The sequence below is a fragment of the Marmota marmota genome, unplaced genomic scaffold (genome assembly GCF_001458135.2).
Source record: "Marmota marmota marmota unplaced genomic scaffold, marMar, whole genome shotgun sequence".
NCBI classification, from domain to species: domain Eukaryota; kingdom Metazoa; phylum Chordata; class Mammalia; order Rodentia; family Sciuridae; genus Marmota; species Marmota marmota.
The window spans coordinates 12,237,363-12,309,451 of NW_026000272.1; positions in this window are offsets into that span (position 1 = coordinate 12,237,363).

A 72,089-nucleotide genomic window follows, 5' to 3' on the forward strand; every position below is an offset into this window, starting at 1 on the left:
GCTTTGTTGGCCAGGAGGGACATCTCAGTCTTTGCAACTTCTATTTATCATTTTAAATTAATAGATCAATGTCTAATTGACCAATAAATCTAATGATAATTTGGATAATGTGAGCTCAATCATTCCTTCAAGATATGATCATTACTACTCCAGAAAAACAGGACTCAAGGGTGATAGATCAGACCCTGATGATAATTAACAAAAAGGATAACATTCTCTAAAGTCCACATTAATTTATCAAATTCCATTTCAAAACTAAATAAGTGTAACCTTTGGTTCCAGGGTACTGAAGTTGGATTGAGATGCTGGGCCCAACCATAGATTCTATTTTTCTACTCTTCTCCCTTGATTTCCCACTTCACCTCCCCTTATCCCTGACCGCTGCATTCTCACAGGCCACCTTTATTCAAACCTGGTTCATTGGAAAATATCAAAACAAGGTGAAAATGTTTAAGTATTCTTACACAAGATAACAGGATCCATTGGACCCAGGTATCAATTACATAGCCATAGTGTAAGTAATATATTTTTGGTTCATTACCTTTTATGATTAGGAAGTTTAGTATTACCACTATCTTTATGTATATTCTCCTTGGTGATAGGAGTGAGGGAATATTTTCTATTACACCTCTTGCTTAGTCAAAATAGAGATTTTTCTTATGATTAAACTGTACTAATGTGTCCATAGGAGATGAGAGATAAGATATAATCTGACATTTTTTTCATCAATGTTTTAACTGTCAAGTCACTCCCTATAGTGGGTTGAATGGTGACCCTAAAAAAGATATCTTAACCTCTGGATCTCATTTGCAAAATAAATAAATAAAATGTAATTAAATACCTCTCTGTGAGATATCCTGGATATTCTAGATAGGCAGCTCTAAATCAAGTGACAATGTCCTCATGAGACATACACAGGGAAAAGAGAAGGCAGCCATGTGAAGATGGAGACAGATTGGAGTGATGCAGCCATAAGCAAAGAATTTCCAGAACCACCAGAAGCTTGAAGAGGTAAGAAAGGCTTTACCCCTAGAACCTTCAGAGGTTGTGCAGCCTGCTTACACCTTGATTTCTGACTTCTGATCTCCAGAATGAAGAAAGAATAAATTTCTGTTAATATATCCATAGTAATTTGTTATAGCAACCACTGGAAACTAATGAAGTGGCCCATATCCATCGAAGCCTTTTACATTTCTCTACTTCCATCCCGCCATAATTGTTGGGAGATTTCAGTGACATATGAGCAATTCATCCAACAGCCAACCTCAACCTTTTGCAGGCTCTCCAGCTATATTGCCTTTAAATTTCTTTTCATGATAGGATTACACACTAGACTTTGTAATTACCAAGATCCATTCTATCAGATTTCAAATGTCAATACCAATCTCAGTTATCTTTTATGTAGTTCTCTCATTTCCTTTACAGTTGTTCTTTAGCCTCACTAAAAGATTCTGTTCCTAAGACTTTTCCATTTGCTTCTAGTGTACCAGACCCTCAGAGATTCATTTTATATCCAATGACCAGGGTCAATAACATGGATTTCTGTCTAACCAGCCATCTCATTTCATCTTTATCCATTTTAGTTTTCTTTTGTGTATAAGTAACAATTATTGAAGACTTCCTAGGTGCAGACAATTTATAGTAATTCTTCCATCTAATTTTGACAATCTTATGAGGTAGGTACTATTATTGACCCATTTTAAAGATGAGGAACTTAAGTTTTTGAGATGTAAGTTTCCCCAGTTTACATACTTATACAATAGCAGAGCCAGTTATCAAGATCTGCCTGGGACTAAAATCTTCACTCTTACCCACAATGCAATACTGCCCTCTGGTGCTATACCGCCTTCAAATTCTCAGTACATTATCTGCCTTCCTCAATTTTATAAACAGAAGGCTAAGCACTGACTGGGATTGCAGCTGAGTGGTAAGATGCTTGCTTAGCACATGTGAAGTACTGGCTCCACATAAAAATAAATAAATAAAATAAAGCTACTGTGTCCATCTACAACTAAAAAATATTTAGAAAAAGGCTAAACACAGCTAAAAAAACTCATACAATTTTGCAGATGAATGTCTCTATAAAACTGTTTTTTAAATTTCAATTGAACCCTTATTGTCACATGTAATTCTTTACTGTTAGTTTATGCCTATTTCTCACACTATAATTCTAAATCTTGGTCTCTCTATTCACATTCTCTACTTGTTATAGTTTGTGTATGTGGTATCTCCCAAAAGGTAATGTGTGAGACAATGCAAGAAAGTTTAGAGGTGAAATGATTGGGTTAAAACAGCCTTGACCTAATCAGTGCTTTAATCCACTTGAATGGATTAACTAGGTGGTGATGCTAGGCAGGTAGAGTGTGGCTGGAGGAGTTGGGTCACCGTGCAATGCCTTTGGGTTACATATTTTGTCCACAGTGAGTGAGGATCTGCTTCCTTGTTGCTATGTCTGGAATTGCTTTCCTCCATCAAGCCCTTCTACCATAATATTCTGCCTCATCTTGGGCCCAAAGCAATGAAGGCGGCCTTCTGTGGATTGAGACCTCTGAAACCATGAGCCCCAAATCAAGTTTTCCTCTCTAAAATTGCTCGTCCGATCTTTTGGTCACAGTAATGAAAAAGCTGACTAAAACACTATCCACCCTCAGTCAGACTCCTATATCATAAATATTGATCCCATTGGTGTGAAATATTTTATTATCCCAGTATTCCACCTACATAATTTTTCCCTACCCATCCATTATTCTTCTCCATTGTATATGACTCTCTCTTCCTATTGAAGGACAGTCCCTTTGTTTGTATCATCTTCTTTATTTTTTCCTAAAACTTGCCCCTTCATGTTTACTCTATTTGATTTTCAATTCCTTTCTATTATCTTTTTATACTCAGCATATAAATATGTTTGAATGTCTTCTAATCCTAAATAAAAGTCCCTCCTTTAGCCTTATATAGAGCTCTACTTCTCAAGTTACTGTTTTTCCCTTCTCAGCAAAACTTTCAAGAGTAGTCTCTATGGGATATTTATTTCTATATCTCTCATTCCTTCCTAAAATTAAACCTGCAACACTATACTTAACCTTTTCCCATTTGCTTTCATATGGCATCCATCCATCTTTAATTTACATAGCCAATTATAGGGCCCTTGGTCTCTGATATCCTTTTTAAGACTAATCTTCCTGAGTTGACATGAAACTGAGACTCTCTTGATTGTCTTCTTTTATCTCTGATCATGTCTTCTTAGTGTTTTTTCATTTCCTCCTCTTGGTCTGTCTTCCCTTTAAATATTACTGTTCTGGGGCTGTCGCCTTGGCTCTCTTCCCTTCATTTCTCATCACTTATGAAAGTACATAGAATGAAAGAACATCAACTTCCAGGATCTTAATTTTCATCTATGTGCTGTATTTCAGTTGATGACACTGCCTCCTCCTTCAATAAAAAATAGAAACTACCCAATTCAAAATTATTTATCTTCTTACCACAAAGTCTAAAACTAAAACTTCTCCAAGATAAATAGACAACTAAATATTTCCATTTAAATATGCTACAGGTCCTTGAGCGCAACATGTCCTGAACTTATCTTAGTTCTTCCACCTATGCAAATTTCCTATTCATCATTTCATTCAACAGATTTTTATTTAATCAATGCCCATGCAGTTAAGATAGCAATTTTAAAGATAACAGGCAAACTCTTCTTCATATTGAACTTATATTCTAGTGTGTGCTGGGGTGTGGTGAGAAGAGGCATAAAATTAAAAAACAAATTGGAGAAAAGATAGCCTCTTCAACAAACAGAGCTAGAAAAAAACTGAAAATCCACATGTAGTAGAAGGAAATTTAAGTCCTATCTCTCACCCTGCACATTACTCAACATGGATGGAAGATACAGATATCAGACTAGAAACCCTGCACCTACTAGAAGAAAATGTAAGCCCAACACTCCAACATGTTGGCTTAGAAACTGACTTCCTCAACAAGACTCAAAGCACAAGTAAAATAAAAAATCAAATTGGATGGTATCATACTAAAAAGCTTCTTCACAGCAAAGGAAACAAGAGCATGAAGAGAGAACCTACAGAATGGGAGAAAATCTTGGCCAACCAAACCTCAGATAAGGTGGTAATTTCCAGAATATACAAACTCAAACATCTTAATACCAAAAATATAAATAAATAACCCAATCAATAAATGGGCAAAGGAACTAAATAGACACTTCTCAAAAGAAATACAGTCAACAAATATATGAAAAAAAAATGTTCAACATCTCTAGCAATTAGAGAAATGCAACTTCAAACTACACTGCAATTTCACCTCACTCCAATCAGAAAGGCAATTATCAAGAATACAAACAATAAATTTGGGTGAGGATGTAGGGAAAAGGGTACATTCATACATTTCTGGTGGGACTGCAAATTATTGCAACCACTCTGGATAGTAGTATGGAGATTCCTCAAAAAACTAGGAATGGAACCATCATTTGACCCAGTTATACCACTCCTTGGTATACATCCAAAGGAGTTAAAAATCAGCATGCTACAGTGACACAGCCACATAAATGTTTGTAGCAGCACAATTCACAATAGCTTAGATGGAACAACAGATGAATGGATAAAGAAATTGTGGTAGATATACACAATGGAATGTTACTCAGCCATAAAGAAGAATGACACTCATCAGCAAATGGATGGATGTGAAGACTATCATGCCAAGTGAAATAAGCCAATCCTAAAAAAAAATCAAAGGTTGAATGTTCTCTGATATGTGGATGCTAACTTACAACAAGGGCGAAAGGGGAAAAATAAAAATTCAGGGGATTAGAGAAAGGGGAATGAAGGGAAGGGCGATAGGAATAGGAACATGGTGGAAGGAATCTGACTTAACTTTCCTCCATACATACATGGATACACCACAGTGAATCTCCACATCTGTACATCCACAAGACTGGGATCCTAACTAGAATAAGATATACTCCATGTTTGTATAAACATATCAAAATAGATTCTACTGTCATGTATAACTAAAAAGGACAAAGAAAGCGGTAAAAAAATAAGTGAGCTTAACCTATAATTTTTTTAATATCTTTATTTTTATGTGGTGCTGAGGATCGAACCCAGTCTCACATACGCAAGGTAAGTGCTCTACCAGTAAGCCACACCCCAGCCCCTATAATTTTTTATATTTTTTATCTGAACTATATTAAGATAATACTAGCTTTGTAAGGGGGGCTAATTAATTTCCTACTTTTCTACTTTCTATAACTATTAAAATAAGGAAGTGATTATCTGTTAATTGAAGGTTTCCTAAAATTTCCTCATAAAACCTACTGCTTTTAAAGGAATGAATATTCACCACTAATTTAGCTTCTTTAAAAAATATTATTTAAATCAAATTTTTAACTGTTACATAAAAAATGACAAACAATATATGTCAAGTGGTGAAAAATGTTAATGAGAAAAAAAGCAAGATAAGGGCACAGAGAGAATTGATGGAAAGGGTAATGTTTTGTAAAGGATGATCCAGAAAAACTTTGTTAATGAAAGAAATAGAAGACTGAAAAAAAGTAAAACCATAAGCCTTAGAAACATGAGAGAAGACTGATTTGGGCAGGAAGAAAATCTGGTGCAAAGACTACTGGTAGGACTGTACTTGGCAAGGAGATCTGTTTCTAAAACAGTGAGAGCTCAAGTGTGGCAGAAGATGAGATCAGAGAGAGAGCAAGATTTGTACTGTGGAAAAGGAATTGTGTTTTACTCTAATTGGTATGGGAAGCCTTTGGAAGAATTTTGAGGAGTATCCATGGATGGCCTACTTTTCCTAACTTAAAAATTGTTTTAAGTAGAAACTAAAAGGAATAATATAAGCAATAAGCATGTATATATTCAGTTCCTTGAATTAACAAATGTTACCAGTATGCCATATTGCTTTAACTGTACTTTATTTGTGGAAGTGTTGAAAGCATAGGTACCATTATGCTTTATTCACAAATACCTCATATTTCTTTTAAAAATATTTCCTGTATAATCATTTCATGTATTATGATAACCACAAAAACTAGCCATTTTTGCCACATTCATATTTCTCTAATCATCCCCGTAATTTCTTTTGTAGTACTTTTGTTTAAACCAGAATAAATTCAAGTACCATTCATTGCATTTGATTATTATGCTTCTCACAGACGTCTTAATGTAGGACATCTTTCCACCTCTATTCTTTTTTGCCCATGGCATTAACTTATTGAAGAGCCTGGGCCAGTTGTCCTGGAGAGTTTCATCTGATTGTTTCCTTGTGTCATTAACTTGTTTCTTCATGCATTTTGGTAAACTGGAAATTAAAAGTAATGACCTCATCAAATTTACTTATATTTAAATGAACCACTTTAGATGACTTGCTGTAAAATATGCTCCAAGGTGGGAGTGAAGACAAGGAAACAACTCAGGAGGCTCTCACGATTAGAAATGATGATGGATTGGAGGAGGATGGTAGCAGTGTAGTCGGGGAGAAATGGTTGTATTTTGTATATATTTTAAAAAGAGAACTAACCTTAGATTAGGTAGAGGGAAGTGAAAGGAGGGGAAGGCAGGGGATGTGGGGATAAGAAAGATAGAATGAAACAGACATTATTACTGTATGTATGTATGTGACTGCATGACCAATGTGATTTTACAATATGTATACTCAGAAAAATGAGAAATTATATCCCATCTATGTATGATATATCAAAGTATATAAGTGCATTCTACTGTCATGTATAACTAATTAAAACAAATAAAAAAATAAATAAAAGGAGAACTAACAGAATGTACTATTACATGGCATTTGGTGAATGAAAAGAGGCTTGGTGCTAAGTAACTGAAAAGATGAAATTGTTTAGAGAGACAGGAAAGAGCAAGGTAGGAATAGATTTGGAGATAAGACAAAGAGTTCATATTTGGGCCATGGTACCATCTAGTGGGTCATCTTGATACCTTGACACCCCATTTTTCCTCATCTTCCCCAAATTTGATCACCAATATTTGCTGATTTTACCTACTAAGTCCATCAAATCCATCTTTTTCTCTTCATTGCTTTTGCCATGATCATCAATGCCTCATCATCTCTTGACTGGATTATTATCATATCCTGCAATCTTGATATCCCTCCCATCCATTATTCACAGATCACCTAAATGATCTTCCTGCAAAGAAATCAGTTCATATAACTCTCCATCTTAAAACCCCTTAGTGACACCCATTTGCCTTCAGGCTTCTTAATCTCTGATTAACATAGATCATAAGCCTATTATCTGGTCCTAGATTCATCTTCTGCTACTCCCTTGCTCCTTCCAGCCCCTTTTACCTTGTGATTTACCTATAGTAAACTGTTGTGTTTCTTCTAGACAAACCTTGCCTGTTCATATCTCTGAGCCTATGCACCTGCTGTTCCTTTTGCTGAGACTACCCTTTCTCTATTTCAAAGGCATGGTCAATGTCACTCAAACTTGAATCTTCAGTTTAAAGAATGCATCAACTAGCTGGGCATAGTGGTGCATGCCTGTAATCCTAGCGGCTCAGGAAGCTGAGACAGGAAGACTGCGAGTTCAAAGCTAGCCTCAGCAAAAGCAAGGCACTAAGCAATTCAGTGAGACCCTGTCTCTAAATAAAATACAAAATAGGGCTGGGGAGGTGGCTCAGTGGTCAAATGCCCCTGTGTTCAATCCCTAGTCCCCCCTGAAAAAAAAAAGGCATCAACTGACCGGGAAGTAGTCAGGTTACTGCTTGCCATTGAACTAACACAACTCCCACAAGTGCACAAGTTCTGTTGAACCTCATATACTATAATTCACAACATGAAAATGTCATCTTCTCAGCCAACATCACCCAAACCACCAATAAAAATTCTGGATTCTGATAAATGTCATCCATACTGCCTTAAACAGTCACTCTATGCTAGGAGACTATAGAATTGGAGCTTTAGTATCTCTTTGGATTTCTTTTGAACTGTCATTTTGCATCAACTATAAAGTCATACTTTTCACTGTGAACTGAAATTATAATTATGAGAAGTAGACAGGAAAGTGCTTTGCAAAGTAAAATTATAAGGTGCTATTATTGTTATTATGATAGCAATTGCCTTCAAATGAAAAAGTCTATCAAAAGCAGAGCATGAAAATTAATGATCGATTTTTGTTATTTGTTGTCAGGGCCAATTTGCCATAAACAGGACAGACTTTGTGATTCATGTCTCTGATTCATGTGGGTTCTCAGCTTGTAGATCCTGTCTTTAATTTAGCACTAAATGTGTTACATTTCATTTTCCCTTGACCAGTACTCACTTGGCCTTGGATTGCTAAATGAGCACCAATTCACCTTCCAGGAAGCCAATTACCCAGAGAAGGAGCACTTAGTTGATGCTTATCAGACTGAGTTATTTTATTTCTCCTTCACTGCTGGAAACCTTTGGTTGAAAAGTTGAAGATTTGCTCTCCTCCCATCTAGAGGAGCATCAAGACTGCTGCTGGTTCCAAGGATTATCTAGAAGTTTCTTTTTTTCCTTGTGAAAAACTATGGCAAAGAGAGTGCAAGATTTCTCAAGTGTTTCCCCCTTTTGACAAATTCCCAATGCCATAACCCAATGCAATAGAAAAGTTTTTGCTTCTTTCAAATATTGAGATTGTTTCCTGTTCACTATTCTTGAGCATGAGCAATTTCTCATTCAAAAATCTTCTGACCTGACACTCTAAGCCAATTATTCTAAACGTAAAAATGTCTACTATTTGAGAATTTTTTAAAATTGAAAAATAAAAGTTATATATGTTTATGATACACAGCATGTTTTAAAATATGTATACATTATAGAATGGCTAACATGAGGAATCCTTATCGAATAATAGAGATGATAAATCATAAAACTATGGTCTCATTTCTTCAAGTCAAAGCACACTGGTCAGATTTAACTGGATTTTACCACCATGAACACTGTACTTTGGGAAAATAGATGCTGGACTAGAGATCAGAGATGCAGGTTGTAGCTCAACTCATAGGTAATTGGCTTGATTATGTCACACAAGTCTTTCTCTCCCTGTGGACTTCAACTTTTCTGTGAAATTCAGTTAGGAAGATGAGTTTGAATTGTCATTTCATCACCTAAGGTTCTATACTTTATTCTAATTTGGATGGATCAATTCTCTTTGACTCCCAACTTCAGGGTCTAGTCCAAGGAGTTCTTCTCAGTAAGATACATGAAAGAAGTATGTTAGGATAATTACCTGTGGCCTTCTAATCCTTTCTTCTCAAAAGGAGCTTGGGGTTGTTAAAAGAAAAAGCTACTTCTGGGGTTGGGGTTGTAGCTCAGTGGTAGAATGCTTGCCTAGCACACATGAGGCACTCAGCACCACATCAAAATAAATAAAAGGTATTGTATCCATCTAAAACAAAACAAAAAAAATTAAAAAGAAAAAGCTACTTCTAAGTCAAATTACATGTTTTTCCATATTAGAATGATAATATATTATCATGATCTGAAAACCATAGCTCCAATAAAAAAAATTAAAATCTTCACCATGCAGCACCTAAAGTGCTGAACTCAAAAATAGGCCTGAAGTCAGTGTTAGGTCACTTAAGGAAATATTCTTATTTCCATAAACTTCAATATTTCAATAGAAAAATAATGCTTTCACAGTGGGCAAAAATCAAATATAATGAAGCATTTTCAGCCTAAAACAAATTTTTCATTAAGACAGAATAAGTACTGCATAAGTTTTCCAGAAATCTTAAGACCCTGAATTCATATCAGGTAATCTGGCTAATATGTTTGTTGTCATTGTTGCTTTTTGCTCTGTTTGGACTATAAGAGAACAAGTTAAAGAACCAACCAGAAGGGGAATAGAGGAAAGGAAACCCTTGCACACTGTTGATAGGAATGAAAATCAGCATAGCAATTTTGGAAAACAGAGGTTCTTCCAAAAAAAAAAAAAACCTAAAGAGATCTATATGATCTGGCAACTCATTACTGAATATACTTCCAAAATTATTGAAATCAACATGATGAAGGAATGTCTGTACTCATGTATGCATTACATCATTATTCACAATAACCAAGATACGGAGACAAACTTAAGTATCCACCGACGGATTAATGATTTTTTAAAAATGTGGTATACTTATACAGTGGGATAATAATCAGCCTTAACAAAGGAAATCCTGTTGTTTGCAACAACATGAATAAATCTAGAAGACATTATGCCAAATGAAGTGAGCCAGGCACAGAAATAGATACTGCATGATCTCATTTATACATGGAACATAAAAAGTTGATCTCATAGAAGTCAAGAGTAAAATAGTGGCTACCAGAGGCTGGAGAGAGATGGGTAGTTGAGGAGGAATGGGGAGATGTTGGTCAATGGATACTAAGTTACAGTTAGATGGGAGACAAGTAATCTGTTGAACAGCATGATGCCTATACTGAATACTAATGTACTGTATATTTAAAAATATAAAAGTGCTTTGAAGGTTTTCACCACAAATAAATGGTATATATTTGAGGTAAAGGAAAAAATAGAACCAAAGGAAGGTAGTCTATATCTGTACCAACCAGCTGAACTTCTGTCGGAGTGTTAGTGATTTTAAGTCAATTGATTGGATTTAAGAATTTTGAAAATATCCCAAGAAAGAGCTGAATGACTAAATGCAACTGGTGGTTAGAAAATTACCCAACTTTTTGACAAAAATTCAACTTTCTTTCTCTTCTTTCACATAGTTTAACTGAATTCAAGCAGGTACTTTTGGATTCTTTTCCATACTGCTGAATTTGTATGTATAGAGGCAGTCAGATCAGTGTCTGACACATGGTAGGTGCTTGATAAGTATTTGAAATATAAAACAGTTATTGCATGACTTAGTCCTTGATATCAGATAAACATCTGTATCTAGTAGTGATGTTCATATATTCTATCCTTGAATTCAAAGCTATTCTCTAATGCCATTAAGCTAAGACAATTATAATTAACTGCTTCCTGCCAATTTTGGTTTGAAATTCTCAACTCCGGGAGGATCAATGAATTATAGAATTAAAAGGTGTCATGTAGGATAATTGGTTCTTACAGGAAGACTTACCCCATTGCTTCCACAATTAACACAGAAGAAGGTATAATGAAGACTAAGTATTTTTGTAAAGCTAAGTCATTAACAATGGATTAAGAATAGAATCCAATTTCCTCCTCTATCCATGATATATTAGGCATCACTATCATCCTCTCAATAATGAGGAAAAGAGTATTATGCTTTGTTTCCTTCCTTAGTAACATCCTGATGACTAAACGGAAATTTCAATATAGGACTAAGGCCAAATCTTAAGCTAGGAACACATTTAAAACATATGACTTTCCTAAGAAACGAAGGCCTATTTATCCACCACTGGGAACAGTCAAGACTAATATTGACTGTACAGCTAAGACGGGGATTTAATAGTCTTCTCTCTTCCCTACCATGATCCTCATGTTGGGAAAGGTTACAAAGTTTCAGTTAGATATAAGAAATAAGTTCAAGAGATCTATTGTACAATATGTTTTGTACTTAATAAGATGTTTTCTTGAAAAATGCTAAAAGAATGGATTTGAAATGTTCTTTCCACAAAAATAACCACTATGAGCTAAAGCATATGTTAGCATGATTCAGCCATTTCATAGTTATATATTTCAAAACATATTGTACTTGGTAAATATATACAATTTTATTTGTCAATTAAAAAAAGAGGGTGAAGGAATAAAGGAAAGAGAATAGGAAGAGGGGAAGGAAAGAAAGTAAGTTACAATTTGTGCTACAGTGGTTAGTTTCATACACAACATGATCAACTCACATTCCCTATCAGTGATGTTGATTAATTCTATGGCAGCTCTTCTCTACCCTGATGATTGGGAACTAAATAACAAATGGGGTTTGTCCTCTATCCATAGTTAGCCTTTAGTCAGTGGATAATGACTGAAAGAACTCTAATCCTCGGTTTATGTACTAGCTTCTAAGAAACTGTCTTCCCAGAAACACTGAACACCAGAGATTCACTGGCATGAACTGGAATCCTCACCCACCAGCTTTAACACTCCAGTGGGATTTCATAGAAATGTGAATATGAAAAGAAATTTAAAGGCAAAAATCAGCTCTTTGGAAAAATTCCATCATTTCTTCAAGAGAATTTTATGTTAATTTTTAAAAGTTTCCTTAAAACCCTGTTCCCCAACCTAAAAAGTTTGCTCTAGAAAAACATCCATTCCATTGGTGAAGTTGCCCTTTATTCTTGCTAAGGAGTCATAAGTTACATTAAAATATGAAAAGCAGGTGCATTTCCTAGATAAGTTTATTCAATTCCTGCATCATTCTTGCTTCCAGTTATTCTGAAGATAGCAGGGTCAGAAAAATTATGAACTTTTCATGTTGAATGGCATTTGGCAATTGGCTTGATATTTCATAATGAAGCAAAGGTCTGAAAAATATATTTCAAAGAGGAATAGTAAAGAGGCCAGCAAATGCTGTGCCTGTGATGTACTTCATTTTTATGAATCTGTTTTTAAATGGCACTCTGATTGGGGAAGGGTATCTTTAAAATAGGGGGAAATTAGGGTGCAGTTAACCAACATCTAAATGATCAAATGGAGCTGTTAGAATGTGTGTATTAAGTATGTTTTGTTCCTTATCCTGTAATCTGAGTCAGCGTGGTATCATGGGAAAAGCCACCTAGAAGCAAACAACTGTCCTTGTCTGGATTCTGCCACCCACCAACTGTGTAGACAAGAACGAACAGTTTAATCTGTACATCAGTGCTATGCTGAACCCATTGAACTACTGTAGGAATCAAAGGACATAGTGAACCAAATGTGAAAAGGCTTTGTGAACTGGGGAATGCTATACAAATGAATAGTTATACCCAAAATTTCTGCAAACTGTAGGGTACTATGCACACAAGGGCTTAGAAATCACACTTAATGTTTCCTCATTATCAAAGAGCAGAACCTTAAGGGGATGGAAGAAATACAAAGACACTTCTCTTTTTACCATTTCCATTTTTTGAGGTTCTGTGTATATTAAAAATTACGTGCCAAAGCTTATTTACAAAACTTGAAGTGCTTTTATTACATACACAGATATATTATAATCTCGTTAGTAACTATGTGTTTTAGTCAGCTTTTTGGCTGATATGGCCAAAAGACCTGACAAGAAGAATTTTTGAGGAAGAAGAGTTTATTTGGGGGCTCACAGTTTCAGAGGTCTTGGTCCATAGATAGCTGGCTTCATTCCTCAGGGCTCCAGGTGAGGCAGAACATCATTGGAGGGGTGTGGCGGAGGAAAGCAGCTCCGCACAGGACACCAGGAAGCACAGAGATACTTCTCTCTTCAACAACAATATAAGCCCCAAAGGCATGCCCCCAGAGACTCACCTCTTCATGAAACACCCCACCTGCCTTCAATGACCACATAGCTAATCCCTATCAGGGAATTAATTCACTGATTATGTTAAGGCTCTCCTAACCCAATCATTTTACCTCTAAACTTTCTTGCATCGTTTCACACATGAGCTTTTGGGGGACATCTCATATCTAAACCATAACCCTATATCAAAAGCCTATATTACAGATAGTGAATTTCAGAAAATTGCCAATGGCTATTGTAGCCCTACATTTTAACTGAGTTATAGAGGTGCCATGCCTGGTATATTGTACTAATTACTTTCTCTGTTCAAGATTCAGAATAAGAGAAATAGAGATCAGATTAAAATTTTTGTTTACCGGGGCTGGGGATGTGACTCAAGTGGTAGCCCGCTCGCCTGGCATGCGTGCGGCCCGGGTTCGATCCTCAGCACCACATACAAACAAAGATGTTGTGTCCGCCGAAAACTAAAAAATAAATATTAAAATTATCTCTCTCTCTCTCAAAAAAAAAATTTGTTTACCACTGAACAAATAGACAATGCACATATCCCAAGATTGTGGCAGGAACTAGAAATGTGGAATGAGTTGAAGAGAATAAGAGCATTTGGAGTGTGTAAGCAGGTGTCAGAATACTCTTTCTTTCCCTATCATGAATCTGCAAAGAAAAAAAAGGTCATCCCACTAACTGCTCTGAGAAAGCCCAAGTCTATTTGAAGAGGCAAAAAGAATCAGCTGTAGCATTGTATGATTCAGCTTCAAAGTGCTGTCATATTCAAAGAAACATAGTTCAGCAACCACACTCTTTGATTACTGAATTTTTTTGAATATTGCAGAAAGTGTTAAAAGTACTTTAATTTTCACCCCAAGACACCTGTAAAAGCTTCTATCTTTTCTTCACTTCTCCCATGCCCTTTAGCTCTTATAGACCCTTTCAACTCTTCAAGAAATAGCGTATAGTGTCATCAGTTCTTCTAGCTATTTCTTTCCCTGTGTCAAATCTGGTACACCACCTGTCCTAGGGTTGAGAGATTAAAAACATGGGATGTACAGTGAAACTAGAATTTCAAACAAACAATGACCTAAATAAAAAAGGATATATCTCCTATGCAGTATTTGGGATAAATGTATACTAAAATATTATTTTCTGAACAACTGAAATTCCATTTTAAACAGGTATCTTGTATTCTTACTTGTTAAATCTGACAAGCCTAACTAACCTATGCTCCAAAATAACTACTGGGACTATGCTGCTATCCATTGGCTCAACTGTACAATGAATGTCCAGAGAACCTGGAAACTCCATGTCCTCTGATTTGCTCTTTCAGTGGAAGTAAAACTTCTTAAGAGGTGTAATTACCTCTGACACAAACACACACACACACACACACACACACATACACCTATTCTAAGACTTTACTATTTTAGAGCAGTTCAGGTTCACAGCAAAATTATTGGAAGGTACAGAGATTTCCTATATATCTTCTGACCCATTTTATGCATAGCCTCCCTCATTATGAACATCCCCACCAGAGTGGTACATTTGTTACAATGGATGAAACTGCACTGACACATTTTTATAACCCAAAGTCTATGGTTATGTTAGGGGTCACACTACTGGTGTTGTACACTCTATAAGTTTGGACAATGTATCGTGGCTGGTGTCCACCATTAGCATACAGACTAGTTTCACTGCCCTAAAATTCCTATGTGTGCCACTCTATCCATTGTTGGTTGTGACTGTTATTTTTGTTTCTTATCACAAAGAATTTCTGGTGAATAAAATTATTGACCTCATTATACTTCATTGGAACTGAAATTATAAAAAGTTAAAGAATTATCCCCAAAGGGATCTGAAAGAGAACTGATGATAAGGAAAACCTTGATCAAGTTATACTAGATATGAACACTATCTGAATATTTGGTGGCATGAAAGAATCATTCCTTTTTAGCTATATTAATGATCTCTTGATCATACTTTAGAAAAGATATAATTTTCTTTTAAAGGCAAATACTGAATTAGTTATGGGTAAAATAGTTTGGTGTCCAGAATTTGCTTAAAATAATCTAGTGGAGGAGGAGAGTAAGTATACTGGGAGTTGCTAAATTATTTTCTCAGTAGAAACTGAAATTTTCCATAATAAAAATAAAAAATTAAGTCAATTTATCACTTATATAGACTCTTCCATAGATGATGATGCTGTAAACAGAACTATATCATTGCAGCACACTGGAGAGAAAGGGCCACCTTAAGGAAAATGTTAGAGAACAGTGGCTGGTCTGAAACTAATGAGGGCCCCAATTGGCACCTCTGCCTGGTCATTCTAGTTGAACCTGTTAGCACTGGAGCCCCTGGGCACAAAGTGTCTGTGTAGTGCTGTACAGAAACAGTTTCTCATCAAAAGTGCTATTGGGCTAGAATCCTAAATTACACTGCTGCCACCTTAGTCCTCTATTTTTAGGAAGAAAAAAATCTTTTCTCCATGATAAACATTCAGGGGAAAAGCCAAAGCCTGACAGCCGCAGAGACATTTGTTGTCCTGAATAAAGTGTACATAGAGATCTTACATGAGCTGCATATGGAAACTTGTCTCCTCAACTGCATAGGCAAACTTTATTTTGTCTGGCTGTAGCCTCCTTTCTTCAATTTGCCTAACTAGCTCCCCCACCCACCCACACACACACCCCCACACACAATTTGGCAGTTTTAACAGAATAAAAGAAGCATCAATTAAAGGAGGTAAAGTCATCAAATTAAAGTCCAACAAATCAGGATTTTTAAATCAAATATGAAATTCAGTTATTCATAGTTATTGAATGACACCTACATGTCAGACACTGAGTTCTGGGGTATTTTTTTAAAAAGACCTTATATACATAGTAAGAAGAGAGTTAATAGTCACTTGGAAGTTACTAAATGTCTTTGACAGATTGTAAAGTCAGGGCCCTAGGACTTATTTTTGCTGAGTATCACCTGGTAAGAACAGACTTGGAAGCCTTGTTAGTGGCCTTGGTAGGCTTGTCAGATTCTTGGCAACTTTGCCTTGATTTATGGCTATATACTGTCAAAATTGCTGGATGAAAAATGAAATGTTGACTATTTGATTATTGGATCTGTCAACCACATATGGTATCTGGTTGATGACAAGAGAATGGTCCTTGAAGTTTGAGGTATCTGAGCTGAAATTCCTGTTCTGCCAACCCGTTAAATATTTTTTAACTCAAATTAACTTAACCTTGATAAATTTCAGTTTCCCCAATAACACAAGAAGGATAGTAATGCAGTAATGTGAAACTCCCAAGATTTCATTATAATTGTTGTTTCTTCTGCTTAGAATCCCCATCTTACCTCTTAAGAGCTGTGTACTACTTCACTAGTGTAGAATCAAATCAGACTAACTTTAAAAATAAAAATGACTCTGAATACCCATTTTGTCAACATGAGAATTCTAATTTCTCTATCCCAAGGTCATTCCTACTGGAATAATTCTATTCATTTTTGGTAGCTTCCACCTGACCTTGTAACCTGCAAATCTGGTATATCATCTTGACAATGACACCACCACCAAAGTTTCTTGCTAAGGCCCCCTGAGCCATGCCAGCAGGCCATGGACCACAAATCAAGACTCCAGAATTCCAAGGAGTATTTGTCCCTGGTAGTGCTAACAAAATACAGCATTGCTGCCATCAGGGTGCTTTCTTCAAGACCAGCCATAGTTCTTCTAAGCACTTGTAGAACAGGAAAATGTGCTGTTATAGACATTGTTGAAAGCAAATCATCCTAGGAATAAAAGTTTTTTCCTATTTATCACTTTAATGGCTTGATTGCTACCCTTGTTGTAACTTTCTATCTTTTAAAGAAGAAAAGTAGAAAAAGAATGTCTCACCCTTTGAGTTATGATCAGAGATGGTATCCAATATCTGCACCTATGGTCTGATCTTTTTCTTTTATACTCATACACTACCTAATAGCCATTAATAAAAAAAAAATACCTACTACATGGGAGGCAAGGCCAGGAACAGTTTTCAGGCTGTCCACATACTGTGTGGTAAACAGCCTCTTCCCTCAAAGGGGAATGTGGGTTCAAATGATAAATCTGGGTTACTGGTCCATATTCCACATTCCTCTCTGATAAATCTTCCTTTAAGTGATCTTTGGTTTCTGTTCCTATTTGTCTCAGTTGATACCATTTTATCTCTAATATCTAAGATGTCCCAATAAAATTATCTCAAAATGGAAAGGCATTGGGATCTCCATTTATTCTTTTGTGGTAAAATATACATAACAAAAAGTTTACCATTATAACTTATTTCAACAATTCAGTGCCATTACATACACTTACATTGTTATACAACCATTGCCATTATCCATATCCAGAACTTTTTTCATCTTCACAAACCTACCCTCTGCATCCATTAACTCCCCACTTTCCCCTTAGAATCTCTGATAATCACTATTCTACACGCCGTTTCTATGCATTTGACTAATCCAAGTACCTCACAGAAGTGGAATTGTACAACATATATATTTATGCCTGACTTTAGCATAACCATTATGTCCTCAAGATTTGTCTACATTATAGTATATGTTAGATTTCCCTTCCTTTTAAAGACTGAATAATATTCTGTTGTATGTATTTGGTATATTTTATCTGTCCATTTGTCCACTGATGGATATTTGGGTTGTTTTCATCTTTTGCTTTCCCTCGTCAGTCCTCAGACTTATCAGGCACACTTTTTTTGGTGTTCCTATAGAACTCTGAGCAGTTTCTATCTCATTATGTGCTCAGTTTTACTTCAGAATTATTTGTCTTCTCCATTCAACTGAGCAATTTTTTGCCTATTTAGTATTACATTCTCAGCTTCTAGCATATCACTTAGCACCTGGTGGGTCCTTATGAAATTATAGTTTAGGGTTGTGGAAAAGAACCTTTGTTTTTCTTTTATACTAACCCCCTTCTGATAAAGTACCTGCTTGTTTTATCCAAGTATTTCCTGAAAGTATTTCCTTTAAGAGATTTCTGCAATATCAATATCTTTCCTACCCTCACATCCTTCTGAGAATGTCAAAACACATTTGGGGGACAATTTGTCCCAATCTTTAAAGGCTATGTCTAGACATTTCTAAAATCTAATCAATTTGGGACTTAGTCAAATGGCAAACTTAGCTATATTAATACAATATATTTTGAGCTCCAAATTTTAAAAACCATAATATACTCAATTTTAATGAGATCTCAATTTCATCTCATCTGCCTCTCAAGCTGTTAGCCTCATAGGTACAAGGTTAGGCTTGTCTTATTATTTAGTGAAAATGAATGTTGACAGCTTTATCCATATTAATCACATTAATGAGAAATTTTGGAACAAGCAGTAACAAGGCAACTCACTCCCTACATCATGTTGGTATAATGGGCCCAAGGGGGCCTTGCCTATTCACCCTCTGTTCCCTTAGCAGTATATAATTAAGAAACCAGCAATACAAGAAGAATGGGAAGGTTCTGTATCATTCCTAAGTTAAATTGTAAAATTCTCAGGTGAGATTTTTCATTAGGCAGATTTCTTGGAAAACAAGACACAGTTTTTCAATCAGTTCACTTTAACCAATATGGAGAGCTTTTCCTTGAGCAGCTCCAAAGGGACGTACAGACTTATTAAAGCCATGAAGTCCAGTGACTTCATAGACACTGGAATTAGAAAGCTTATGGCCAGACAGGAGTCAGAGTCAACAGAATAGAGCACAGTATGGAAGTACTTCAACTTTTCTAATTAAGTTCCCCCAGAAATTGGGCAGTCTTTCATATATCACTTTGAGAGTTCATATTTTACCTTGTAAATTTAAGGCAGATCATTTACTGTAGTCAATAACATGTTCATATTTGTTTAAAATCTTTTAAAGTCTTTTTCACCTAAATCTTCAATTAAAATTAGGATGGACAATAACAAGAACACTGTGGGACTACCGAATATGAGAATATTTAACGAGTGTTTGCTCGGTTCCAGATGTTGCATTGAGCACTTGACCTGGATTAACTCATGCTTATAATAGCTTATTGTACAGATAATAAATTAAGGCACAGATTAAACAACTTCCTTAAGGTCATAAATGTATAAGATTGTGAAGCTGGGGAGATGCATCAGACTTGTTCTGTGGTTTCATGTATTTTTAGGGGGTAGCTACTCCAGTTTGACAAGACCTGAGTTGTGGAAACCCAAGAGTACAAAGGGAAAGTCAGCAAACTGAATGTCACTACTCCATTCAACTGAGCTCCGCCAAAAACAATTTTGAACTTTCTATAACTCTTTTGAACATTAATTTCCATTTCTGAAAATGAAGGCATGAAAATAGGAAAGCTTTCCCAAAACTAATCTATCACTTCACAGCTATGAAATTACTTATTGATAATGGAATCTGTAGGATTTAAACATTATCCCTTTCAATTATCAATGAAGAAAAATTATAACTTACAGTGCTCTTCCAGTAATAATGATAATCTTTTCTCAACTATGATTCTAGACCACAGGTCAGCAATTGTTTCTATAAAGGGCTAGATAGTAAACATCTTAGGCTTTGTGACTTTGGCACAACACAACTCTGCATTTAAAAAACAAAAACAGCCATGTATGATACATAAGGGGATGGATGTGGACAAAGAATTATGCAGAACTATGTTCAACCAATTCAGATAAATCAAGTAATCAGGCTGGGGATATAGCTCAGTTGGTAGAGCGCTTGCCTCATATACACAAGGCCCTGGGTTCAGTCCCCAGCACCACAAAAATAAAGTCATTGTAAAATTCCATATGCTGTCAAGCATAATATTAATATTTTAGTAAAGATTGATACGTATGAGTATCTAAGTAGCATTAAATTTATTCATACAAGCAGTTTGCTATTTTAAAAACTTTCATGATCAAGAATTCATACTCCACAACTTTTTAGTGAGCATTTAGTATTTGAAGGACCCTAAATCAGAGGTCTACAGTTCAAAGTGGCATACAGCACATACTTCAAATAGTGATATCTAAACCTATACTGGTAACTAAAACCTGGCAGAAAAGGTATTAGAAAGACATCATTGACAAGTGAGTGCTGTTTAAACTTTGTGATCAAAGAAAGCTTGGGGGCTGGGGTGGGTCAGGGATAGAGTGCTCACCTAGCATGTGTGAGGTCCTGGGTTCGATCCTCAGCACCACATATAAATAAATAAATAAAATAAAGGTATTGTGTCAACTAAAAAAAAGAAAGCTTAGAATTCTTCTTGAATGAAAAAGGTCTAATAAGCCATTAAAGGTAGCACTCTAATGCCTGAGCCAATTTCATTTGTTCTAAAGTCTCATTACAAAAAAAGATGCATGATCTGACCAGAAATTGGCTATTCTTGCTGTTACGATGTCACCATGTTGGCCTTGGGAAAACAAGGAAATTGATAAGAGTGACTAGAGTTTCATTTAGGACAGAGAATTCACAACAGGAATTTGAATGTGGAAAGCTTAATATGAAGATTCATTTATTAGTTAAAAGGTAGTTAACTATCCAAAGGGGTAAAAGAGAATTCCAGGGTATGCAGAAGGAGCAAATACTGAAAGTGGCTAGCTACTAGGCTGAAGGCTAAGGGAAAAGTGAAGAAGGAAAGGTACTTAGAGGGAGAGTCCCTGCAAGGCCGATTCAGATATCTGAAGAGTGGCAGTAGCTGTCACAGAAATAGGCTGCACTTCTGCGATAATGAAGAAACATATTGGGGGGACTTGCAGGGGAAATGTGAGAGTTGTAGCCACTGTGATGACAAAGAAGTTTTTGCCAGAGTGGGTCTGCCTCTGAAGTGCAAGAACAGCCCGCTCCCTCTAGATAAGAAAATATTTGCCAGAAGGAACTCACCACTGAACAGTGAAGGCTGATAGGACTCCACATACACCGATTTGCTTGCTGCCACATGCAAAATACTACATTAGAAGAAAACGTCTCTTCTTCCAGCTCCCACCTTGCAGTGTCCCCCCAGTGTACTCCATTGGCAGAGCTTAATATGTAACAAGGTGGCAAAGGAGAATAGTCTCTGCAGAGTCCAAATCCAGTATCACAAAGTAGGCAAAGAAAAATGGTTTTGTAACTAAGAGGTGATAAATTATTAATTCACACGGTGCCCAAGGATTCAGTGGGATTTCACCAAGTCCTCAGGAACAGGTGGCAGGGCCATTTGTGCTTCCTTACTAATTTATGCTTATACATGTTTGAGACTTGCTTTCTCTTGTAACATGCTATTGGATGGAAGGATCATGAGAACTTTATTATTTTCCAAAATGACTTGACAGCTGTTGAACTATTAAACTGCCTTACGTCAAATCTGTTAACACCTTGGCTCAGATCTTAGCAACCACCAAGAAGCTGTGTGGATTTGGGCAAAAAAAAAAAAACACCTTTGCCTTATGTGATGCAAATTAAAAACAGTTCTTATCACATGGATTTGAAAATTAATTTATTTTGTTTCTGGTATTTAGTAAGCACTCACTGAATGGTAGCTATCATTATTAAATAAGCATACTCACTGAATCCAAACTATGCTCAAGGTACTGACTCAAACTTATTTTGAAGAGTAAAAGTGTACACATAACAATGTTATGAAAAAAGAATAAGGTGGAGGAATTATACTACCCAATTTCAAAAGTTGCTATAAGTTACATTCATGAGGACAATGTGGTATTGGTTAAGGGAAAAACAAAAATCAATGGAACAAAACAGAGAGCCCAGTAGTAAGCTCACAGAGGTATAGTCATCTAATTTTTGACAAATGTATAAAGCCTACTGAATAAAGTACTGTCTTTTCAACAGATTATGCTGGAACAAATGGATAACTATGAAAAAAGGAAATTTAGGCACAGATCTTATATCAAAATCAACTCAAAATGAACTATAGAAAGAAATATAAAGCATAAGACTATAAAAGTTCCAAATGATAACAGAGAATATATGTGGCTTTGATGTTGAGTTTCCACGAAAATTTCTGATTTTTCCTCAACATTCAAAATTTCGAATTAAATTTCAAAATCAGAAGTAAAAACTATGGTCTCCAGGGCTGTGAGACTGGTTCAATAATAAACATCAGTATATATAACCCACTGTATTAGCAGACTTAAGAAGAAAATTACATGCTCATATCAATTATTGCAGAAAAATCTTTTGATAAAATTCAAAACCTGTTCATCAAAAAATTTAGAAAAACAAAAAAATTCCTCAGCTTCTTAAAGAGCATCTAGAAAAACCTGGAGACAACTTTATAGCTGATGATCATAGACTAAATATTTCCTTCATCCCTCGCTCAAATCAAGAAAATAACAAGGACTTCTTTCTGCTATTGCCACTTTTAGTCAACATAGTGTAGGAATTGCTAGCTAGTGCAAAAAAATCAAGGGGAAAAAGACATACAGATATTAATGAAAGAAATAAACCTGATCCTATTTTCAGATGAGATAATTATCTACATAGAACATTCTAATTCTACAAAATATTTTTCTAGGACAAGTAAATGATTTCTGCAAGATTGCAGGATAAAAGATAAATGTACAAAAATAAATTTTATATCTATATATTGTCATTGAGATATGAGCAGTGAAATTGAAAATATTACTTAAAATTATTCAAAAGTATTTGAAAATCTAACAAATCAGGTAAAAAAATATGTTGGAAACTAGAAATGTTGACGAAAGAAATCAAAGAACATGTATCTGGAAAGACATGTTCTTGGATTAAAAAATTAAATATTCCAGCAGCTCAGGAGGCTGAGGCAGGAGGATCATGAGTTCAAAGCCAGCCTTAGCAAAAGCAAGTCACTAAGCAACTCAGTGAGAAACTGTCTCTAAATAAAATACAAAACAGGGCTGGGGATGTGGCTCAGTGTCTGAGTGCCCCTGAGTTCAATCCCTAATACTGAAAAAAAAAAAATTAAACATACTAAAAATGTCAATCCTCCTAAATTGATGGATAAATGTAATTCTTGTGAAAATTCAAGCAAATTTTGTGGTGGATATGTAAAAGATGATTCTAAAATTTATGTGAAAAGAGTGGAGTTATAAGACAAGTTTCCCTTTTAAATGCTAAATAGTATTCATATATATGTATATATGTATATGACACCACTTTTTCATCCATTCATCCATCAACAACCACTTCTATGGCTTTCATGACTATTGCAAATACTCCTGAATTGAACATGGGAGTGCGGCTATTTTTAATGTCCTAATCCGTGAATTAGGAAGGTAGACAGTGAATGGTGGGGCTAGGAGGAAATGCTTAAGGGCCTGCCAGTTCAGATACGATTTCCTCCCAAACTCAGTTGCATAGCACTGTTGCATAGCACTGTTACCTAGTTACCTCCTGAACTGGCTGTGATTTTAAATCCTGGATGGACAACACAGAAGGCAAAATTATGAGCAAGGCCACATGTGGGAGAGAAAACAGAATACCAAACTGTTTCCCCATCCTATATCCCACCCTGCTGTCTTCCTTGAATTTTCTGTTAACCATACATGTAAGCATCCAACCACTTCTGTTAGGTTCCGAAACTAATCAACGTCCTCTTGCTTACAAAATCTTTCCAACACTGGATTTTGGAAAGGGGCAAGCAACCCACCCTTGTTCACCCTCTTCCTCCCTCCACTACCCAAATGATTCTTATGCTTACTAAACTGTCAGAACTATTTTTTTTCCTTAAATCGACACAAAACTTATTACCAGCTACCTGTTATTTTCTCCAACTGTCACTTTTTGAAATGCAATTATAGTACCTCTGCAACCTCCCAACAAACTATGGACTCTCTGGCAGTTGAAAGTCAACTCTTAGGGCCACACTATTATACAGTGATCTGCACTTGAACCTGCTGGCTGAATCCTGCTAAACAATGACTATAACTAGTGAGGGGCTCCAAGTAGGGATCAGAAGCCAGGTTAGTAGGTTCTTCTGACCCACCTACAAAATAAAAAAAAAAATGATAGAGTAACTAAGAGTCCTATTTCTCTGAGGAACATCTTGAAGGAATTGGGAAATATCAAGGTTATATATGCTACTGGGCCCCTTGGTTAAGTGAGGCTGAAGTGCAAGGTATGCTGCCAGTTAAAGTGTACAGTGAAGAAAGCAAAGATACAAAAGGGAAAGAGTGGATAAACTTACAATTGCAAGTCTTAAAACCTACGCTCTTTTTCCTCTCAGAAAAATCAGCTGTTCTTTTCTGCTATCTTCTCTAAATCCATAAAAGCATAGTTTTGGTTGAGAGGAGAAAAATTGAATCAGCAACTGACCTGGGAATATTCTTCTATATTGAGTTCAGATTTCCTTAAAATTCACTTCTCACACAGTATTTTAAATTAAACTTTACTTAGAAAATGAATTCTCATATCCGTTTTCATGGCCCTCTGGAGCATTTCTGCCTTTACATAAAATATAAGGGAAAGATTTTAATTTTTCTACTATGTTTATAAACAAAAAACAGTAAAATTTAATTCTGTATCTTTGTGACCGTCTTTCAAAATGGATTGACACAACCATTCATTATTTGATTCTTAGATTTAAGTTGTTTAACAAAATGTTATAGTTGCAAACACCTATTAATCTAAAATCGATCAACCAGTGGACACTACCCAATCCCTTGTCAAATAACTCAGATATTTAGATCCTGTTGTTCCAGGCAGTTTCACTACTGAAATAGGCCTTAGTTAAGCAGAAAAAAATCAGTTAAATAGTGCCACCTGGAATTGGGCAGTACAGTGGTCTTGCTGGTGCTCTGTAGGTCATATAATGATTGCCCAGTGTAGAGCCACAGTGATAGCTATGGTGTTGACCTATAACTTTAAGGGAAACAAACTGATAGATTTGCATATTGTCATACCATGTCAAAAAACTCCATCTAGGAGATACGAGGTACTATACATGTACCTTTTCCAAATATATTGGATAGCATAACCTTCAACATCAACTTTAGAGTCTTTATGAAATATTACTCTTCCCTACAGTGAACACATTATAATAGTTTGAAAATATTACAGCTAAAGGCAAAAATAAGACATTATCTATAAAATAACTGACAAAATATCTCTAGGAGCAAAGTATTCATACACTATACACATAGGAAATAAACAGTGCTCTTTTCACACGTTTGCAAACAATTTAATAAAGACACCACTTTTGAGAAGTACGTGTAGTTGGAGGTGGGATGTAGTAGTGGGCTCACTAACCCTTGTATAGATCTTTGCTTATATTCCCTAAATAAAATGCCTCATTTATAAATACAGATGTATTTCATTTATCCAATAGATGCTTTCTTAAACAGGTATGTGAAAATAAAGTCTCACATTTTAAAACCACTATTAATCTTATTATCTTAAAGGAAACCTGTGAAGAAACTGTCAAAATCCAACTATACTCTCCTATGACCTTCCCCCCTTGAATTCACCATATTCTGGTGGCTGGGTACATACACACACTTCCTGCCTATTCACTCTGGACTCGGCTATTATGGTTTCCCCTTCTAATTCCACACATTCAAAAGTCTTTTTTTCATGTTTCATATTGTTCCATAAGACTATCTGTCCCCCTATGGATTTCTGTCCAATGTCATCCCTCATTCCCTTTCTATAACCTGTGCTGTACTTCCTACAAGTGAAAGACAACTACACTCCCTGTTTTCAGTAATATGAGTGCATGCAATCCTACAAAAAGTCCTAGTTCATGTAATCCTACAAAAAAAGGGCTAGAGGAGACTCTAGGGGTACTATTCTGGTATTAAGGGTGTTATGGTTTGGATGTGAGGTTTCCCCCAAAAGCTCATGTGAGAGATGAAGGCTCAGAGGAGAAATGATTGGGTTATAAGAGTCTTAACCCAATCAACGAATCAATCCCCTGATAGGGATTAACTGAGTGCTAACTGAAGTGGTAAGGTGTGGCTGGAGGAGGTGGGTATTGGAGTGTGGTTATGGGATATATATTTTGTATCTGGAGAGTGGAGTCTCTGCTTCCTGATGACCATGTGAGCCACTTTCCTCTGCCACACTCTTCCACAATGATGCCCTACCTCACCTCGAGCCCTGAGGAATGGAGCCAGCCTTCCATGGACTAAGACTGCTGAAACTGTGAGCCCTCAAATTCTTCACCTACAATTGTTCTGGTTGGGTCTTTTAGTCACAGCAGTGAAAAAGCTGACTAAAACACGGTGTCTCCCAAATCCCTATAATATCACACACTTATTACACTGCTCTAACCAAACTGCCAATGACACCATATTGCTAACTCCAAAGGACTATTTATTTCTCATGTGAAGCATTTGACAGAATTGACTACTCCTTCATTCTTTAAATTCTTTTCCTGTCATATCTGAAATGCTATTTTTCTTATTTTCCATTATCTTTCTGGCCATTTTTCTTCAATCTCCACCAGTTCCTTTACTTCCTCTACATATCTCTTAAATGATTCTCTCCAGGATTCTATCTTGAGCTCACTTGTTTTCATCTAGGGATTTGTATGCAGTAGTGTATCATCCACTCTTATTGTTTTAATTCTCAGCAATATGCCAATCATTCTGAAAACTAATTCCATCCCAGATACTCATGAATTCTAGACCCACGTATGCACCTTTCCATAACATGCATCAACAGGAGAACCAGAGCCATAGGAATCTCTAAGCACATGATTATCAGCTCCTGTCACCTCCATTTCAAAGCTGGTCCTCCTCTTCTTTTTCTCATCTCATTGCTAATTCTGCTCCTTTAGTAGGTCTTTAATTTATCCCTTCTTTTTCATTCCTGCTTCATTATTCCAAAATATCATTATTTCTGGAAAGCGTCACACAACTTCCTTTCCTCATCCTAGTTTCTGTTTTCCTAAAACGTTATTATCTTGGTCACTTCATTCCTCTGCTTAAAATCCTGAAACAATACTTCAGTGCCTACAAGAAAGTCCAGTTTCCCCAACATGGTTCTTAAATCCTTCATTGTTTGATCTGACTACCTCTCCACTTGCCAACCTCCCCAATGCTCTACTTGTGTGTTAGCTTTCATTCCTTTGACTAAAATACCCAACAACTTAGAGGACAAAAAGTATATTCTGGCTCATGTTACAGAGGTCTCAGTCAATGGTCAGCTGATTCCATTGTTTAGGTCGTGAGGTAAGGCAGGGTACCATAACAGAAGGGAGTGATGGAACAAAGCTGTGCAGCTCATGGCAGCAGAAAAGGAGAGAGATGGGTTGGGGGAGAGAGGGAGGGAGAGCTCACAAGGAGTCAGAGATAACACATAATCCCAAGGACATATCCCCAGTGACCTACTTCCTTCATCCCTGCCCCATCTGCCTACAGTTACTTCTAGTAGTCCATTCAGCTATCAATGGATTAATCCATTGATGAAGCCAGAGCCCTAATCACTGCCGAAAAGCCCTACCCCTAAACATTGCTTCATTACATTAGGGATCATGCTTTCAAAACAAACTTTGTGGGAACATTTCAAATCAAACCATAACTTGTTTCCCAAACAAGTTATTATTTCATTCTTATGACCTTCTTCTCCCTGGAATGTTTTTCTCCTTTTCTTCACCCTATTAACTTCAGTGTTCAAGAGTTGGTTCAGAAATTGCTTCCTCCAATATGCCTTTCAAACATCTCCAGACTGCTCAGCCCTTACCCCAGTCTGCATTCCTATAACAACTGTACAAAATTTCACCATATGCATTATTAGCTTAACAAATATTTATTGAGCATCTCCTATTGATTCTAGGTGAAAATATTTGTCAGAGAACATGTTATGCAACATTATAATTGGCAGGTGGTATAACTGCCTCCTGCTGCCTTTAAACTGAACTTTCTAAAGGTCACAGCCTGGGCCACATCTTTATATCCTTAGCACCAGCACAGAGTCTGATATTGGAGTATTCACATATAATGTGGTGGCTCAGTACTGTTTAACTACGACTTGAACCGCTTTTCCAAAAATTCCTCTTTCTGTATGGTTCAGGGTTCAAGCTGTCCACAGGAGAAATTCACATGAGATAGAGAAAGCTGGGGATGAGGCTCAGTGATAAATTGTCCTTGGTTCAATCCCTGATATCCCTGATGCAAAAAAAAAAAAAGAGAGAGAAAAGAAACTGTCATTATGCACGAGTTTCCCCAGTTTTACCTGAAGACTTAAAGTGACTGACAACAAAGTTTGAAAGTGTGATCAGAAAGGAGAAAACCCAAAAACTAGTATTATGGTAGCCTAGGAAATAGAATGTTTTTTAAAAAAAGTGGAAATCAATTTCCAACATAGAAAAGAGATCCAATAAATTGAAAATATCTGTTGGATTTGTCAGTTTAAGAGATCACTGACCACTTTGGTAAAAAGCCTTTTAGTGGCAAATGAGCAGATGGAGAAAGCAAGGATTAAAAGAAAGACTAAAGGCAAAGAGGAAGATAATGTGAGTTAGCATGATTACAAGGGATACGAGTTCATGGGAATTTTTTGTTTTGCAAAGGAAAATATATTTTCATGCATATGCATATAAACAAAGGAGGGAGGGGGGAGAGAGAGAGAGGGAAAGAGACAGACACTAATTAGCTATTAGAGAGAAAGAATAAACATTAACAGAATAAAGAGTAATTAATTGTATCAGAAGAGGACCTGATTTGAGGTGGGACCGAGAACCAGGATAAGAAGATGGAATTAAAAGAAATGATACTTCTTCCACTGAAAATGGAAGGAAGAAGGAATACTGGGTGTAAAAGAAACAGTCTTTAAGAGAGGCAACAGGCTGGGGAACTCATATATAATGAATAACTATTGAAATAGTGCAACAATATCTACTGATAGTCGGATAGGTGACTTATCAAGGCTAGGAAAATTTTGTTAGCATTACTGAAAGAAAGACAAGCAAAAATGATGGCCAAGAAGCATCAAATCCAGCTGAAATTGCAGGCCACAAATTTGTAGCAGGACTTTCTCTTTTAGCACAAAGGGACCTTAGGACAAGATCAGAGAAATAGATTGTGGAATTAACGTCAGCTGGGGCTTGGTCAGGAAGATTTAATAAGAGAAAAGAAGTTCAATAAGCATTGGTGCCATTCCCTGAGATAGGAAATACATTTCCTCCAACTTATTCTCTCCAACTTATTTTTTCCAAGGAGATAATTTGGGGTAGCAGAACAAACAACAGATGGAGGAGAGACAAGGATTCTAGTTCTAGCATGTATTAGCTCTGAGACTTTGAATAAATCCTTTCCCCTCTGTGGGCCTTAGTTTCTCCACCCAACCATGAGCAGCTTAGATAACTTCTAAAATCCTTTTCAGCTCTGACATGCCAGGACCCTGAAATATATGGTGATTCCTGAAATCAGAATTGAGACACTCTGATAAAATGCAAGTCTGTGTGAACATATTACACTGCCAGACTCAGACTGTTTTGCCAAATCCTCTCATATCTGCCTTCTTCCCTGATCCAAGCCCCTTCAGTCTCTTAAATATCTGAGCCCAAAGGTATAGGCACAGGTCACCACAAAACATGCAAAGTATCCAAGGCCTTTTCAACTTGTGGCAATTACATGGCCTAAGCTTGTTTGATATATTCAGAAAGGTCCCAAAGCACATAACCTTCAGTCATCTGCAGAGGCCAAATGCTCCCTTCTGCTTAAGAACACAATGAATGTATTTGTGTTGCCCCTAGGCCACTTAATCCTATGCTTTCAGAGACAATGTTTCATCCCAAAAGTTAACATTAGAAGGATAATACTGTCAACATTTAGGCTAAGAGAAACAGACTTTTTCAGGGTGTCTGGTCTCCATGGAATTTATCAAGGCATTTCAAAATTTAACTTGACTTGAAATTCTAAGCCAAGAGGATAAGGATTAGCTCTGAGGTCATATATCTCTTAAATCACATAAACCCTCTGATAGATTTGAAATATGAAATTTATCTTTCTCAAAGTGTTGAAGGACTAGACATTCTTTTTTCACCTCTGAAGTGCTGAGGTAAATTTCTGGATGCATATCTACTACTAAAGTAAATCTTGTGATCTGGATGCTTTTAAAATTTATTCCTCTCAGGTGAAGTATTTCCTGACTGGACTTATTCAGTGTTCTTCCATATAGACTACTTCTCTATAATCTGTCTCAGTCAGTACCCATATCTGCACCCAACCAAGTCTGTCTGGTCCACACATTCATTTATTTGGTCAGTCAACATACAGAATGAAAACCTACTATATGCTAAGCATTGGGTTAGATACTGAAAATGTGACAGTAAATGAAATACTTACTTTAAGGTGTACACTGGGTAGTGGTAAGTAGAGACTCATGTACCATTAGAGAGGAGATCAGTAAGAGGTATATGGTTAAGGATCAGATCAACCTGGGTTTGAGCTCCAGCTCAGCTTTTAGCTAACATTGGACAAGTTACTTATCTTCATTTAGTTTCAAAGTCCTCTATATGTTAAAAATATATAATGCTGAGGCTTACTTAAAGCCCTATATAGAGAATTAGTGGCCAGCATATAATAAGTGCCTAATAAATGGTGGTTACTGCTATTCTTATTAATAGTAACAACAACAGCAGCATGGAGTCTTCCTTGAGGCATGACTGAATAGATTTGTCCCATTTCAGTGATGGACTGAAAGAATAAGTAAGGTTTGCCATAGAGACAAGTTGGGAAAAGTATTTCTAGGAGACAGTTTGTGCAAAGACACAGATGTATGGAAAAGTGTAGTGTATGTGGGGACATGTTAATAACTAAGTTGAGAAATAGCTAGAGAGGAAACAAAAAAAACCCGGGTCTGAAAAAGTTGCTTGCCTAATGTAGGGTCATTTGAAACCAGATGTTAAAAAATGGTAAGTAACAAATGCTGGTGAGAATGTAGAGAAAAAGGAACTCATTGTTAGAGGGAACGTAAGTTAGTACAGACATTATGGAGAAAAGTAGAGAGGTTTATCAAAGTCAAAATAAATCTACCAAATGATCCAATTATCCCAATCCTGGGTCTATATCCAAAGGAAATGAAGTCAGCATTCCAAAGAGACACCTGCATTACCATTTTTACTGCATCACTATTCACAGTAGCCAAGATATGGAAGCAGCATTGGTGTCTGTCAACAGATGAATGGATGAAGAAAACATGGTATGTTGTATAAGGGAGTGTTATTTAGCCATAATGAAGCATTCAGTCCCATCATTTGCAGAAATATAGATGGAACTAGAAGATGTGAAGCGAAATAAGTCAGACACAGAGAGACAAGTACCATATATAGAAACTAAAACAAATTGACCTGAGAGTAGAATAGGATTACAAGTGATGAGGAAGGGAATTGGGGGTTGAGGGTGGAAGAAGGGTGGCTGGCTATGATCAATGTGGGCTATATTCATATACAAAAATATCAATACAATTCATATACAAAAATATGAGTCCCATTAGTATATTTGATTAATGTGTTCATAAAAATAGCAAAGATTAAAACAATTGTAATTGTGTTCCATGCATTCAAAGGTAGATATGTGAGCAATTTAAGAGAATTCTCACTAATTGACTTGTCTGGAAGCTGGCTAAAAACCACTATTCTAGAACTATTTGACATGACTCAGAGCTCCTACTGTGTTGGGAAAACTATATATTCATATGCAAAAGAATGAGATTGACCCTTATGTTACACTAGATACAAAAATCAACTCAAAATGGATTACAGACTTAAGATCTAAAACCATAAATCTCCTAGGGAAAAAAAAAGGTAAAAAGCTCCTTGACATTGGTCCTGGATATAACAACAAAAACATAGGAAACAAAAGCAAAAGCAAACAAGCAGGATTAAATGAAACTAAAATTTCCTTTGCAGTGCAAACACTTAATCAACAAAATGAAAAGGCAACATATAGAACTGGAAAAATTACATGCAAACAATGTTTTGATAATGGGTCAGTGTAGAAAATATATAAGGAACTCAGTAGCAAAACACAAATAACCTTAAGAAATGATCCAGTGACCTGAATAGGCATTTCTCTAAAAAAGATATACAAATAGCCAACACGTATATGAAAGATGCTGAACTGCATTAATAATCAAGGATACAAATCAAAACCACAATGAGATTACTTCACACCTGTTAAAATGGCTATTATTAAAATACAAAAGGCAATAAATGATGGATAGAATGTAAAGATAAGGGAACACTTGCACATCATTGGTGGGAATGTAAACTGATACACCCATTATGGAAAACAGTACTGAGGTTCCAGGAAGATTTAAAAATAGAATCTACATCTGATCCAGCAATCCTACTTCTGGGTGTGTTTCCAAAACAATTGAAATCTGGATCTTGGAGAGATACTACATTCCCATGTCCATTGTAGCAGTATTCACAATAGCCAAGATATGGAAAGCTGTCTCCCAATGGGTAGGGGAGAACTCTGGGAGGTGATGGATTCATCTATGACCTTGATGTCTATGATGGTTTCATAAGTGTGTATGTATTCCCAAAATTATCTAGCTATATATGTTAAAAAAGTACAGCCTCCCACATATCAGTCATACATCAATGAAATGCTTATAAAAACTCCACAGGACAAAAGAAATGTGTATGATAAAATATGAAAAGAATGTAGTGGTAGAAAAACATCCATACTCTGGCTTATAACAAATATTAAAATGTTAGCATGTATTGATTGGAAGACAATGCACAAAATGAGACTGGATCAGTGAAAAGGCAGGGAGAAGTAAAATCTTAAGATGAAAATGTTACTTAAGATTTATGTTATTCTGTTTTACAAGAAAGATTAAATGTTTCTTAAAACATTAATTAACAAAAGCATTAAAAACTTACAGTTGATGGCTTGGGGGAATTCCAATTAAATCTTTCTGCTTAAATTATTTTAAGAAAGATAATCTGTTGCTAGAGCACCTGATATCCATAAAAGGAGGGAAAAACTGGTTTTTATACATATTATATATCTTTAGGATTGGGAAAAGAGGCACCAAAACCGAAGCTTTCAAAAGGGGTTGTTTCTCTTGAAATAATTTTGTCACTTGGGTTGGATGAAGAAGTACAAAAACTGCTAAGTGGTTTTCCTAACCAAGAAAGGAACAGCTTAGAACTAGAGGACTGGATACCCTTAGTGGAGCTCTCTGATCTGTGGGGGCTAGAAAGAACTGAAACACACAAAATCCAAAATTTTCTGGTCATATTTGACTGATGATATTTTAAAAATTCTCATTGCTGTGGATGATTTTATAGTAAAATATGAGGAGTATCTAGTAACGAATGGTAAGGGAGCCCCTAAATTGACACTCCATTGGTGAGTCCGTATATCCCAATCCTTTCTAGCATCCATTGTAGCACTGTCTAGAAAAGCTGTAACTTCTCCCCTAAACAATTTCAGAAACTGTTGGATTTATTTTCCATCTCTAAGAAATCTATAGCTTCCCCCAAACCATGTGATTATTCAACAAGGGAATAAGGATGTTGTTTTCTTTCCTCTCTCAAGAGAGAAATAATCAAACAATATTAGTTGAGGAAGTGCTTTTATGAAATACACAGTGGCAAGGCAAGTGTATTTAAAATGCATTTTCAGGAACAGAAGAGTGACTACAAATGGACTTGGAAATTAAAGAAATATCCTAGAATCTTACTTCCCTTTTGTAGCCCAGGGCTCAGCAACCAAATTTTGAAAAAAAAAAAAAATCATAGACCTACTGGACTTAGGGGATAGAAAAGACTTTGTACATCATCTAATCAAATGGTTTTCAAACTTGTTAGCTATATAAACATTCATTAACATAAAATATTCTTTGGAATGTGTCTACCTAAAAGATATTGAAGCTAAGGTAGGAACTCTGTCATTTTCACAGCCTTTTCCTGTGACTCAAAAAAGCACCACTAAACAGAATTTTTCTCATCTAGGGAAACTGAGCTCCAGAGAGAACCTTATCCAGCATCTCCAAGGTAGAGAGTGGCAGAATCCAAGTCTTTATGCCCTGAGGGCTTCCTGCCATACCATATTTCTGAAAAGGGTGTCAGAAGGCAATAACACATTTATATTCTCTTCTGTCCCCTCTATTTGGGGTATGTGTTCTGGTTTAGTGCTCTCCTTCCTAAGTCATGGATTTTCATTTCATTTCCCTTGCTTATTTTTGATTTGAGTTTCTTAACTTGCCTGGGTAGGAGCCAGGGATTGCAATAGCCACATGATTTCAGGGAATCATACATCCTAGTTTAAATACTTTCCTGAACAGCAAAAGATTTATCATTGTTAGGCTGCTACTTAATTTGATGAAAAAAAATCTACTATGATAGTGCTTAGCACATAGGGGCTGCTAAATAAATGCAAATGCCCTTTCTTTCTCCTCCTCACTTGACAAGTGATAGATTGGAAGCCATTTTCCCAAGTGTCAGGATAAGCAAAGCACTTGCAAAACAATAGAACTATTTTGATTGTGTAGCAGAACACCTTAGCTGGGTTCCTTATGGACCCAGGAGGTCTTGAACACTTAAAGATACAGCACTAGCTGGTGTGGTGCACACCTCTAATTCCAGCAATCCCAGTGACTTGGGAGGCTGAGGCAAGAGGATCCAAAGTTTGAGGCCAGCCTCAGCAACTTAGTGAGGCCCTGTGTCAAAGTTAAAAAAAAAATAGGGCTGGGGTTGTAGCTCAGTGTTAAAGCACCCCTGGGTTTAATCCCCAATACTGAAAAAAGAAACTAGCAAAGTTTCTCACATTTCTCTCTTCCCATTCAGCATCTAAGCTGTTTTCTCTTGCTGCAAACATTCTGGCTGTGATGCGTCCTCCAGATCACAAAACAAAAGAAATGAGAGTTAGTCTTTCTTAAGTGCATCATTCTGCTAATGAAATTAATCAGTCAAAATGACAGTCTTAGAGCAGCAGGGAAGCTTACAAAATGGTAGCTGTTAAGAAGCGACTGCTGGAGAGAGCAGCAGAAGGCAATCAAGGATGAAATAAAGCAAAACAAGACTGGGTTAAAAGAAACCGTTCAGCAGTCAACTGTCAATAGGGCCTTGGAATAAAGGGGATATTATTTGAAGTTTAATGAAGAAAGGGTGTGCAGAGACTGTGATCCCTTTCCTATTTCAATGTTAGATTTACAGAAACTGAAGCCCTTCTGGAAAACAAAAGGGAAGAAAATATTCTCATCAGATTGTGTGAATATGTATACACATGGATGTGGTTTAGTTGGGTAAGTCAACAGAGAGAAAAGGAGTCTGGAATGTAAGGCCCTGGGTTTATTTATTTATTTTTTTTTTTTGCCAGTTGTCTATTTTTCACTGAAGAAATCCCTTTTCTTCCCTGGGTCTCAGTTTTCCCAACTAGATAATGAGACACTAGATACTCTTAGTTTATTCTTTCTAAAAGTCCAAATCCCAGGGCTCTTGGGACACTTTTCATTATAAAACTGATTTTTAGTGAGTCATAGGGACTCTTCGCAAGGTAGGCCACTTGAGTTCTAAGTACTAAGCTCAATTTTCTTGATAACATGATGGAATATTCATACATTTGAGATTAAAAGTTCCTGTGAAGCAAATAAGTTAATGGCTATCTAAATGGGTTTGTTTTGAATACTACTTACATCTTGTTTTTCATCCCCAGACCTCAGCCACTATCTCTTGGGATAGTACTTCCAACATTTTCCATTTCCACAGCTAATAGATCTCAATGCCAGGAAGCTTCATGTGATGCTTATCGTAAATTTTCTCTTGCAATTTCACCCATTTTCTGCATCCCACAGCTTCATTCCTTCTTGCTAAATACCAGAAGAAGGGTGTTTTTTTTTTTTTTTTTTTTTTTTTTACATATTTAAACTGATGTTTCTTAGTCCAGGGACATACTGGGGGGAAACGTTGGCAATGCAATAAATGTAACATTTTGCAAGGTTAAATAGATGGGGGAAAGTCTTAGCAAGTTATGACTTTTTCTCTGAGTCCTCTTAACCTGGGGGTGGGGAGAAATCACCATTTGGATTTTATCCATCATAAACCTGGGTAAAGGAATTTGATTCCAAGAATAGGTGGGATAATGAAGTTTTGGGGGTTCTTATGTCTGTGCATAGATATGGCTAAGCAGTCATCTACAGGGCACCAGGTCCAATTGGAGTCCCTAAAGACTATTAACTCCCATGGTGCTCGCAGATGGTATGCTAGGGTTCAGTTTGGAGAACACTGATGAAGAATTCTAGAATAAAATTTCATTCAGGCAAGTTCAAAATTGGAAACTTCAATTGCTAACCACAAAAACAAATGAATGGTGTCTGCAGGGTGCAGCATCACATGAGCTACTTTTTGAATTATTCTTGGGAGTTTGTATAGGTTTGTCAGAATAGATGCTTTCCCCACGTAAAAGAATGTCTCATTTTGACCTGACGAGTTCAGAACTAGCATGGAGAAGTCAAATGCAGTATGCTCAGGACGACCAGTTGTTTCATTGGCTCCTTCCTTCGTCTGTATATTCTTTCTCTCAATAAATAGCTTTAGCATTTGTTTAGTTATACACCAAATAACTATGGATCAAGACACTTTTACTATGGCCCCCAGACACTATTCTAGCACCAGAAACTCATTGGTAAGTAAAACAAAAACATCCATAAATGTTATAATCTAATTTGAAAAAAAAAAACAAATTTTAATTTAAAAATTAAATTACTAATTAATAAATTATAATCACAATAAGTGCTACAAATTCAGGACACTAACAACATACAACAAGGCAATCTGACAGTCCATCTGGGGCATAGAAATTATCATGGAAGTAGCGACATTGGGAGTTAGAGCTGAAAGACAAATAAGAGTTAGCCAGATAAAAAGGAAAAGACTTTTATGAAGGCTGGGAAGCATGTTTAAGTTGCCTAAGGCTGGAGGGTTCAGGCAGACTGGAGACTGACTGCTAATGGGTACCTGGGCTCTATTTGGGGTGATGAAAATATTACAAAATTAGATTGTTGTATACTCTGTAATTCTAGTAATACACTGCATTATATCTCAATGAAACTCTTTAAAAACACTCATGAAACTAGAGTTGTGAGATGAAACTCGATTCCCTGCTTCTGCTGGCAGTGGCAGGTGAGGTCTGAACAAGCTGCAGGCCTCTGCCTCTGAGATGTGTTCCAGTTCTTAATGTGAGCTAGGCCCTCTAGTGTTGCAGCAGACCCAAGCAGCTCACCATCAATTTCTTTCAAGTTCTTACCTGATGAATTCAAATAAAATCCAGATACCAGAATGAGTATACGAGTAGAAATTATTGAAGTGTGCACAGAAACAGAACTTCTGCAGGGCAAAAAGTGACTGGACAGAGGTTGCCCCCTAAGTATGAGAGTCTGGGGATTTATATAGCACTTGGGGCAATGCTTTGGGTCCAAAATTGTGCTAATTTGGGTTTGGAAAAGTACTAATGCTATTGGTTAGCCCTGAAACCCATTCAGGTTTGCATTACTTAGATTTTCTCCTGGCTTCTTGGGAAGCCAGAGGTTGAAGTCAGTGAAGTGTCATGCTGGATGAGGGATTTAGAACTGCAATACTACAGGGAGCATGCTTCTTAAACAGGAACTCACACCCTGTGGAGGTCAGGTTGCACGTGGAGTCACCTCACCCTGGCTCACCACAGCACTGGCCAACCCCAGACCCCTGTGCCCCAAGCCCCCACCAGCATAGTGTGCTCTGCATACTGGCCCACGCTTGCTTCCTATGCTTCAGCCTGCCCAGGGCTGCCCCCTGCCTTCTCAGCAGGGACCAGTGGGCTGGCTACATGGCTTGGGAACTATGGAGCCATGTCACTAATGCTGTCAAAGCACAAAAAAAAAATATGTAAGAGAGCAGCAGCATGATTCTACAGAGGTTCCTGGAAAAATCCCCCAGGAATGGATAGGTGTGTTAGCTTTTTGGTGCTGTGACCAAAATACCTGATAAGAATAATTTAGAGGAGAAAAGATTTTGGCTCATGGTTTCAGGGGTTCTGTCCATGGTCAACTCCATTTGCAGAAATATCATAGCAGAAAGGCATGATGGAGAAAAGGTGTCCAGCTCGTACCACCTGGGAAGCAGAGGGTGAGGGTGGCTACGGAAGAGAGAAATCATTCCAGGACACAACCTCACTAACCAACTTCCCACAACTAGGTCCCATCTCCCAATAGTCTATTCAACTATCAATGGATTAATTAATTTGAATCAAATGGATTTGATTCAAGTTGATTAATAGCTGATGAGGATAGAGCCCTCACACTCTAATTTCCTAATGGTTCCACCTCTGAACCTTGCTGCATTGGGGACCATGCTTTCAACGCATGAGCTGTTGGAGGGACAGTTCAGATCAAATCCATAACAGCAGGATGTTAAGGATTTTAATCTTTATTCTAAGATGATTCTGGATTTTCACTAAGTAGATTTTGGAGTTCTTCCTACAAAAAAAGAAAGGGGTAACTATACGAGATGGTGTGTTAACTTGCTAGACTAATAACCATTTCAGTATATATATTTATGCTGAAACATCATGTCACACATCTTAAACATACAATCATAAAAAATGTAATAGTCTACATAAAGGTTATACACAAACTTGTCTTAGATTTTGCAACTTTTCTGGAATTTTTTAAAAATTCCCAAAATAAAAAAGTTTTAAAAAAAACTAGAAAGTCATCAAGAAGGATAAGCTGGAAAATTCATGATCTAATTTACATTTTTAGAAAATTCCTTTGCCTGTGGTTACAGGAAATCATAGGGGTTAAGAGTAGACAGAGTCAGGATGATATTACAATGGTGTAGGTAAAAGATGCTGATGATTTGGATCAGGATAGAAATGAAGAAAAGTGTGTGGATTAAAGAGATATTTTCCAGGTAGAATCAGTAAAACTTACTGATGCAATACAAGGTGTGAGAGAGGGAGAGATGTTGAAGATGACTCCCAGGTTTCAGATGTAAGCAAATGGTACCTTTTACTGACAGTGAAATCTTATACAGTTGAAGAAATCTGGGGCAAGACATAGGAAACAATGTGATAAGACCTCATGTTTGAGAATAATTAAACATTAAAACATACAATAAGATTAGAAATTTGAGATGAAAATGAATAATATGAGAGTCAATGGCTGCAGATTAATTACTGTTATCTGGTTTGGGTTTTTATTTTCTTTTTCACAAAACCTTAAGTTTAAAATATGAGTTCCATATATTCAATTTAGTAGCTTTACAATTAAAATTTCTAGGTAATGATGCAGTTTTGGAAATAGAATAAGGCAATGTTAACCTAATCCTGTTTTATCAAGGAAGTATCATGGTGGAAGCATTCCATCCTGCCAAGAATCTGACTGAACTTATCATTTGAAGGTTAAGATCAAATTCCTCAACCTGTCAGAAGGATCTTTACCATACTTCAACATCCCTCACTTCCTTCTGCCCCTTCTTCCATCTTTATATTCCAACCCCATAGAACTCTTTAAAACAATACCTTTTCATGACTGAATCTTTTTCCATACCATGTCCTACCCCAGGAATGGTTTTTACTTAATTTGTCATATAATGAACTATTTCTTTCCTGATTTAAAAAAAAAATAAATCACCTCCTCCGGGAAATGTATGTGAATAAAGCAATTCAGGAAGACTTGATTGTGTGGGCTACTAAATTTCTACTGCGTTTTGTAGATCTGTTTATTCACTGTTCACGTGATTACACTTCATAATTTCCACATTATGCATCAGTTTTTCTACAGTAAGAATCCACGAAGGAACTAAGTAGCCAACTTTATAGCCATAATACCCATAAGAGAACCTATCATTTGTAATTAATTGTGCAATGTCAGTCTTCCTCTTATGTATACATAAACACACATGTACACACAATTTTATTTTAGTTGATAGAAATAAAGTTCTATGTGACGCTGAGGATCAAACCTAGCACCTCACATGTGCTAGGGAAGCACTCTACCACTGAGCCCCAGCCCAATCTTCCTCTTTTAAACCATAGATTCTGCCAGAGAAATTTTCTGGCATTTGTGTTCATTATTGTATTCCCAGTGTCCAGTGCAGAAATTATAAGTTAATGTTTCAAGGAGTAGGAGATAACTACTTGGCAGATGACCAGAGGTAAGGAATGAGCAAGGTGAGGTCAAGGTTGATATCCAACTTGCTGGCATAAAATGCCAGGTATTTTTCAGTCACCAAGATAGTAATCACTGGATGAAGACAAGTGTGAGGATGAAGGTAAAGACTTGTGTTTCATTTAATACATTTGTTTACTAGGCATCAGGTATTATTTTAAGTGCTTTATAAATATCAACTCATTCATTCATCTTAGCAGTCCTCTGTGGTAGGCACTTGTGTTTTTTTATTAGTTGTTCAAAACATTACAAAGCTCTTGACATATCATATTTCATACATTTGACTCAAGCAGATTATGAACTCCCATTTTTTATAATCCTTCTTTAACAGATAAAATGGATGTATAAATATCAGAAGTATTCCCAAGTCCATTCAGACATTACGTGATATAAGTTCAAACTCAGTAAGTTCACTTTTAGAATCTGTGCTATTAACCACTAGGCAGGCTACTGAGATCAGTTTTGAACAAGTTAAATCTTAAATACCCATTAGAGACGCCCATTAACTATTAGATATTCATGTGTTTCATCATAATAGATCTTGATAGGAAAGGGCAGGTAGCTGGGTCTCTGCATGAATTGGGGTTTTAAAAATTATGAATTTAATAGCTAAAACTAATTTATTCACTTTTCTTTAAAGACTTCAAAGGACATACCAACATACAATCTATAGCAGTCCCTATATAGATATATACACATGTGTGTGATTGTATATAAATTCTCTATCAATTATCCATATACCACAAGGCTCCCGAGATCCTAAAATGTTACAAACCTCAAAGAAAGTAAATAGTTTTTCATCTTCATCTTCTCAGATTTCTTATTTCTCTTCTATACGCCCTAATTTATTATGTAGATAAATAACCTTTCTTCTAGTAAGAAATAGCTTCTTGGGCTGGGGTTGTGGCTCAGTGGTAGAGTGCTTGCCTAGCATATGTGAGACACTGGGTTTGATTCTCAGCACCACATATAAACAAATCAATATTTTTTTAAAAAAATAGCTTCTTTTATGATAGAGAGAAGAGAAATTAGATTCTCTTTGTAGGGCTGCTAAATGAGATAAATCTGAACATTACCACATATGGATCTGGAGCTCATGAAAGAAATTTGCTTGCACTGTATATTTTGGAAATTGTTTGCATACAGGTAGGAGTTAAACCATATGAATGAGGCCAGAGTGTGTGTATGTTGAAGAAAAGTAAGCCAAGGATGACACACTGACAAATTAGAAAAGCCAAAACTGATATAGCCAATAAAGACTCTGAAAACTAAAAGCAAAGAGAGTCTGACACTAATCTAGGAGAAAATGGGATTTTAGAACCCAAGGAAGTAGTTTCAAAAAGGAGCAGTGCGATAGCTTTGAACACTGAAGAATAAAATAAGGTCTCCAAAGTGTGTTGTAGTTTGTAATATAAATTTCAGCATGTTCAGTGGAGTCATGAGCTCCAAAATTAGTGTGCTGATGAACATCTGGAAACTGCGAAGAGAGTATAAACAACTGGATAAATGATATGCAAAATATTTCCTACTTCTTCACAAACTCAAAATCATACCCTATTTTCTATACCTCCTAATTTTTATTACTTTTTATTATTTAGCTCCAAAATATGTCTCATACCTGAAACTAAGTAATTGAAAATGTATATAGATATAAGACTTCGATTACTTAATATAATAAGACCAGGTATTTGCAAGTACAGAGTATATTAGTAGTTCATTTTACCAGAAGTTGAAAATTATATGTATACTGTAAGTAAAAATAAATTTCAACCTGAACTTCTAGGCATCCAAGGCAAACATTAAATCCAATTATTATACAGCTGTTCTTCAAAGAATACAACTTCATCAAAAAAAGAATTAGATGCCACTAAACTCTTTAAAAATTAAATTTCAAAACTGTTTCAATAAAAGCAGCTTTGTTTATATTCTTGACTTTTCCCCTTGGTCTCTAAAATATTTTACCTTCCTGGATACACAATCTTAGGCAATAAGACTTTAATCCATGAACTGAGATTAAGTTTGAGCATTCTATCTCTTTGCTTATTCTTGCATTTCTATGTGGAAAAAAAGTGACTAGCACAATGATGTAGACATGGATAGGGTGAAGCTCCATGAGGCCCAACACAGAACAAGAATGGTTATGTGTCACTTAATAATGAGAATATGTTCTGAGAATGTCCTGTGTAGCTAGAGGATTTGTTTTTTTGTGCAAACATCTCATGGTGTGCTTATACAAACCTAGATGGTGTAGCCTACTACACACCTAGGTTATATGTATACTTGCCTTAACAATTGCTTATATTACTCAGTACAAATAATGTTAACACAATCATAACTGTATCTAAACAGAAAAGTACAGTAAAATAGAATATAAAAGATAAAAGTGATACACTGTGTAGTGCACTTAGCATTAATGGAATTTCAGGGCTAGAAATTGCTCTGGGTGAGACACCAAGTGGGTGGTGAGTGAATGTAAAGGCCTAGGACATTACTGTACAACAATGTAGACTTGATAAACATGTTACACTGAGACTAATGAATTTATAAAGAAATTTTCCTTTTTCCAATAATAAAACTTTTTAAAATTTCATATACTTTTTAATTTTAACGTTTTCACTGTTTTGTGATACATATTAAAGAAGAATTTTTTTACATCTGTACAAATTTATTTTAAACTATCAGGGATTAAATTTAAAAATAGAGGTAAATAAGAATACATCAAAATTTCAGGGACACTATGAAGAGTGATAAGAGGAAAGTTCATTTCATTGAGCTTATTAAAATAGAAAGTCAACAAATTAAACTAACATTACATCTCAAAGCACTAGAAAAAGAACAAATCAACACCAAAGCAGAAGACAGGAAATAATTAAAATCAGAGCTGAGTAATATTCCATTGTGTCTATATACCATATTTTGTATCTATTCATCTGTTGAAGGGCACCTAGGTTGGTTCTATAGCTTAGCTATTGTGAATTGTGCTGCTATAAACTTGATGTTGCTGATTTTAGTAATGCTGAATTTAGTATCATAGTGTGCTGATTTTAAGTCCTTTGGGTATAAATTGAGGAGTGGGATAGCTGGGTCAAATGATGGTTCCATTCCAAGTTTTCTGAGGCATGTCCTCCATACTACTTTCCAGAGTGGTTTCACCAATTTGCAGTCCCACCAGCAATGTATGCAAGTGCCTTTTCCCCCCTCATCTCTGGCAACAGTTATTGCTGTTTGTATTTGTGTGTGTGTGTGTGTGTGTGTGTGTGTATGGTGCTGGGTACTGAACCCAGGGCCCTGTGCATGTGAGGCAAGCACTCTACCAACTGAGCTATATCCCCAGCCCTGTTGTTTGTATTCTTGATAACTGTCATTCTGACTGGCTTGAGATTAAATCTTAGAGAAATGCAAATCAAAACTACTCTGATTACTAAAGAAATATTACTCAGCATTAAGAGATAATAAAATCATGGCATTTGCAGGTAAATGGATGGAGTTGGAGAATATCATGCTAAGTAAAGTAAGCCAATCCTGATAAACCAAATGCCGAATGTTCTCTCTGATATGTGGATGCTAATCCATAACGGGCGGGACATGGGAAAAGAGGAACTGAATTGGGCAAAGGGGAGGGAGGGGAGTGGAGGGGGCATGGGGGCAGGAGAGAGAGGGTAATGATATACATCTCATTCCACCATATACATGTATGACTGTAAACATGGTGTGATGCTACATTGTGTACTACCAGAGAAATGAAAAATTGTGCTGCAATTGTGTACAATGAATCAAAATGCATTCTGCTGTCATATATACTTAAAATTTAAAAAAATTTATTCTAATTGCCATATAACAACCAGTTTTGCAGCTATTAGAAAATTTTAGCATTCTTGTTTGTATTTATACACATGAACAGGATATATCTATACATGCACATATACATATTTATATATCTGTTTTCCTCATTAATGGGTGGGTTAAATAAAAACTGATGTGATAATTTATTTAAAAAAAAACATAAGAGCTGAAATCAATGAAATAGAAACAAAAGAAACAATCCAAAAAATATTAGTTCTTGGGAATTGGGGAACAATAAAAATTGATAAACCTTCAGCCATGCTAACAAAGAGAAAACAGAAATGATGAAAATTCATGATGAAAAATGAAATATCACAACACGACTGAAATACAGATGATAATCAGAACCTATTTTGAAAGTTTAGGTAATAGGGTACAAAATCTTGAAGACATCAAAAAATTTCAAGAGACATATGACCTACCCAAATTGAATCAGGAGGACATAACAGTTTAAATTTCAAGCAATGAAATTGAAGATGCCATCAAAAGCCTACGAACAACGTAAAGCCTACGAAAAGGTGGATTTGTAGCCAAGTTCTACCAGACCTTCCAAGAAGAACTAACTCCAATCCTCCTCAAATTATTCCGTGAAGTAGAAAAGGAGGGAACCATTCCAAACTCATTCCATGAAGCTGTTATTACCCCCCAATAACCAAAACCATAAAAAAAAAATCAAGGAAAGAAAACTTCATACCAATATCTCTAAGGAACACAGATGCAAAAATTCTCAAAAATTCTGGAAAATTGAATACAAAAACACATCAAAAAGATAGTACACCATGATCAAGTAGGGTTCATCCCAGGGATGTAAGATTGGTTCAACATACAGAAATCAATAAATGTAATTTATCACATCAATAAAGATAAGAATCACAAGGTTATCTCAATAGATGCAGAAAAAGCATTTGACAAAATTCAATATCCATTCATGTTCAAAACACTAGAAAAACTAGTGAGAGTAGAAACATACCTCAATATTGTAAAAGCTATCTATGCCAAACCCAAGGCCAACATCATTCTAAATGGAGAAAAATTAGAAGCAATCCCTCTAAAAACTGGAACAAGGCAGGGATGCCCTCTTTCACCACTTCTATTTAACATAGTTCTTGAAACATTGGCCAGAACAATTATACAGATGAAAGAAATTAAAGGGATACAAATAAGAAAAGAAGAACTCACACTATCCCTATTTGCTGACAACATGATTCTATATTTAGAAGACACAAAAAACTGCACCAGAAAACTAGAACTTAAACAAATTCAGCAAAGTAGCAGGATATAAAATTAAGATCCATAAATCAATTGCATTCCTATACATCAGTGATGAATCAACTGAAAGAAATTGGGAAAACTATCCCATAATAGCCTCAAAGAAAATAAATTATTTGTGAATCAATCTAAAAAGATGTGAAAGACCTCTACAATGAAAACTACAGAATGCTAAAGAATAAATTAAAGACTTTAGAAGATGGAAAGATCTCCCATGTTCTTGGATAGGCAAAATGAGTATTGTCCAAATGGCCATACTACCAAAAACACTATACAGATTTAATGCAATTCCTATTAATTTTCCGATGATGTCCTTCATAGAAATAGAAAAAAAAAAACAGTAATGAAATTCATTAAGAAAAATAAGAGGCCCAGAATACTCAAAGAAATTATCAGCAAGAAAAGTGAAGTAGGAGGCATCACAATCAATACCTTATATTATACTACAGAGCTAATACAGCCAAAATGGCATGGTATAGGCATCAAAACAGACATGTAGACCAATGGTACAGAATAGAGAACACAGGAAAAACCCACATAAATACAGTTATCTCATACTAGACAAAGGTGCAAAAAAAAAAAAAAAGCATACATTGGAGAAAAGATAGCCTTTTCAGCAAATGGTTCTGGGAAAACTGGAAATCCATATGCAGCAAAATGAAATTAGACCCCTCTCATCCTGCATGAAATCAACTCAAAGTAGATCAAGGACCTAGGAATTAGGCCAGAGATTCTACACCTACTAGAAGAAAAAGTAGGCTCAAATCTTTACTATGTTGGCTTAGGAACTGACTTCCTTAACAAAAACTCCTGAAGTCAAAGAAGTAAAAATTAATAATAAATGGGATTATTTCAAATGAAATGCTCTTCAGAGCAAAGGAAACAATCAAGAACATGAGAAGAGAGCCTACTGAATGGGAGTAAATCTTTGTCAACTTCACCCCAGATACAGTGTTAATTTCCAGGGTATGAAGAACTCAAACTTAAGAAAAGAAAACCTCAAATAACCCAATCAATAAATGGGCAAAGGAACTGAACAGTTACTTCACAGAAGATGCAATACGAATGGTGAACAAATATATGAAAAATGCCCAACATCAGTATCAATCAGAGAAAGACAAATTAAAACTACACCGAGATTTCATCTCATTCTAGTCAAAATGGCAATTATCAAGATTACAAGCAACAGTAAATGTTGGTGAGGATGTGGGGAAAAGGTACACTCATACATTGCTGGTGGGACTACAAATTAGTGCAACCTCTCTGGAAAGCAGGGTGGAAATCCCTCCAACTTGAAATGAAACCAACATTTGACCCAGTTATCCCAGTCCTCAGTATGTACCCAAGGGACTTAAAATTGGCATTCTACAGTGACATAGCCACATCAATGTTTATAGAAGCTCAATTCACTACAGCCAAGGTATGGAACCAACCTAGGTGCCCTTCAGTAGATGAATGGATAATGAAAATGTGGTATATATACAATGAAATATTACTCAGCCATGAAGAATGGAATTATGGCATTTGCTGGTAAATGGATGGAACTGAAGTCTGTCACACTAACTGAAAAAAATCAAATCCCAAAAACCAAAGGCCATAAGTTCTGATATGCAGATTCTGACTCAATAGTTGGTGGGGAAGAGAATAGAAGTTCAGTGGATTAGACAGAGAATGAAAAGAAGGGAAGAGGATGGGCATACAAAAGACAGTGGAATGAATCACATATGACTTCCCTATGTCCATATATAAATACACAACCAGTATAAGCTTGCATTGTGTACAACCACAGGAATGGGAAATTATACACCATGTATGTATATCAAAATAAATTCCACTGTGATGTATAACTAAAAAGCAAATAGAAATCTTTGTATTCTTATTCTATAAGCTTTGTCTATTTTAAATTTATTTTGTTAAAAAACTAAGCCACAAAAACACATATTAGCCTAGGCCAACACAGGGTCAGGAACATCAACAACACTGTCTTTAACTTCACATCTCATCCTACAAGAAGGTCTTTGGGGTAACAATGTGAATGAAGCTGTCATCTCCTACAACAATGCTTTCTTCAGCAATATCTTCTGAAGAACTAGCCTAAGGCTCTTTGAGGAGATGTCACTCTTTTCAGAAATATGTCCATAATGATTTTTTTCTATCATAAATTTGCTTATAAGCAAAAAATACACCATGAACATTTCCCTCTATTAATTGAATCCATTTTGTATTATTAGTAGTATTAGTATTAGTATTATCCATTTAAACACATTTCCAAGGAGCTTATTGAGTTTTGAAAAAGTTTTTGCTTAACACTTCACTGTGAATGTTCTTGGGCATATTCTTTTTCTTCTCCCAAAGTTTCCTGTTTTCTTGCCTCTTCTTCAGCTACACATTCACTAGGAAATAGGATTTTTTAAGCTCCATTACAATCTTATGGGACTACTGTTGTATATTCAGTCCATTGTTGACCAAAATGTTATTAGCACTTATGCTGAACATTTACTTAAGATAACACATCTCAGAACTCACATGACTGGACAATATTCAAGGTCTAACCAGGCAGAGTAAAGAGACTTCCTTGAGCACTCTAGGCCTCGGTAATGATCTCAGAAATTTCAATCTATAGTGGTAGGGCTATATTAGTCCAAGAATAAAAGGAGTTCTAGATCCATGCTAACAAAGCATAAAAATAAACCTCAAGAGTTTCACTTCTGGTCATGATGGACTTCAGGAACTATCATTACCTTTCTAGTACAAAAACTGGACAAAATATATGAAATCTGTTTTTAGGCATTGAGTAAGAGACTTGTCAGGAGTGTGATTTGTGAATTCAGGGAAACAAATGAGGTGAGCCCTATAACTTCCATGAATTCCTACGTAGTAAAATATAATGGATTACAGAGTAGGACTCTAATCAAATATAGAGCACAGTGGAGTCACCAAGTTCAGATGATATAATTGGAGTTGAGGCCATTGGGAGGCTCAGGACAGAGTTCTGAGGAGTAGGCAGCTACACAGAGATAAAGAGCTTCAGAAATTTTCACAAAGTTTCCCTTTATTATTAAATAAAATTTACTTCTATACATTGAAACATTTTTGAGTCCAAGCTAAGAACAACATAGAAGTCATGAGCTGATTTGTCACCAGAGGTAAGATATGCAGTATTGAGCTCCAATAAGCTAGAATAGATATTTCTCATTGATCACTCAAGGCATTCAGTAGAAAAATCCCCCAGCCAAAAGCTATATCTTGATATTAGAGTGAAACCATCTCTAGATCTTCCTTTATAAAACTTTTTGAAGAAACACTATCAAAAGAATCAATTTACCAAAGTAATTTAATTGCTAGCTAAAACAAAACTCCTTAAAGACAAGAAAACTCAAACATACAAAAACATGAAACCAAACTGTATAGCCCAGAATAAAACATGAATAGACATGCCCTGGTTATTTTAACAGGAAAATGTGACCCGTAATCTAGAGAAAAAATAAGTCAATAGAAAAAGAATTTGAATTAATTGAGATGGAGGAATTAGCTGCAACAAAGTGAAAATAGATAGTATATAACTATTATTCATGTGTTTAAGAAAAAAAAGTGAACATAGAAAAGTGGGCTATATTTTTAAAGAAACAAGTAAGAGTCCCACATCCAGAATGGCAGCATATGGAATTCTGCAGACTTATTCTCTAATTGAACAATCAAAAGTGGTAATTATTCTTTTTAAAAATCATTTAATGTCTCTAGAAATGGTTATAAAGGCATACAGCAAATGAGGTAACATTATTTAAGAAAATAAAGTATCAGTAAAACCATAAAATTTGTGGCACTTCAGTTATGATCTGTCCTCTTCCTCCTTCCAACTCAAGGTGAGAGATTTCATATTAAGTAGGTGTGGCCAAAATGGCAAGAATCCCTTTCTCCTTAGCTGCCCACAAGAGTAAACACTTTACTGGGAGGAACAAACTAGCAGCATTTCTCATGTCCAGCTCTAAGTTGTAGAAGGTAAATTCTGGATAAGTGTAGTAGACAGATTTTGGGCTCCCTTCTACTCCACCCTGATTCGCAACAGGGAGGCTGTACTCAGAGGATAAAGGACAAGAATAGTGGAACTATCGTTGCTCTCCCTCCATTCTGCTTTCCTCATTAGGAAAAGCAAAAAAAAAAAAAAAAAAAAAAACCGAGAGACTTCCACACTTACCTAACACCCTGCTTCTTCAGCATGGATGCCAGTTCTGCTCCCAGCTCCAGAACAGTGTCTCAGTGTATGACTGTTATAACTTAAAACTCAACTAGTCTGAAAGAAAGCACAAAAAGAGGGAAAAATAATGGATTAGACAAAGAAAAATTGTACCAAGATGGCATATTTAAATCCAATTATATAATTTATATTAAATGTGAATGGCTAAGCTTTCCATATAAAAGTGAGACATTGTCAAACCAGAAAGAAAAGCCAGCCTTAACTACAAATAAAGTATGTTCTTTGTACATAAGTACAAATAGGTTAAAAGTTAAAGAATGGAAAAACCATATACCATGAAAATAGTAAGTTTAAGAAAGGTGAAGTGTCTGTCATATAAAGTCAACTTCAGAAAAATTATTGAAGAAGAATATCCTATATATAACTAACCAAGAAAATCTAAAAGTTTCAAATGTCTGAACATAATAGAAATTCAATATACATGGAAAAAACAACTAATGGGGCTTAAGATGGACAAATATACAATTATTGAGTATGACAGTCTTAGCAACTGTGGGTGAAATAGAAAGAATAAACATAGATAACCTGAATAATACATCAAACCAACTTGTTTGGAATCATATTTATGAAAAAAAATATCTAACAAGAATACACATTATTTCCAAATGAACATAAGTCACTTGGTCAAAAAATTCCCAGTTTTCTACTGGCCATTTAGTTGATTAATATCCTAGGGCTCTGTGCAGCTTGTCACGTAGGCATCGCAGGGCCTAAACCAATCAGTTTGAATGTACCTCCCCCCTTAGAACTGACCTATCACTCCCACCCAACCTGTTCCCGCCAATGAATGAACTAATCATGTTTGGAAGTTGTTGTTTGATTTTCCCACGGTGTATGATGATTTGTTAGAGACTGTGATGTATGTAAAGTCCCCGCCCTCCCCAAAAAGTGTACTTAAGCAGTGCTCAGCCCCTGCTCGGGGCTCTGGGCTGCTCTCCCTTCTTGAGTGAGCACAGAGCCCCAGCGCGCTGGAATGGATCCCCAATAAATAAATCCCCTTCTGCAATTGCAAAAAAAAAAAAAAATTCCCAGTTTTGCCTGGTCAAAAAATTCCCAGTTTTAAATTGGAGAAATCATTCAGAATGTTATCCTTGATTATAGGGAAACAGAAATTAAAACAAAGTCTAGAAAATTCCTACATATTTCAAAATTGAGCAACACAAATTAAAAGTACTACAAGTAACAAATTAAGATGAATTAGAACAAATTCAATATAAGATGCAGCTAAAATAGTACTGTGAGAAGCTGTGAAAATAGTGCCTAGAAAATAACATAAATGCTTATATGAAAAAAATAAAAAGTATCAAATCAATGACCTAGGCCTCCACCTTGGAGCATAAGTAAAACTAACAGATTAACCCCCAAATTAGCAGAAAAGGGTAAATAATTAAGAGTATAAATCAATAAGATGGAAAATAAGAACAACAAAGAGGGGGAGAGGTGCAAGGGAGGGAAGGAGGAGGAAGACGGGAAGGAAGGAAACAAACCCCAAGGATACAAAAAAATTTCTCAAATATATCAAAATTGAAAACACTCTAGCTCAACTGATCCAGAAAAAAAAAAAAGAAATAGTCATTATCAAAAATGAAAGCATGAACATCACCATGGGCACTAAAACATGAAAAGGATGTTGACAATTTTATATCAATAAATTCAGCACCATACTTTAAATGAACAAATCCCTTGAAACAAACTCACAGACCTAAGAAATAGATAACCCACATGTATATAAACAAATTGGGAATGCATTATAAGACTTCCCCCCAAGAGCTCCAAATCCAGATGGTGTCAATATTGGATTTCACTGGATATTCAAAGAAATAATATCAATCCTAAATAAATTGTACCAAAAAAATAGAAGAGCATAACACTTCCCACCTCATTTTATTAAACTAGCACCACTCTCCCTATCAAAGATAATAATGGTACAAATCAATATTCTTTATGAAAATAAATGCAAAACTCTAGCAGAATTCTTGTAAACCAAATATAGCAATATATAAAAAGAATAATGCATCGTGACCAAATGGGTTTTATATAAGTAAAACAAAATTAATTTAATGTTTGAAAAATTGATATAATTTAACACATTGACAAATGAAGGGGAAAAAAGAAATGGTTTTCTGTGCAGAAGCAGAAAAAGCATTTGATAAATTTCACCACTTATGCTAAATACTCTCAGCAGACAAGGATTACAAAGGATCTCCCTCCAAATGATAAAAGGAATCTACCAAAAAATAATCCCTAAAGTAAGAATCATACTTAATGGTGAAACACTAAGCAAAACCAACCAGATAGATTTACACAAAACCTTAGAGGAAAAAAAAACATAGTTGGAAATGATATAAAGCAGATCAGCATTTGCCTGCAGTCAGGGATAGAGGTTAGGATTGACTGAAAAGGGATACAAGGTAACTTTTTGGAATAGAAATGCTCTATTTTTAATGTAATGGTGGCAATACGAGCACATCCATTTGTGAAATCTCAAAGTGTACACTTTAAATCGGTACATTTTAGTGCATGCAAATTGCTATGGAATCAATGTGTTTCCCCAAATTCATATGTTGAAATCCTATCACTGTTTTGAAGTTGGGGCCTTAGGAGGAAATTAAGTTTAGATGAATCCATGAAGATGGAGCCCCCCTGATAAAATGAGTATTTTTATACGAACATGAATAAAACACTCTTATCTCCCCAAGAGCACACACCAAGAAAATATTAAAACACAAGATAGCTGTTAGCAAACAAGAGGAACCTCATCAAACACCAGATCTGCTGATACCTTGATTTTGGGCTTACCAACATCCACAATTGTGAGAACTAATGTTTGTTGTTTAAGCCACCCAGTCATGGTATTTAATTATAGTAGCCCTGATTAAAATACAAATTGTACTCAGTAAAGTTAATCTTATAAGAATAATGTGGATGATTGTATGTATATATTGGTGTCATAAAAATTTGCTGAAGAAACATTTTTTACATGTATAATATTAAAGATTAAAAAATGTTTATATAGATGATAAAATAACTAGAATACTAGTTTCTCTCTTCACAAGCAAGAAATATCCGGCACGGGAGTAGATAGAAGTAGAAGATTACAAAGGACTTTAAGAGTGCTAAGGTCCCATATCACCCACCACAGCACCATTATGGCTTAAAGACAATGATAATGGATTACATTTATTGAGCTTTTATAAAAGTTTTTTTTAATTGTAGATGGACACAATACCTTTATTTTATTTACTTATTTTTATGTGGTGCTGAGGATAGAACTCAGTGCCTCACATGTGCTAGGCAAGTGCTCTACCACTAAGCCACAGCCCCTTTATTGAAATGTTTGTACACCTGGACCATTCTCAGATATTTTCAGGTATTGCTTGTGGGCCCCATTATTTTCTGTGAAGAAATTGAGATTTGAAGATAGTTGATAATTTAACCACTATTACATGGGCCATAAATGAAAAGACTTCAATTCAAATATGGGCTATTCTGGTTCTTGAAGCCAAATACATTTTAAAGTAGTAACAAGTTTTTGTTTTGTTTAGGTTCAGTTTCTTTTTAAGTCTATTTTATATTGACAAATAAAAATCATGAAATTATGGTAGATAACTCAATTTTGCTATTTTCAAAGCAACATGCTAACTAATGCATACATCATCCCATACATTTTGTGCAAGAAAGCAAAATCTACTTTTTTAGCAATTTTCAAGAACACAATACATCATTATTATCTGTAGCTATCATGTTCTGTAGTAGGTCACTTGAAATTATTTCTCCTGTCTAACTAAAATTCTGTAGCCTTTGACCAACATCTCCACCAGTCCCTGGTAACTGCCTTTCTCCCATCTATTTCTGAGTTCAACTTTTTTTTTGATTCCACATAGAAGTGTGCATATCTCATTTCACTTAATATAATATGCTCTAGTTTCATAAATGTTGTGGCAAATAACAGATTAGGGGAGGGCAAGGGTAATGGGGAGTGGAGATGATCAAAATATATTATATGCACATATAAGTATGCCACAGTGAAGCCCACTATTTTGTAGCTAATATATACTAATAAAAATATCTTTACCATATATAGGATTAGCAAATAATTTTAACATTCTGTAAGGTGTGCTGTCACTTTATAGTCTCTGATCCACAAAATCTTTAATTTTATCAAGTTCAATTTATCTTTTTAGTTGCTTTGGCTTTAGGTATCATGTCTAAGAAATCATTGTCCTTATCATGGTAAGTGAAATAAGCCAACACAAAAAGTCAAAGGTTGAATATTTTCTCTGATATGCAGAAGCTAATCCAATGTAAGGGGAGAAAAACAAGGGGAAAGGGCAGGGGGGATTCCATAAATATAAAAGACAGACCAGTGGAATAGAGGAAGGAGATTGAAGGGGAGGAAGTGGTACTGGACAAGGGAAGAACCGTGGAATGAATCTGACCTTACATTCCTATGTACATCTACGAATATACCAGAGAATCTCACCATCATGTACATCCACAAGACACTAAGAAAGCTATAAAAGCAGAAAGATCAGTAGAACAGTAAGGGAAAATGGGGAGGGAGGAGGGGAAGTGTAGGTACTGGGAGCTAAATTAGAGCAAATTTGATTCCATGCTCTTATGTCAAATGATTCCTAATGTTATGTACAACTGAAAAGAACCAATGAATTTTTTTTCATAAAAGGAAGTTACTGTTTTATCCTAGGTCATGAATATTTATACTTACATTTTATAGAGTTTAATAACACTATAAAAAACCTTGGTATGGTTTGTGTTGATATTTCTATGTGGTGTGAAGCAAAAGGCTATATTCATCCCTTTGCATCATTTTTTGAAAATATTGCATTCTTTCACCATTGAGTTATCTTGATACCCTTAGTAACATTCAATTAATCATAAGTGAGTGGGTTTATATCTAGACTCTCAATTCTATTCCATAGATATATATGTTCCTCCTCATGTTAATACCATATCATCTTTATTACCATTCTTGTAGTGAATTTTAAAATTGGAAAGGATGTCTTCCAATTTGAAGGTTTTCAAGTTAGCTATTTTGAATTCCTTGATTCTCCATATAAACTTTTGTATCCGCTTGTCTATTTTAGTAAGCAGTATGGAGAATATAGCAAAGTCTCCTGAAGACATCTTATTCCCAATATTTTCCTTTTTAATTAGCTTTTGCCTTTTAATTAGTTTGTTGTTCATCCTGTTATCCACCACCTCAGGTAGCTATGATGTTAAAAAAATTTGCTGATAGTTTTTGACAAATGCCCTAGGTGAAAAAGCTGTTTGCACTGGGCAAAGCAAATTATGTAAAGACAAGTCCTGCCATTTGGGCCTTTAGATGAACCAGATTAAATAATGACAATTCTGAGAATGAAGCTTTACACAAGTTCCAACTTTATACTCCCTTCCACCACCACAACTTTGCAGTTGGGACAGCCTGATGGTTTTCACCCTGATTGCTGGTTATTGGTTTCCAATGTCACTTCAGATCTGGGAAAAGTGGAATGGGAAAGGGTAAGGTGAAATACCACAGTAGAGCAAGTGTATCAGAGAGGGAGGGAAGAGAAGAGGGGAAAAGAAGGGGTGGGGAAGGAGATTGAGCAAATTATGTTAATATGCATGTGTGAACATGGTATAGTAAATCCTATTATTAAGAATACTTACAATGCACCCATTTAAAAAAAAACAGGGCTGGGGTTGTAGCTCAGAGGTAGAGCGCTTGCTTGGCATGTGTGAGGTACTGGGTTCAATTCTCAGCACTGCATATAAATAAAATAAAAATAAAGGTCCATCAACTAAAAAAATACATATAAAAAATTTTCAAAAAAGGAAAAAATAAAGATATTCCATCTCACTCCAGTCAAAATGGCAATTACCAAGAATACAAGTAACAATAAATGTCGGCAAGGATATGGGGGACAAGGTACACTCATATTGCTGGTGGGACTGCAAATTGGTGCAATCACTCTGGAAACCAGTATGGAGATTCCTCAGAGAGCTTGGAATGGAACCACAATTTGGCCCAGTTATCCCACTCCTCAGCATCTACCCAAAAGGACTTTAAAAAAAAAAAAAAAAAAANCATGGCTGAGGGATACAGCACCTTTCAATTTTTTTTTTTTTAAGAGAGGGAGGTGGGGGGGGAGAGGGGGAGAGAGGGAGAGGGAGAGAGAGAGAGAGAATTTTAATATTTATTTTTTAGTTATCGGCAGACACAACATCTTTGTTTGTATGTGGTGCTGAGGATTGAACCTGGGCCGCACGCATGCCAGGCAAGCGCGCTACCGCTTGAGCCACATCCCTAGCCCCAACACATCAATGTTTACAGCAGCTCAGTTCACAATAGCTAAACCATGGAACCAAATTAAGTGTCCTTAAACAGATGAAGGGATAAAGAAAATGTGGTATGTATACATAATGGAATATTATTTAGCCATAAAGAATGAAATTATGACATTTGCTGGTAAATAGATGGAACTGCAGACTATCATGCTAAGTGAAATAAGCAAATCCCCCCCCAAAAAAACAAAGGTTGAATGTTCTGATATATGGATGCTGATTCACAATAAGGCAGGAAGGAAGAGTAGAAATTCATTGGACTGGACAGAGGGGAATGAAGGAAAGGGAGGGGATTGTGAGTAGGAAAGACAGTGGAATAAATCAGACATAACTTTCCTGTGTTCATATATGAATATACAACCAATGAAACTTCACATCATGTACAACCACAAGAATGGGAAGTTAGACTCCATGTAGGTATAATATTTTAAAATACATTCTACTGTCATGTATATCTAAAAAGAATTTACAAAATAAATAAAACCATGTGCCAGCATTTTTAATTAAATTAAAATTAAGTTTTAAAAAATGCCACAGAGCTCATTGTTCTGTTTCAGCCATCTTTCATGAATGTATGCTTCCTGGATTTATGCTATTCCAAAGAATAATTTTTAGAGTTCTGAAAAAAATTTTCTGACAGTATTTTCCAGCGTTCTCATTGTTTTTAATGGAGGAAAAAATTTTAGCTGCTCCTTACTCTGCCATTTTCACTATGTCACTTAGATGTTAACATTGGAATCTCTATATGCTACATCTTCACCACACCTTTTATGCAATTACAGTGTCCAACCAGGTTGTTTTGCTTGATTAGTGAAGCTAATCAACTTTTTATCATCCTACAGAAAGTTTTAAGAAATAAAAGTTGCCCATGGACTATTGGAATGCAAAACAAGCAAGCTGTGAGCAACCCAGTTCTCGTCCTTGCCCACAGAAAGTAGCACAAGAAATACTCATGCAAAATTGTATAATTCCTACCCTGACTTCACCTCAGGTTCAGCCCCCTAGCTACTGCCCCTCTATAAACAAGAGGATGCCAGACCAAGATGTTGCTTTTCTTGCTCAAGATAGCCCTCCCTCCATCTCTTTCCCTTCAAGTGTGTAATCATTGCTTTGCTAAATACCTATGTGCTTATGTCCCTTTTAAATAATAAATTTTAAAAATGTGGCATATTTACACAATGGAATTTTACTTAGCAATAAAAGAGAATAAAATCATGGCATTTGCAGGTAAATGGATGACATTGGAGAAGATAATGCTACGTGAAGTCAGCCCATCCCCAAAAAACAAATGCCGAATGTTTTCTCTCATATAAGGAGGCTGACTCATAGTGGGGTAGGGAGAGGGAGCATGGGAGGAATAGACGAATTCTAGATAGGGCAGAGGGGTGGGAGGGGGTGGGAGGGGGCAGGGAGGAGGCAAGGGTGGTGGAATGTGATAGATATCATCATCCAAAGTACAGGTATGAAGACACGAATTGGATTCCAAAATACTTTATATACAGAGATATGGAAAATTGTGGTATATATGTGTAATAAGAATTGTAATGCATTCTGCTGTCATTTGTTTAAAAAATAAATAAAAGAGAAATAAGTCAAAAACATCATGGCAATTTTGGCATAATCTTAACTCTTGATTTATGTTGTAACAAATGTTAAACAGTCCTGACATTTATGTGTCGTAATTTTTAAGAAAGTTAGAACCCAAAGATAGATCTCCTAGGCTCAGAAAGAAGTGGGTGCTTCTACCAAATGATGAATTCATGCAGTGTTGAAAATGGGAAACACTACAGATTTTCACACTTCATCAATATTTCTATCTTAACGAAATCAAATGAACTGTGAAAAACATTGTACTTCATACTACTTTCACCAAGATTTTGAATATGTTTATTTTCTAATGTGTCCCTGCTAGACTTTCAGGTGCTGTCCTCACCCAGAATTTATGAGATTACCATGTTAACTGCACTTACTTAATAAGATAATAATTGGTAAATAATGACCTTATCATTGCAATTGCTTTCACTAAAATGATGCGACCCAATCATAAAAAAGACTTCTGGCCACATCCAAGTAGAATATATATTTTATATATTTATATATATATAATATATATATATTTATATATATTTTTTTATATATATATATAAAATATATATATTTATATATATTTTTTTTTATATATATATATATATATATATATATAATTGAGCTGGCCATCTATCTTTCATACCTTTCTTTCTCCATCGTTTTCTAAAGCTCCTGTTCTTCCTTCTTAAACTTTAGTTTTTCCCATGGCTTCATGCTCAATGCTATTCTATTGTCATCCTATGTGTTTTCATAATGAATGCTAGTCACTTCCATGTTTCAGTTACTAAGAGCTGATAAATTCCAGATCTATATTTTGAACCACTCTTTCTCTGCGGCTATATACCTCCAAAGTACCCAAGTGTTCCTTAGCTATTTCTTCCTAAAATTTCCATAGGTACCTAAGATGGCAATATGTCCACAAATGAACTGACATTTCTCTCATCACAAACCCTGGACCCAATCTGATGGAATAATAGATTCATACCATCAAGACGCAATGGGATAGCCCCAAGTGAACAAATACTGACCAGAAACAATAACGAAAAAGAAAAACATTTTCCCAAATCATATGCAACAAATCAACAACATCCCAACACTGAAATAGTGGTTAGTACTACTGCTTGAGAAAAGGAAAGCAAACGGTTTGGAGAACAGCTTTTGTAACAGAACGAAGGAAGTTTATTATTATTTTTTTTAATTATGAAGACATAAATCCTTAGGAAGACGACCTGGAAGAATAAGTTCTATGGTCCAAATCAGTGTGATGATAGTTTAGAGAAATTTTTGAGTAGTTCTCAGGGACTTAGCTTACTCCTGGTTTAGGTTACCCTTTAAAAAAGGTTCATATGCTACTCAATGTGGTGACCACTAGCCACATGTGGATTCTGAGCATTTGAAACAGGGCTAGTCTTAATTGAAATGTCCTGTGCATGTGAAATTTTCACCAGATGTTTTCTGATATGTGGATACTAATTCACAATGGGGGGGCCACAAGGGAAGAATAGTTACCTTAGATTAGGTAGAGGGCAGTGAAGGGAGGGGAGGGGAGGTATGTGGAGATAGGAAAGAGAATGAAACAGAGATTATTACCTTATGTATATATGACTGCGTGACAAATGTGATTCTACAGCATGTACAATCAGAAAAATGAGAAATTACACCCCATCTATGAATGATATATCAAAATGCATAATGAATTCTACTGTCATGTGTAACTAATTAAAACAAATTAAAATTTTTGTAAAAAAGAATGTAAAATATCTCATTTTACAATGATCACATGTTGGAATATGATTTTGGAAATGTTGAGTTAATAAAATTTATTATTAAAATGTCCAAAAGAAGAAGGTACATACTTTTAAAAAGGAGCAAAAAGCAATCTGGTATCCAGAATTCAAAGACCTTGCTTCCTCCAGCATGAAAGGATCAGAAAACAATTACAAAGACTAGATGAGTCAATAGATTCGGATGTGAGAAATTCTGGCTAATATATAGGGGAAACAGTAGGACTTGGGTGGGACTAACCATGTTTCAAGTTCAGCCAAGCTCAACAGTCAAATGTGTGATTATGTACTTGTAATTCATCAGGTTCATAATGGATGTTATGGGGACAAGAACCCTTTAATCACACAGCTAATTAGTAGAAAAGAATTTCAAAGATTCCTAAATTTTGATGTGGTGCTATATCTATTCCATCATATTCATTTACTTTGTATTAAGATTTTTAAGCTATTTTACACCATGACTGTGTGTGAGTCACACTGCATTGGACATTGAGGGGGCACTAATACCACAGGAAAGGTGATATCAACCTAAAATCCCACAGGTTTGGACTTAAAAGAAAATTGCCCCATTCCCTTGGTAAGCAGAAGTAGAAAAATATCCAGGCTATTCAGAACCCAGCCAAGCAGTGCTACAATGAGAATGTTTACTCAAACATTTGGTTGAGAGTATATTTTTATTGCAAGTTATTGCATAAAATGTTAAAGCTAATGGGTAGCTAATGGGTTAAAGGCCCTCAAACACCTAGAAAAATATATGCCATTACAAGTCAGCTTCTGCCTCATTTGCCTAGTCAGCTGCTGCATTTGTGCAGACACCAGCAACCTTAGGCTGAGTGTCCCGGTAGAGAGGAGCTCCTATGCAAATGAATAGATACTCGGCCAATTCACTTGTTTCAAGCCAGGGCCATTTCATCATTTTGAGTTCCTCAGAATTGAAAAAATGCTTACAAAGCAAAAAGGCAGTCAAAGTATTAAGGGCAAGGTTATGGCTGAACAGTTCATTTAATCTACTTCTGTAATTGCTAATGTGCAGCACTTTGGGGTTTCCCTGAAATCAGACATAGCCAGCCACATGCCCCAGAATCACTACAGCTGAATTCACCCACTGACAGAATCCCATGTAGGAAAGCAGCATGCATAGCAGGCCCACAGGGCTTAAAGACTATCAAAGTTGAATTCTCCCCTGAAATAATCTGAATACTGGGCTGGAGACTCCTCATATGCAGTATTCTCCTAGGGGTTGTACCCAAATCTAAGTGAGAAAGGAAATTGGTAATGGTTCCCAAAACCCCATTCAGATTGTGAAAGGGAAAACCCTCTTAAATAACATAGCTCTGCCTCTTCTTTCCACCACTGTTCTAGGCAGCTTTTTTTTTCTCTGCTGTGACTAAAAGAACAATGTTAGAGGAAGAAAAGTTTCTTTGGGAGCTCACAGTTTCAGAGGTCTCACTCTATAGTCAGCTTCATTCCTTGGGGCTGGAGGTAAAGCAGAACATCACAGTGGAACAGGGAAGCAGCTCACAAGACCAGGAAGCAGAGAAAGACTCTCCAGATACAAATATATACCCCATAGCCACGCCCCCAATGCCCACTTCCTCCAATACCACACCTGCCTTTAGTTACCACTCAGCTCATCCCTATCAGGGGATTAATTCACTGATTGCGTTAAGGCTTTCATAACCCAATCATTCCACCTCTGAATGTTCTTGCATTGTCTCATACAATAGCTTTTGGGGAACACCTAATATCTAAACAATAACACTCACCTCAAACCCTTTATCTCCTGCCAAAAGTCAATTCCCACTACCTGCAGATCAATGAACTAAGCCAGAGAGCTAGATGAGCAAAGGAGCAACAGGTGGGCCTGTCTAAGCCAAGTACTTGCAGGCATTTCTCATCCAATCCTCAGACCAACCGCAGGAATCAGGGATTATTAATCTTTCAATCACCATGAGGACACCAAGGCCCCAAGATCCACGTTAGTTGCCTAAAGTCATGCAGCTGGAGCAAACATGAATTGAACCTAAGTAGTCTAATTTAATGCCCATCTTCTACTATATTGAACTGCCTTTCAAACAAGCTAGCTCCAACATCACCTCCTCCTTTAGCCTTCATTATTTACCCCTCAGCACAAAGTTTCCTATGCTGTCAAAGTATTCTGATGGCATCATAGTGTGCTTCAATAATATCTTAAAAGGGTGTGTGTGTGTGTGTGTGTGTGTGTGTGTGTGTGTCTCCTTTTCCAAGAGAATCCTTGGAAAATAGGATATGTTTCTGATACTGATCATAGGCTCAGAGGTATCCACTATAGATTTCGTAAAGGATAGGTTCTTATTAACATTCATTGTGAACTTTCTTTTTAAAAAAATTCTTCTTATTGGAGTAAAATTCACATAATATAAAATTAACCATTATAAAATGTATGAGTCAGAGGCGTCTTAGTACTTTCACAATATTCTGTAACGATCTCCTCTATCTAGTTCCAAAACATTTTTTCATCCCTCCCCCCCAAAAAAACTTCAATACCCACTAAGAAGTCTCTTAGTCCCCCTTCCTTGATTCCATAACAAGCACTATTCTCCTTTTTATCTCTATGGACGATCTATTCGGGATATTTTCTGGATATTTTATAAAAATAAAATCCTACTATATATGGAATGCCTTCTATTCTTTGGGCATCAATCTAGGAGGGGAATTGTTGGGTTTTATGTTAGTTGTATGTCTAAGGAAGTACACAGCTGTTTTCTACAATGGCTGCACTATTTTACATCTATACCAAGGATGTATGAGGTTTCCAATTTGTCCATATGCTCATCAACACCTATTTTCTTTTTTATCATAGCCATTCTATTACATATGAAGTGACATATTGTGGTTATGATTTGCATTTCCCTAAAGACTAATGATATTGAGCATCTTTCATGTGCTTTAATGAACATATTTATACATCTTCTTTGGGGCCATGTCTATTGAAGTTCTTATCTCATTACAATATGTTTGGCTTTTTGTTGTGATATTTTTTCTTGTAATGCTAGACTTACACATGAGTTTGGAAGTGCTTCCTTTTTTTTTTTTTTTGATAATGTGAGAGGAAGTTAATTCTTCTTTAAATGATTGGTAGAATTAATGTAAAGCTATCTGGTTCAAGACTTTTCTCTGTTGGGGGATTTGAGGTTGCAAGTTCAATCTCTTTGCTTGTTATATGCCTATGAGATTTTCTATTTCTTCATGTCAGTTTTGCTCACTTTTTTGTTTTTAGGGATTTGTCTATATCATTTAGGTTATCTAATATGTTGGCATACAATTGTTCATAGTATTCTCTTACACTTTGTTTCTGTGACGTCAATGGGAATGTTTCCATTTTCATTTCTGATGTTAGTTATTTGCATTTTCTCTTTTGTTTTGTCAGTCTAGCTAAAGGTTTGTCAATTTGTTGAACTTCTCAAAGAACCGACTTTTGGTTTCATTTGTTCTGTTGTTTTTCTCTTATTTCACTTATCTCTAATCTTCATTATTTCCTTCGTACTGCAGCTTTGTGATTAAGTTTGTCCTTTTTATGATTCTTCAAATGTAAATTTCAATTATTAATTTGAGATCTTTCTCCCTTCTTAATGGTATTTACAGCCTTTAAGTGATTTTGACAACAGCTGCCTGGGAAGATGCCTTATGGATGCTCCCAATCAGATGAAACAAAGGCAAGCCCTGCCACAAGATCAAAATCCTCAATCACAATTTTTCCAGAATAAGATTCCTATGGCTCCTTTTTGGTACTGGCAACCTGCACCAGGAATATCAAGTGTTGTCTTTACAGTGGCCATGGATCTGAGATGTGTGAGGTGGCTGATGAGCCATTTAAAATGCCACAGCACTTTCTCACCAAAAAGCAACTTGTTTTTTCACCAAACTTTGCCGTGATTGTTGCGAGTTTTTAACTAGATTCCAGAGTTTTGAAAAAGCTAATTTTTACAAGTTTTGTCAGTTCATTAATTGCCTTTAGGGAGGTACAGTGTCCTGGGGTTCCCTTCTCTGTGATTGTTATTGATATCACCCTAAAATTTGTTTTTCCCCCATATTCTTTTTCACTGAATCCCCTCCTCTTACTGATCGAAGAAGCCCTGATTTTGGAGATTCCTTGGAAATCTGGGAATGGAACCACGATTTGACCCAGCTATTCCTCTCCTTGGTCTATACCAAAAGGACTTAAAATCAGCATACTACAGGGACACAGCCACATCAGTGTTTATAGAAGCACAATTCACAATAGCTAAACTGTGGAACCAACCTAGATGCCCTTCAGTAGATGAATGGATCAAGAAAATGTGGTATATATACACAATGGAATATTACTCAGCAATAAAAGAGAATAAAATCATGGCATTTGCAGGTAAATAGATGGAGTTAGAGAATATCATGTTATGTTAGCCAATCCCCCCCAAAAAACAAATGCCAAATGTTTTCTTTGATATAAGAAGGCTGATTCATAGTGCAGTAGGGAGAGGGAGCATGGGAGGATTAGATGAATTCTAGATAGGGCAGAGGGGTGGGAGGGAAAGGGAGGGGGCAGGGGATTAGCAAGGATAGTGGAATGTGATGGACATCATTGTCCAAAGTACATGTATGAAGACACAAATTGGGTGTCAACATACTTTATATACAGAGATATGAAAAACTGTGGTATATTTGTATAATAAGAATGTAATGCAAAAAACAAAGTACATGTATAAAGACATAAATTGACATCAACATACTCTATATACAAAGATATGAAAAATTGTACTCTATTTGTGTAATAAGAATTATAATGCATTCCGCTGTTGTGTATTTAAAAAAATAAAATCAATAAAACTAAAAAAAAAAAAAAAGCCCTGATTTTACCCATGGAACTATCCATTCATCTGTAGCAACTCTTCGTGGTCTTCACATACTAGCCAAGCCCCATGCTATAGACCTTTCCCCTTTTTTCACTGAATAAAAGCTGATATGGCCTTTATTTCATGCCATCTGTAACTAAATGGTAGGGTCTAGTTTTACAGCTTCATTTGATTCCCTTTGCTCTTCAATTTGGGTAATTTCCATTGATCTTTCTTCAAGTTCACTGATTATGTTTGTTACCTTTCATCTTCTGTTAATACCATTCAGTAAAAATTTTACTTCAGGAATTGGACTTTCTAATTGTAGGACTTCTATTTGGTGATCATAATTTCAACTTTTTGCCTAGTTTTTCTATTTTTAAAATTCATTACGAAGATGTTTACCTTTAAGTTCTTGAGTATAGTTAAAATAACTGCTTTAAAAATTTTTGTCTCCTAAATGCCAATATCTATGTAAACTCAAGGTTAGTCTACATTACTAGGTTTTTCTCATGAACACTAATTTTTTTTATTTCTTCATATGTCTAATCATTCCAGATTTTTTCAAGACATTATTAATGAGATTATTGACACTTTGAATTCTATTATGTTTCTCTTAAGAATATCTGACACTTTTGTTTTAGAGTACTAAACTTGGATATATTCAGACTGAAGTCCTTTGTTTTCTTGCAATGGAGTGGAGCTAAAAATCTGTTTGATGACTTTAACTTTATTGGTGCTATCTGGAGCCTAACTTGCACATGTGTAATCGGGTAACTAGTGATTTCAGCAAGTTATAGTTTTCATTCCTCTTCTCTGGCTTATTTGTAAGATTCTTTTCTTTTCAGTTGTTCTAGTCTAAGCTCTGCTCTCTAGTTCAGGAGTTGTCAAATTAAGATCTCTGGGCCAAATTCAACCCATGGCCTGTTTTTATAAAGCCAATGAGCTAATGATTTTTTTATAGTTTTAAAGGGCTGTAAAACACACACAGAGAATAAAACTGTAAAACACAGACAGTATGTGGCCTAAAAGCCTAAAATATTTACTCCATGGTCCTCTACAGAAAAGTTTTCTGATCACTACTCCAATACAGTAAGACTGAATTTTTTCCCAATTTTTTACCCATATTAATTTCAGCTTCCTTGTTCAGATGTATTCCTTTCCTCAGTTGAAGGGTCATGAAAATTTTGGGAAAACCACCTCTACCATTATCTTCTCAAGATATAACCCTTCCTTTCAGTTACTGTCTATTTTTTAAATCACTCTTCAGTTCTTTCAAGTAGTAGATTTTAGTATTTTGTCTAAAGTTTATTGTTGTTATCCATGGGAAAGTTGTTCTAATAAAAGCTACTCGACCATGATCCATCTTAGCCCATTCCAATCTATTAAACTCAACTAAAACAATTCTTCCTGGAATTTCTTCTGGGGTATGTGCTGTGCTAGTCCTCTGGAGGATGTAGAAGTAAGTAACTTGACTACTACCTGGCAGCTTTCAGTGTTGTAGAATGTGAAATATATGAAAAGAAAACTCAGAAGGCAAGCAAGACGAATGCCACAGAACTAAAGAGGGTAAAAACAACAAAAGTAGTTGAGTACATAAGGATAAGCTAGGGAATGAGATTTCCATAGGGGACTTTTGATATCTTTGAAAGCTTTGAAATCTAGAAGGCTTTCCACATGCACAGGGCTTTACATATTCTCATGAGTGACCTTAGAAGGTTCCAAAGTTTCACCCCAAGGAGATCTTGTGGTTCTATATAACCAGGAACCAGAAATAAGGCAAATTTATAAGCTTCCTGCATGAGTGTTAAAAATGCTCCCACCTATATACAGTGCTTTTCAACAAATACAAGAAGATTTATTGGTTCCACTGTATTACTTAAATGTATAGTTTTCAACAAAAAAAATAGGAGACATGAAAAGAAACAAGAAAGCACATCCCCATAAACAGAAAACTGCAAAGAATAAAAACTGGCCCTTAGGAAACCCAAATATTGAACTTCCTAGACAAAGATTTGGAATCAGGTCTTTTCAATCTATTCAAAACATTAAAGGAAACCACATTGTATTAAGGAAAGTATAACTATGCTAACTTACCAAAACAGAATATTAGTGAAGACATAGAAATTATTTTTAAAGAATTAAATAGAAATTCTATAGTAGAAGACCACAGTGACTGAAATGAAGAATTCACTAAAGGCGACTCAACTGCAGATTTGAACAGATATAAGAATGAGTGAACATGATGATAGCTCAATTGAGATTATGTAATCTGAGGAACAGAAAAATAATTTAGAAAAATAAATAGTCTCTCAGAAACCTATACAATACCATTAATTACACCAGTATGTCCATAATGAAAGTTCCAAAAAGAGAAGAAAGGAAGAAACAGGTAAAAAGACTATATGAAGATATAATGATCAAAACTTCCCATGTTCATATTGGATTAAAAATAGTAATGTACACATCAACTTCAACAGACTCCAATTGAGGTACTAAAAAATATCCATAACTAGACAAATAATAATCCAACTATTAATGCCCCAAAATAAAGTGAAACCCTTGAAAACAACAAGAAATGGTTCACTACATACAAGAGAGCTTCAATAAAATTAAACTGATTCATCATAAACCATGGAGACCAATAGATGTGGATATTACATATTTAAAGTAATTAAAAAACCTGTCAACAAAGAATTCTGCATATAGCAAAATTTGTCCTTGAAAAATGAAGGTTAAATTAGAGCATTCCCAGATACAGAAAACCATGAGAGTTCCCTGCTAGCAGACCTGCTCTACTAGAAGTAAAAAAGAGTCTTGAGACTGAAATGAAAGAGCATTAAACAGCAATTTGAATCTACATGAAGAAATAAAGAGCTCCAATTAAGATAACTGTATAGTTAATATAAAATACATAATACATGTATAAATTGTTTGTAATTCTGCTTTCTCCTATATGATATTTAAAATAATTGTAGAATGGGTAGAATGTGCATGAAAAAGATATCACAATGAGTCCTACTTTTATAATTATAATGCACTAATTAAAAAAATAAGCAAGACCAGTGGAGGAAAGGAAGGAGGTCATGGGGAAGAAGGAGGGGAGATAAAGAGGGAGTACTAAGAAATGAAACTGGCCAAATTATGTTTTGTGCAGGTAGGAATATGTCACAATGAACCCCAATATTACATATAGTTACAACATACTAATAAAAACATAAAAAGTAAGAAAAGTTAAAAATGCATAAGACAATAACTAAAAATGTGTTTATACTGCACAGTATTTGAAGTTGTGATCTGTAAAATAATAGCACAAAGGAGAGAGAAAATGGAACTATATAGAGCAAAGTTTTGTATACTATTAAAATTAAGTGTGTAGTAATACAAACAAGATTGTTATAAATTAGCATGGTAATTGGAATCCCAATTGCAACCATTAAGAAAATAACTAAAAAACTGTGCAGTATAATTGAAAGCAGGATATGAAACATATTCCTACACCAATGTTTATAGCAGTATTTTTTACAATATGCAAAAGGTGGGAACAATCTAAGTAATTTATGAATGATTAAATGGCATGTGACATATACATAGAATACTATTCAAACCTAAAAAGAAATGAAGTACTTATATATGCTATGACATGAATGGACCTTGAAGATCTTATGTTAAGTGAAATAAGACAATCACAAAAGGACAAATATTGTTTGATTCTACTTATAGGAGGTACATAGTGCAATGAAATTCATAGACACATAGATCAATAGTCACCAGGGGCTGGGGAGACGGATACATGAGGAGTTATTGTTAATGGTTCTGGGCAGTAAATCACAGCATCCACTATACTCCCAAAATTCTGATGCTGTTCCCTGTGTTTGGGGAATTTCTCCACCTTATAAGTCTTCATAGCAAGCATAGCCCTCTCTCACTATATAAAATTACTAGCTTCCCTTGCACCTAGGGTATGGCAGATCATTTATGCATCATGCATTAAAAACTTCTGCCATGGAGTTGTGAGGCAAAGAGGAATACTAACTCTGAATTTGGTAACAGATATAGGAAGCTCAAGTTCCAGGGGCAGCAGTCTCCTGTGTGCTCAGTGGCAACAATATTTTAACTTGATCGCTTCTATAGTAAATTTCAGCAATTCCTCCTATCTGTGTAACCTCAAACCTGTTTTTTAGCACTCTCTGATTTGAGGACTTACCCCAAAGTCCTGAGTGACACAGTGGGGGGATACAGGAATGGGGGTGGAGAGGGGAACATGGACCTGAAAAGAAAAGAGAAAGGAAAGACAAGAAACACTTATCAAGGATTTATTCTTTACCAAAAACTGTACTAAACCCTAACAAACTTCTAATGTTATTCAATCCCTAAACCTACATTGTGAAATAGATATTGGTATTGCTCTTTTGCACATGAGACCGAGATTCAGAGACATTACATAGGTTGCTCAAAATTACATACTTCATAGGCCAGGATTTGAGCCCAGTGTGTCTCACTCTCCAAACTCACACTACCCTGTTTACCACTGCTTTTAAAATGTGATCCAGGGCATTATTTCTGAGGGTTAGGGAGTTGGTAGGTAAGATGAAGCAAGAGGATGTAGGCCAGGCCTGACCTCAGTTTCAACTAAGGCAGCTCTCACTTTTTTATTTTATATATGCAGTTCCCCCTTTATCTGTGGTTTCATTTTCCACAGTTTCTGTTATCTGCAGTCAACTTGATCTGAGAATATTAAAAGGAAATTTTCAGAAATAAACAATTCATAAGTTTTAAATTGTGTAATGTTCTAAGTGGTGTGATAAAATCTCATCCTTCTACCCCAAAGTGCAAAAGTAGTGATGCTGGCAATTTTATTATAGTAGACTCTTATTTTTTTCTATATTGTTATTAGTTATTGTCTTTAATCTTTTACTTAATATATAAGTTATCATAGGTATATGTTTGTAGGGGAAATATATATATTGTATATATCTATCTGCTCTTTTTAGCATCCCCTGATGGTCTTGAAACTTATCCCCTAAGGTTAAGGGAAAACTACCATGCAGTTTAAACTGGAATTTCCATTTTAAAAAATGAAATATATATTTTAAATTTGTATTCTTTTACAGTTCTGGGCATGGCTTTGCACATACTATGGAAGCACCCTATCACTGAGCTACATTGCCTGTCCTTGAATGCATGGTTTTTAACAATAATTTTCCCACACTCATTTGCACATGATTGTCTCTAAGCCCAAAGATCTCTTCTCCTCACACTTTGCTTGACTGACACTTCCTCATAGATACTATTATGGTTTGGATGTGAGTTATTCCCAAAAAGCTCATGTGTGAGACAATGCAAGAAGGTTTGGAGGAGAGATGATTGTGTTGTAAGATTCTTAACCCAATCAGTGAATTAATCCCTTAATAGGGATTAATTGAGTGATAACTGAAGGTGGGTAGAGTGTGGCTCAAGGAGGTGGGTCATTGGGGACGTAGCTTTAGGGGATATATTTGTATCTGGCCAGTGGAGTCTCTCTCTGCTTCCTGATCATCATGTGAGCTGCCTCCCTCTGCCACACACTCTACCTTGATGTTCTGCCTCACCTTGAGCCCCGAGGAATGGAGCCAGCCTTTATTGACTAAGAACTCTGAAACCATGAGTGCTCAAATAAACCTTTCCTTCTCTACAAATGTTCTAGTCTAGTCCTTTAGACACAGTAGGTAAAAAGCTAACTAAAACAGACACTTGGCCTGCCTCAAATTCCTCTGCATGTGTTTACCCTCTTTCCATTTCTTTGGCTCTTCAAAATTGTGTAATTATTTTTAATAATCATTTTAGTTAGCATCTGCCTTTCCCACTAGATTGCAAATTCCCAAAGTACAGCAGCCACACCTGTGTGGCTCTCCATTCTGGCACTAGAACACAGCATAATTCCTGGCACCATATCGTCCAGATCCTGGTAGACTCAAGGTAGCTCGTAATCATGCACCAAGCAGAGCCGGCTATGGATATACAACACACTTTCTTCCAGCATCTCCTTGAAGAATCAAGGAAAAGAGGGAGGCTAATATTAGGATTGGGGGCTATGAGTGTTGCTGTGTTAAAGGTCTACTACAGGGACTTTTGTGAAGATTCTTCCCTATCCTATTCACTTCATCAACAAGGAAGACATGAAAACTCTATGAAAAAAAAAAAACTGCTACTGGGTCCAGGTTTACTTTGAAGCTTGAAGAAATCAGAGAGCTTGCTAAGAAAATGACAAAGAACTTCCCACACTTTTATTCCTTTACTGACTTTGTTCAGGAAGAGATTCCTAAGGGAAGCCAGTAGGGAGGACTGTAAAGGAAGTACAGTGATGAACAGAGAGCATAGATATGGAATCAGACAGACCTGGATTCATTTCCAACTCCGCAATTTATATGGAAACATTGGGCATACAGTTTTAATTTTCTCATCCACAATATGGGCATGTGTATTTCCTAGAGTCTTTGTGTGTGCTAAATAAAATAACATTAAGTGCCTAACAAAGTATCTGATACATACAAAGTGCTCAACAAATGATAGTTTCCATCCCATCCCACAGGCCCAGATTGCTAGACTTGTAAAGTCCTATCAGAGATGAAGTCAATGCCTATGACTCCTTCCTGGGAGAGTAGTTGTTCAAACAGAAGCTTCAGCTACATCAGGAGTTCATTTTACAACACTTCTGTCACTCTTCCATACTGTTTGGCCAACTCCTGAATTTTCTATGCTGTGTCAAGCAATTGTCTCTTTATACAGGTCCCCAAAAGGGCAAAATCTTGAAAGAAAAGCATTGGCATATTCTGTAAAATCAGGTTCACATTAAATGTTGTAATCACCTTTTGCCTTTGCTTGAATGTCCCTGGTAATAGGTAGCTCACTGCCCACTGAAGTAGTCCTCTCCATTCTTCGGATAAATAGCATCAGTCACTACACTGTCCTTCTTAAGAAGGAACACAAATAGTAGCAGATGTGATCTACTTGCTTTACAACCTTTTTTACTAACCTTTTCTTAAGTGGTCTCACATGGTCTGACAATGGAACCAAACACTTGGAATTGAAAAAAATGCATGAAATCTCATTAATAAGGAATTGGAAGAAGTATGCAAAATGGAGACAGAGGACAAATGGAACAACCTCAGAATAAAAAATACATAGACTGAGGACAACCTGTAAGGGCTCTGGTCACCTTAATGAAAGAGAAGAATAGGAATGGAAAAGAAGCATGTGCACACACATGCACATCATCACCCAAGATCAAGGTTGAAGAAAAGGCAGCAGAAGTTGTGTACAATGGGTTTAAACCTAACCTCTAGGATGACTCATTATAGACCATATCATCCCTGGCAGACCTATGAATTCACTGACCATGCCCAAATGCTCTGCCCTCTGACACCAAGATCCATTTGATTCTGCCCCACTCCAGCAGCATGTCAATGTCACTTGGAACACACTAAAATGATTTGTGCTGGAAGAGAAAGCTTGGCCATATGTATTCTCAGAGAGTGCTTCAAGACCACATCTGATCTGGACATGATTTAAGGATCTTAAGCTTTAGCTATACCTAACATGACTTCATTCTCTCTGAAGTAGGAGCTGCTCAGAATGATCAATCTGGAGATAGGGACTATTATATTTGGTGTTTCTCAGGTTGAACCTCTCTCTTATC